This window comes from Brassica napus, chromosome C9 (genome assembly GCF_020379485.1).
Source record: "Brassica napus cultivar Da-Ae chromosome C9, Da-Ae, whole genome shotgun sequence".
NCBI classification, from domain to species: Eukaryota; Viridiplantae; Streptophyta; class Magnoliopsida; order Brassicales; family Brassicaceae; genus Brassica; species Brassica napus.
The window spans coordinates 2,445,548-2,500,495 of record NC_063452.1 but is presented as its reverse complement, the minus strand read 5'-3'; the positions used below and the strand labels follow the sequence as shown (position 1 = coordinate 2,500,495).

General features: G+C 38.6%; 9 protein-coding genes across 10 annotated transcripts; 5 read left to right on the top strand and 4 right to left on the bottom strand.

Annotated features, from left to right (window-relative positions):
- The first annotated feature begins 17,609 nt into the window (after nt 1–17,609).
- LOC111206305 (40S ribosomal protein S27-2) lies at nt 17,610–18,466 on the top strand. The gene is made up of 4 exons (XM_022702866.2): nt 17,610–17,717; nt 17,811–17,912; nt 17,995–18,023; nt 18,142–18,466. Exons 1-4 carry the CDS (start codon nt 17,715–17,717, stop codon nt 18,260–18,262), a joined length of 255 nt encoding a protein of 84 aa, XP_022558587.1. The 5' UTR covers nt 17,610–17,714; the 3' UTR covers nt 18,263–18,466.
- A 1,395-nt stretch (nt 18,467–19,861) lies between these two features.
- On the top strand, nt 19,862–20,875 carry LOC111206296. Its single transcript, XM_022702853.2, has one exon. The coding sequence runs from the start codon at nt 20,102–20,104 to the stop codon at nt 20,639–20,641; it is 540 nt and encodes a 179-aa protein (XP_022558574.2). The 5' UTR covers nt 19,862–20,101; the 3' UTR covers nt 20,642–20,875.
- A 121-nt stretch (nt 20,876–20,996) lies between these two features.
- LOC111206297 (NADH dehydrogenase [ubiquinone] 1 alpha subcomplex subunit 2) lies at nt 20,997–21,726 on the bottom strand. The gene is made up of 3 exons (XM_022702854.2): nt 21,556–21,726; nt 21,349–21,455; nt 20,997–21,255 (listed from the first exon to the last, which is right to left on the bottom strand). Exons 1-3 carry the CDS (start codon nt 21,639–21,641, stop codon nt 21,152–21,154), a joined length of 297 nt encoding a protein of 98 aa, XP_022558575.2. The 5' UTR covers nt 21,642–21,726; the 3' UTR covers nt 20,997–21,151.
- A 110-nt stretch (nt 21,727–21,836) lies between these two features.
- LOC106397511 (enoyl-CoA delta isomerase 1, peroxisomal-like) lies at nt 21,837–22,807 on the top strand. Its single transcript, XM_048769646.1, has one exon. It carries the CDS (start codon nt 21,892–21,894, stop codon nt 22,609–22,611), a length of 720 nt encoding a protein of 239 aa, XP_048625603.1. The 5' UTR covers nt 21,837–21,891; the 3' UTR covers nt 22,612–22,807.
- Nucleotides 22,808–24,060: 1,253 nt separating this feature from the next.
- Nucleotides 24,061–25,181, top strand: LOC106397823 (DNA repair RAD52-like protein 2, chloroplastic). Its single transcript, XM_048769647.1, has 3 exons — nt 24,061–24,551; nt 24,628–24,757; nt 24,848–25,181. Exons 1-3 carry the CDS (start codon nt 24,208–24,210, stop codon nt 24,983–24,985), a joined length of 612 nt encoding a protein of 203 aa, XP_048625604.1. The 5' UTR covers nt 24,061–24,207; the 3' UTR covers nt 24,986–25,181.
- Nucleotides 25,182–30,654: 5,473 nt separating this feature from the next.
- LOC106401119 (serine/threonine-protein kinase-like protein CCR4) lies at nt 30,655–33,961 on the top strand. The gene has a single exon (XM_013841563.3). The coding sequence runs from the start codon at nt 30,993–30,995 to the stop codon at nt 33,234–33,236; it is 2,244 nt and encodes a 747-aa protein (XP_013697017.2). The 5' UTR covers nt 30,655–30,992; the 3' UTR covers nt 33,237–33,961.
- On the bottom strand, nt 33,690–35,991 carry LOC106401120 (adenylate kinase 2, chloroplastic-like). Its single transcript, XM_013841565.3, has 6 exons — nt 35,767–35,991; nt 35,607–35,705; nt 34,568–34,831; nt 34,337–34,483; nt 34,192–34,266; nt 33,690–34,109 (listed from the first exon to the last, which is right to left on the bottom strand). The coding sequence occupies exons 1-6, from the start codon at nt 35,914–35,916 to the stop codon at nt 34,002–34,004; spliced, it is 843 nt and encodes a 280-aa protein (XP_013697019.2). The 5' UTR covers nt 35,917–35,991; the 3' UTR covers nt 33,690–34,001.
- A 623-nt stretch (nt 35,992–36,614) lies between these two features.
- On the bottom strand, nt 36,615–43,031 carry LOC106401243 (kinesin-like protein KIN-4A). Its single transcript, XM_022710081.2, has 23 exons — nt 42,546–43,031; nt 41,827–42,123; nt 41,508–41,758; nt 41,010–41,197; nt 40,804–40,928; nt 40,683–40,719; nt 40,524–40,615; nt 40,321–40,431; nt 40,120–40,245; nt 39,961–40,045; nt 39,770–39,879; nt 39,579–39,677; nt 39,270–39,494; nt 39,118–39,198; nt 38,963–39,034; nt 38,792–38,885; nt 38,641–38,672; nt 38,464–38,549; nt 38,057–38,380; nt 37,815–37,977; nt 37,405–37,563; nt 37,027–37,330; nt 36,615–36,925 (listed from the first exon to the last, which is right to left on the bottom strand). Exons 1-22 carry the CDS (start codon nt 42,657–42,659, stop codon nt 37,100–37,102), a joined length of 3,102 nt encoding a protein of 1,033 aa, XP_022565802.2. The 5' UTR covers nt 42,660–43,031; the 3' UTR covers nt 36,615–36,925; nt 37,027–37,099.
- Nucleotides 43,032–46,379: 3,348 nt separating this feature from the next.
- BNACNNG41690D lies at nt 46,380–48,009 on the bottom strand. 2 transcript variants are annotated; one of them, XM_013842545.3, is made up of 4 exons: nt 47,649–48,009; nt 47,488–47,574; nt 46,799–46,971; nt 46,380–46,735 (listed from the first exon to the last, which is right to left on the bottom strand). In XM_013842545.3, the coding sequence occupies exons 1-4, from the start codon at nt 47,920–47,922 to the stop codon at nt 46,541–46,543; spliced, it is 729 nt and encodes a 242-aa protein (XP_013697999.2). In that variant the 5' UTR covers nt 47,923–48,009; the 3' UTR covers nt 46,380–46,540. The 2 variants fall into 2 exon arrangements, with proteins under 2 accessions (XP_013697999.2, XP_022566066.2); XM_022710345.2 differs by having other exon boundaries at nt 46,799–46,998; nt 47,649–47,989.
- Between the last annotated feature and the right edge of the window lie 6,939 nt (nt 48,010–54,948).

Below are 54,948 nucleotides of genomic sequence, written 5' to 3'. Positions count from 1 at the left end.
ACCCCTCGCTATCCCACCCCAAACAATCTAAAGCGAGAGGTTCACCTAACAACAAAATTTAATAACAATAAGCAATATCAGAAATACGCAGCGGTAAAAGATAGCAAGATAACTAGCATTATGCTAATTACTAGCTCATCACCAAACTCAAACTCGATTTAAACCAGGGTTTAACAACCCAAAACACGATATAATATATATATCAAACTCGGGCCCTGGTGACGTTATGTTCCTCCTTCACTATCGGCAATATCCTATCTTCCTACCACGAAGGCCAAAAGAAGGAACTTTCAACCGACCGCGGCCCACAGTCCTTCGGGTCACCGCGCGACAGCCCACAGTCCTTCGGGTCACTGCCACATTACACCGTCGTGTAATCACTCAGCCATAGGCCATGACCCCGTCTATCTGAGTCTTCCCGATCCAGCGAATAAGGGGTTTCCTTGAACCCGCCGGGTACGAGGTCTGAAGGAACACTAACTCACCCCAATATGCCTAGCATTGTGGGTTACACAAATGCTGTCGGCCAATATACGATTAATACTAAACCCGGTAAAAATAACACAAGGTTTCAAGTAATAATCACAACACAATCAACCACATTCCAGAATCTAGCATAAAGACTAATTCCAGAATACCTAACTATCCACAACTTAGCGATATCATCTAAGCATTCTGCATTCGCTAACTAACCAATCAACCTAACCATTAGCATGCTACTACGGTTCTTAAACAATAACAAGCATGCCATCAACTCAATCAACATAACCTCAATTATTCAAACCGTTACTCAGTTAGACCCGGCCTCCTGCCATGATCCAACTTCCAAGTAACGGGACCCTGCATGAAAACAACTCAGCAATCAATCGATTATAACTCACAGTTTTTGGTTGACCGTGGCCTTGACCCCAAACCCGACTTCTGCGATCCGAACCCTTTCCCGACCTTCACAAGTAGACCCTCTTCTTGACTGAACTCCACTTGAACTGGTCTCCACTAGAACTGATCTCTCTTCACTTGAAAAGAGCCTTCTCCAAGTGCTGACTCAAAATCGGCAGAGTAACTGTTCTCGAAAACTGCCTAAATCGCTCGAAAACTATCGAAACTCGATCTTTCTTTCTTTGCTTTCTCTTTATGTTTTGAAGTAGGTTTGATGTGTTCTGGATGGTTTGAAATGAGAGGGGGTCGTGGCCTATTTATAGGAATCAGCAACCAATCAGGAACAAGCCGTGTGGCAGCCCGTGTGTCGCTTCGCATGGCTCCGGACGCATGCGCGGCGGCACCTCGTGCTCCACATGTCCTTCAGCATGGCCTGCTCACATGCAAGCTGACACCACGCCCTCTACCTGTCTGAATGCATGGCCTGCTCCCATGCAAGCTGACACCACGTCCTCCACATGTCTGGCCGCATGGCCCGGTCGCATGCATCGCGACACCTCGTGCTTGGCCGTTCCACCTCGTGCTCCACATGGCTGGCTGCATGCCTCAGTCTCATGCAGGATGACACACCCCACGTCCAGATGGCCTGCTGCATGACTGAAGTGCATGCAGGTCGACACCCCATCTCACACATGGCTGGCCGCATGCTTCGGTCGCATGCATCGCGACACCTCGTGCTTGGCCGTTCCACCTCGTGCTCCACATGGCTACTTGCATGTACAGGTTGCATGTACTGCTACACCTCCTGCTTCCCTTGACACACACACTGACAGGAGCTTGCCACCACGTCCTGAACACACACACATCTAGCCACCTCGAGCTTCTCGGTCAATTGTCCGATATCGGCCTTCTAGTGAATTTTTTTGTCCCGCGATCAGTCCCAATATTTTTCGACGCCCGTTCTGATGATCTGATTATTTTTAATAAGCTCCAAATGAATCCTGACTTGATGGAAAATATTTCCCGAGTTTCCGGCTTCTTCGAAAAATTCCATAATACCGAAATTAGGGTTTTTCGCCCAATTTCCGGTCTTCCTGTTGTGCTTCCAAAAGTGTCATGCTTCAAACGTCCTTTGAGTAAATATACCACATTGTCTAACCATTGTCTAGTGGGATACTTGACTCATGGTTCAGACAAAAACAATCTGATCGTCCACGACTCGATCACCCAAAGGATACTCGACCATTTTTTTTTTTTTAATGGGTTTCTACATTCTCCCCCCCTTAACAGAATTCGTCCTCGAATTCTAAGGTTCTGAGGGGCCTCCTTCTTCCATCACAGCATCCTCTCGGAAGAACTCAGGGTGATCGGTTTTAAATCGCTCTTCATCTTCCCAAGTAACATGAATCCTGTTTTGTCTTCCCCAGAAAACTTGTACTTGAGCAATCTCACGATTCTTCAGCTTCCGAATACGCCGTTCTCCTAATCTGATTGGTCCTTCCGGATACGTAAGGTTTGTCCTCAACTCCTCTAGTCTCTCGGGTTCAACAGTACTTGGATCCCGTATATGTTTCCGAAGCATGGAAACATGAAATACAGGATGTAGACGCATATCCTCTGGCAGATCCAAACGGTAAGCTACCTCACCAACTTTCTCGATGATCTTGTACGGACCAATGAACCTGACCGCAAGTTTCCCGACCTTGCCAAATCTGTCCTTCCCTTTCTGTGCAGTAACTTTCAAATAGACCCAATCTCCTATCTCAAAAGTTACCTCTCTTCTTGACTGGTCTGCGTACTTCTTCTGACGGTCCTGAGCCTTCTTCATGTTGGCCTGAATCGTCTCTAGTTTAATCATGGTCTCCTGAACGATAGGTGACCCAAACATTCTTCTTTCGCCCACTTCCGTCCAGCACATAGGCGTTTTGCATGGCCTTCCGTATAACGCTTCATAAGGTGACATCCCTATGCTCGAATGATGACTGTTGTTATATGAGAACTCGACCAACGGTAAATGCTTCTCCCAAGTTCCTGCCCAATCGAGAATACACATCCGAAGCATGTCCTCGATGGTCCGAATGGTTCTCTCCGTTTGGCCATCTGTTTCTGGATGGAACGCCGTACTTCTGAATAGTTTAGTTCCCAAGGCTTCTTGCAGTGCTTCCCAAAATGATGCCGTGAACCTTGGATCGCGATCTGAGACGATGTCTGAGGGTACTCCATGTAACTTCACGATTTGGTCGATGTACAGCTCGGCCAACACTTCCACTTTATCAGTGTCCCGCATAGGCAACAAGTGTGTAACCTTGGTTAACCTATCCACAATCACCCATATCGAGTTGTTCGATCTACCTGGAGCAGTGGGTAATCCGGTAATGAAATCCATGGAAATCGAGTCCCATTTCCATTGAGGTATCGGAAGACTTTGTAACAATCCTCCTGGTACTTGATGCTCGACCTTGACTTGTTGACAAGTTGCACACTGAGCAACCCATTGCGCTACTGACCTCTTCATGCCCGGCCAATGATAGTATCTTCTTATGTCTCGGTACATCTTTGAACTTCCAGGATGGATACTAAGTAAAGAATGGTGTGCAATCCTTAGTATCTCATCTCTCAGCCCTTGTCCTTTAGGAACCGTGATCCTCCCATTAATTAGCAAGGTTCCATCCTCCGCCAAGTAGTATCCAGCATTATTTGGCCCGGCTTGTCCTTTGAGTTCTTCAGCAATCTTCAGTAGCTTCCCATCCTTAATTTGTTCTTCTCGAATTCTCTGAATCAAGCTGGCCTGATTCACCGCTTGAAGTCCCAATGGCTCGCTCGCTTGCCCTTCCAAAACGACCAACTTCACTTGTTTCAACTCTTGGTTCAATAGCTCCACTTCTTTCTCCAAATCTGCGTCCAACTTTCTTCGACTTAAGGCGTCCGCAACAACATTCGCTTTACCAGGATGGTAGCGAATCCTTATATCGTAGTCTGCCACAAACTCCATCCACCTACGCTGGCGCAGGTTGAGATCTGGCTGAGTGAAGAGGTATTTAAGACTTTGATGGTCCGTGTATACCTCTACTTCTTCTCCATACAAGTAAGATCTCCAAATTCGCAAAGCGAACACTACAGCCGCTAACTCCAAGTCATGTGTACTGTAGTTATCCTCATGCTTCCGTAGTTGTCGTGAGGCATACGCGATGACTCGCCCATCTTGCATAAGAACACAACCTAACCCAACTCGTGAAGCATCCGTGTAAACCGTGTAAGGTTTACCTTGCTCGGGCAAAGCTAACACAGGTGCGGTCGTGAGAGCTTCCTTCAACTTCTTGAAAGCCTTCTCGGTTTCTTCCACCCATAAGAAAGGAACTCCTTTACCGGTAAGTTTAGTTAAAGGCTTTGCAATGGAGGAAAAGTCCTTAACAAACTTCCGATAATAGCCCGCAAGTCCGAGAAAACTCCTTACTTCCGTCACAGTGGTAGGTCGAGGCCATTCCCGTATGGCTTGGACCTTTTCTGGATCAGCAGCAACGCCCTCTCCTGATACTATGTGACCCAGAAATCCTATCTCTCTCTTCCAAAACGAGCACTTGCTGAACTTGGCAAATAGCTTCTGATTCCGTAACCTTTCCATAACCAGTCTCAGATGCTCTTTGTGCTCCTCCTTACTTCTCGAGTACACCAGGATGTCATCAATGAAAATGATCACGAACTTGTCGAGATAGTCGTGAAACACTTCATTCATCAAACGCATGAAAGCCGCAGGTGCGTTCGTGAGACCAAAGGGCATAACTACAAACTCGTACTGCCCATACCTCGTCCGAAACGCCGTCTTCATAATGTCTGACTTGGCAATAGGAATTTGGTGATACCCTGATGCCAAATCAATCTTCGAAAACCAACTAGCTCCCTTTAGTTGGTCTAACAACTCGTCTATCCTCGGAAGAGGATACTTATCTTTTATCGTGATGTTGTTGATACCACGATAATCGATACACAACCTCATGCTTCCGTCCTTTTTCTTCACAAATAGCACAGGAGCTCCCCAAGGTGAAGAGCTCGACCGAATGAATCCCTTTTCCAATAGATCTTCCAATTGCTTCTTTAGTTCAGCCAACTCCGCAGGTGCCATCCGATATGGTGCCTTAGCTATAGGTTTTGCTTCAGGCTCCAAATTGATCGTAAAGGGATTACTCCGAGGTGGAGGTAATTCCTTTAGTGGTGCAAAGATATCCTCGAACTCTTGGACCACTTCTATGTCTTCGACCTTAACTTCATCATTAGTGGCTCCTCCACTAACCGATAAGGTCACCAAATATACTTCCCCATCTTGAAACAAATCTTGTACTCTCATTGCTGCTACCAAAGACACGGTCATACTAGGACTGATTCCATAGTACACCATCTCTGGTCGTTTGCCTCTGCCAAACAACAACCTTCCCTTTCCACAGTCGATCTGAACTCTGTAGCCCGATAACCAATCCATTCCAAGGATTACTTCGTACCCTTTCAAAGGCACGACTAACAAATCTGCCACAAACTCTTTGCCTTGAATGACCAATGGAACATTCTTGATACACTGATCTGCTTGAAGGGTTCGGTCTGCGGGGGTCAAGACGGCCACGTTTATCCTGTCAACCACAAAACAATCCCAAAACCGGGCAGCTACTTCAGGGGTCACAAAACTATGTGTTGCCCCCGAGTCGAACAATACATGTGTGGGTTTACCAGCAACATGTATGGTTCCTGCCACAGTAACCCAATCAACAATATCTCAATCACAAAAACTAATCAAAATTCGCACAACCATCAATCATCAATCCAAAATTTCTAAACGCGCAACCTAGCGATCAAGCAATCTATACTTAACCAGCATACTAACTAGGTTTCAACAACTAAATTCCATTCAATAAACAGAGGAGGTTAAGCACCCAATACCTGTGATGGGACCGCTTGACGGTCCTGCATTGTCTGGGTTTTCTACCCCTAAGGCATAAACTCTACCTCCTAGGTTTTGTTTCTTTGGTGCTGGCTCAATAGCTGGACGGCTAGGAGGAGCTCGGATCGCGAGAGGGGTCGCAGGGATTGGCTTGTTTGGACATGACGATGCATAATGGCCCTTCCTTCCACAGAAGAAACAAGTAACATCTTCCATCCTCAGCGATGAATAACCCTGCTGGTTACTCCATGGGTTATTCCGCTGATTTTTGGGACAAAACCTCGAAATATGTCCCGGCTGATCACATGTGTAACATACCCCAGTGTTACCACGATTGTTGGCTTGGCCTCCAAGTCCTCGCCCTTTTCCTTTGTAAGATCTTGGACCCTTGTTGAAATTTGGCCTTTCTCCTTGGCTAAACTTGGTGTGTCCACCAGAATGTGGTAAGGTCTTCCTTTCAGCCTCCAATACAGTCTCAACATTAACAGCCTTTTCTACCAGATCCGATAAGCTGCTAAAGTTGCTTCCAGCTAAACGACTTCCAAGCTCCGGCTTCAATCCGTACATAAAGTTACGGATCATAGTTGCTTCATCTTCACGCCCATCAAAAACATGTCGCCTCAACCTTGTGAACTCAGATTCGTAACTCCTCACTGGCCTATCTCCTTGAACAAGGTTCATGAATTGGCGCTCCAACCGATGCTTTGCTTCTGGAGGAAAATATTTCCTCTCAAACTCTCCCTTGAACGATTCCCATGATGTGATGGTGTGTCCACGCTGCCTGTCTATACTGTCCCACCATCCTGTTGCGTCGCCTTCCAAATAGTACACCGCGATCTTCTTCTGATACTCCTCCGGACACTCCATAGCCTCAAAGTTCTTCTCCATCATAGTAATCCACTTGCCGGCTTCAATAGGATCGGATCCTCCTTTGAACTTGTAGGATCCAATGTTCTTCATGGTAGATAATAGCTTGGAAACTTCAGGGGGTTGAGTACGCCTGCCTTGGTTACCAAGTGCCTCGGTCATCACGTCATGTAAAAGCTTCAAGGTGTTTTCCGCTCCTTGATCTTGTGGTCCTTCAGTGGCACGGTTCTGATCTGGCCTTGGGTGTGATTGAACGGATTGATCATGTTGATGTCTCCGGTCCCAATTACGACTTGGGCCAATACTCGCCAAACTGTCTTCCCTCACTCTAGTCCTGTTACCGTACACAGGAAAAGATCTTGTTCTCTGCAGAGGGGTCCTATCGTGTCCAAACATCTCACTGATGCCATTTCCATCCTCCTGATCTGATCTGTAACCCAATCCTCCGCATGTCCAATCCATACCCTCTCCCCATATCCGACCTCGTCCATCATCACCTGTCCCGCGATTAGCCATCTGCACACAATCAAAAGGGTAAGTCATATTCCTACTACGGGAAGCGGCTGGTTTCCTAATCATCTTTTTGCGACTCCTTTGACTCGATAAAATCATTAAAAAGCACTTGTGTCACGCATGGACGAAACCATGCTCTGATACCACCTCTGTAACGCCCCCGAACCGTTCTAGGCATAGGTCAAACCACCGGCCAACAATCAAACAAGAACATGACCGACGGCCGACCGTCTACCAAGGATCGGGAGTGCTACATGACGGGTTAACGGCCGATCCGGCCAAGGTCACGAAAAGTGCAATTCGTAACTAGGCCAGGCCGCCCACTAACACGTCCCGTCAGACCAAAGCCTAAGGCTTCTCAACCCGTACTCCAATCTGACGTTGTGTTAGCTCGGACAAGCTAATATCAGAACAACAAGGCAGTTTCACAAAACATTCGCTTTATTTATCTTATATAATATCTGGTTTATAATACACAAAATATTATACAAGTGGTGGCATGCCAAGAAAGCGAAAGTACATACTTATAGTCTGAAAGCGTCTTAAGCAAAAAGATGCAAATCTACACCAGCCAGCCTAGCCTCCCGCGCTTTCTACAAGCTCACTACTGGTCACCTGAAAACAACAACGAGTGAGGAGTGAGTAATCTAGCATTACTCAGCGAGTTACAATCCCCCACTAACAAATACAACCCCTCGCTATCCCACCCCAAACAATCTAAAGCGAGAGGTTCACCTAACAACAAAATTTAATAACAATAAGCAATATCAGAAATACGCAGCGGTAAAAGATAGCAAGATAACTAGCATTATGCTAATTACTAGCTCATCACCAAACTCAAACTCGATTTAAACCAGGGTTTAACAACCCAAAACACGATATAATATATATATCAAACTCGGGCCCTGGTGACGTTATGTTCCTCCTTCACTATCGGCAATATCCTATCTTCCTACCACGAAGGCCAAAAGAAGGAACTTTCAACCGACCGCGGCCCACAGTCCTTCGGGTCACCGCGCGACAGCCCACAGTCCTTCGGGTCACTGCCACATTACACCGTCGTGTAATCACTCAGCCATAGGCCATGACCCCGTCTATCTGAGTCTTCCCGATCCAGCGAATAAGGGGTTTCCTTGAACCCGCCGGGTACGAGGTCTGAAGGAACACTAACTCACCCCAATATGCCTAGCATTGTGGGTTACACAAATGCTGTCGGCCAATATACGATTAATACTAAACCCGGTAAAACTAACACAAGGTTTCAAGTAATAATCACAACACAATCAACCACATTCCAGAATCTAGCATAAAGACTAATTCCAGAATACCTAACTATCCACAACTTAGCGATATCATCTAAGCATTCTGCATTCGCTAACTAACCAATCAACCTAACCATTAGCATGCTACTACGGTTCTTAAACAATAACAAGCATGCCATCAACTCAATCAACATAACCTCAATTATTCAAACCTTACTCAGTTAGACCCGGCCTCCTGCCATGATCCAACTTCCAAGTAACGGGACCCTGCATGAAAACAACTCAGCAATCAATCGATTATAACTCACAGTTTTTGGTTGACCGTGGCCTTGACCCCAAACCCGACTTATGCGATCCGAACCCTTTCCCGACCTTCACAAGTAGACCCTCTTCTTGACTGAACTCCACTTGAACTGGTCTCCACTAGAACTGATCTCTCTTCACTTGAAAAGAGCCTTCTCCAAGTGCTGTCTCAAAATCGGCATAGTAACTGTTCTCGAAAACTGCCTAAATCGCTCGAAAACTATCGAAACCCGATCTTTCTTTCTTTGCTTTCTCTTTATGTTTTGAAGTAGGTTTGATGTGTTCTGGATGGTTTGAAATGAGAGGGGGTCGTGGCCTATTTATAGGAATCAGCAACCAATCAGGAACAAGCCGTGTGGCAGCCCGTGTGTCGCTTCGCATGGCTCCGGACGCATGCGCGGCGGCACCTCGTGCTCCACATGTCCTTCAGCATGGCCTGCTCACATGCAAGCTGACACCACGACCTCTACCTGTCTGAATGCATGGCCTGCTCCCATGCAAGCTGACACCACGTCCTCCACATGTCTGGCCGCATGGCCCGGTCGCATGCATCGCAACACCTCGTGCTTGGTCGTTCCACCTCGTGCTCCACATGGCTGGCTGCATGCCTCAGTCTCATGCAGGATGACACACCCCACGTCCAGATGGCCTGCTGCATGACTGAAGTGCATGCAGGTCGACACCCCATCTCACACATGGCTGGCCGCATGCTTCGGTCGCATGCATCGCGACACCTCGTGCTTGGCCGTTCCACCTCGTGCTCCACATGGCTACTTGCATGTACAGGTTGCATGTACAGGTTGCATGTACTGCTACACCTCCTGCTTCCCTTGACACACACACTGACAGGAGCTTGCCACCACGTCCTGAACACACACACATCTTGCCACCTCGAGCTTCTCGGTCAATTGTCCGATATCGGCCTTCTAGTGAATTTTTTTTGTCCCGCGATCAGTCCCAATATTTTTCGACGCCCGTTCTGATGATCTGATTATTTTTAATAAGCTCCAAATGAATCCTGACTTGATGGAAAATATTTCCCGAGTTTCCGGCTTCTTCGAAAAATTCCATAATACCGAAATTAGGGTTTTTCGCCCAATTTCCGGTCTTCCTGTTGTGCTTCCAAAAGTGTCATGATTCAAACGTCCTTTGAGTAAATATACCACATTGTCTAACCATTGTCTAGTGGAATACTTGACTCATGGTTCAGACAAAAACAATCTGATCGTCCACGACTCGATCACCCAAAGGATACTCGACCATTTTTTTTTTTTAATGGGTTTCTAGAATGTGGTTAAAATTTTTAAAAACCACTAAAAATATAGGCTTTGGTATATAGTGCGCTTAACGTAAAATTCAATATATTCGTAGCAATTTATACATAGATTTGGAGAATTTTTTTAAAAAAATATAACAATATTTTAAGGGATAGTTGCATCATGCACTAACATATTATGATGTTAAAAGAGGCTTGGAAACTTTGTTATCTCTGTTTCTCAAGGGAATAACTATTTTATAGTGGTTATTCCACTGATATAGATAGTATTATGAAGTTTTACTAATTAACTGATAAAAAATTATAACGATTCTCATATTCCATGAAAGAGAGTTTAACATGCATTAATACAAATGTAGAATGTGGTTAAAAATTTTAAAACAACACTAAAAAGTTTAGGCTTCAGTATATAGAGCGTTTAACGTAAAACTCAATATTTCATATGAGTTTATACTTAGATTTTGAAAAAAATCAAAAATATAACAATATTTTTTTAATGCATAGTTGCATCCTAAACTAACATATAATGATGATGTTCAAAGAGGCTTGTAATCTTTGTTGTCTCCGTTTTTCAAGAAAATAGCAATTCTGAGTCTATTGATGTTACACTCCCCAAGGAATCACAAAACAAAGGATTAATGTGGAGCAAGAGACACTAAGCAAATATTCAAAACTTATTAAGCTTGCATAAGGAACAAACAATAGTCACCCATAATAAGAAAACAAACTCTTCTCACTGAAATAAACATAGGACGAAATTCATGCAACATTTATAAATCATGAATCACTCATGCAATCAAGGGCTGCAAGTGGATTTGACAGCTCAACTGCTGACGCTCCATCAGTACCTATAGCAGTCACTGCTTTTCCGTGTACTATATTTTTGGAGGTAATATCCTTTGACTCATGCTGCTGATTCACGTCGGGATATAGTTGAGATTGTTGAAGCCGGAAAACCGGACTGACATAAACGAAAAAATAAAAAGCGATGTTAAGGAAATAGACGAATGTAAAGGGCGAATACAAGAACGATAAGAAATCGTATTCGCAAAGAGACATGGAGTCGAGATATGATCTTTTTCTTTAACTCAAAATATTCGCTCCGTTAATGAGACGGGACTGTACGAACATAGAGTCCCAGGATACAACCATGGCAGACGAATCACGTCTCACTCGTGATCGCCCTATCGAACTATAAACTCTACGAAACACTCTCGTATTTAAGACTTACGCTAAGGGATTTTCGCTGTTGGTTTGATGTGTAAAAACGTTAGAGTAATGAGAAGAGAGACGAGTTGTATTTAAAGAGATGGACGAGGAGCGACTTCCCGTAACTGTTGCATAACGTGCGCTCGTTAGTGGGGATTTGGCAAAGATCTCGGGAAGTTCAAATTACGAACTTATTCCCCAAGACTCGCTATCTCTCTCTTTCTTATCTCGTTTAAATATCTCGAGAGGATAAACATCATGACGTTTTTATTTTGTAGACAAACTGCTTGTCGTTTCAAAATAAAATGCATGTTGTTTTTGAGATTTTAAATGGCAAAATGTTGAGTTTAACTTGGTCCAAAAAGAATATTCTTATTGGGCCGGAAGCCTTCTACCAAGACCCAAGACCCACGCCGAGCCGAGCCGAGCCGGCCAGACAGCGGCGGCGCGCTCGTGGGGAGCCTTCCTCTCTCTCCAAGCTGGTTAACACATGATATCAAGTATATATAAACAGCTTATTTTCTCTTGTTCCCACCGATGTGGGATGTTTCATTTTCTCTTCACACTTACCTTTTATTATTTTAGCCAATTGGGCTTTAGTAATTTAGGTCCAACAGAGATTGGTCTGGTTTCTGTTCGTAAACGACTATGACCTTGCCTTTGTCTTCAACTGTGAATGATCTTTTGTTATGAAACAGACAAGTCTCTTTCTTTGCTTTCCCAGTTGTTGTTGGCTGTTTAATAATACTCACCGGGATCCGATGCAGCCATTGTGGGAGAACAAGGTGTGCAAGTTCTTCCTAATTTGGTAGTTTTCTTCAAGTCAGGGAAATATGTAACACGGCATGGAACAGACCCCGTGCTAGCAGAGTAAAAATCCATGGATAATACACCTTCTTTGCCAATGTTCCGGCCGAGCCAGTGAAAATTACTGTTCAAGCTAATCAAATGCCCAGAATAATAATAATAATAACCGAGGAAAGTGTGACACCCATCACCTCCAATCTGGAGAACAGCGGGCCACCAACAATATCACGTATAATAAAAGCACATATACCCAATTACGCTCACCCAAAGCCCAAATAAATATCTGAATAAAAAGTCCACTAGCACAAATCCGTCCAAATATCATATACTCATCTGTCTCACCTGAAATGGGGAAGAAAGAGGGGTGAGTAACAGGGGAGTCACTCAGTGAGGTATGAGATACTAAACCCGAAGTCCATGGACCCGGACAGAGTACTCCGAATAAATATAATTTAATCCTAACACGTTGCAAACACGGTACCTAAAGTACCCAAAGATAAAACAAACTGCCCACTAACAGGCCAAAAACACCACCGAATATGTGCTCGGTAACACACGCTCGTAGACGATTTATCGACCTCCCCGCCTTGGCACAACAGGTCGACTACGCTGTGCCGCAGCAAATACCACACCCAATGTAGCCGATACACCCATGGTCGGCTTTCATCCAAATCACATCAACATACTATATATATATATATATATATAATCAATTATAAATGAACAAGTATTGTTGAACCATCTATAACCCTAGTTCCAGTTTAAGCAAAGAACCTACAAACTAAACAAGCAATGACGGACTCAATTCCACGCAGACGGAAACACATTAGAAATAAATTATACTTATTCGTGGTATTAAGCCGTGTAAGAGAAGCTCGAGAAAAGACCCTCACCTTTGCCAATAAGGAGAATCGGAAACAGATTGGAAAACAAACGAGTTGACTTGATGACTAAGGTAAATTAGGGTTTCGCCATGGATCTCGACTTCTCGCAACAACCCCCAGATCGGAAAAGAACAGAGACAACAAAAAACAAACACGATTAATAAATTAATTAATCTAGGGTTTAAGGGATGATTACTTGTTGCTCAAGCAACAACGAAGTAGACACCCATATGCATGAGTTCTCACGCATGACCAAATGAAACGATTAAGGATCATTAGCATGAATGAACGTCACGTAAGGGAAGCAAAAGGTCTTACGTTCATCCCATGAACATGCATATAGATCGCATTGGAGTTGACGAGTGGTGATGAGGGCGACCAGGATAGCGACATGAATCTCCGATGACATTCAACTCACGGCTGGACAGCTCACGCCTGCGGTGATGAGACGGTGGCTCCGGCTTCACCTTCTCTCCTCATCTCAGTCATGTTCACCATCTAAAGGATCCGGTACATAACTTCACCATCATGGACGCGGCGGCAACGAACGGTGCGTGTGGTGGTAGTGGCTTCCTCCTTTGATCGCCATTTAAGGAGACGTGTGCGGCTAGGGTAAGGAAGAGGGGAGAGTTGCATACGAATATATATATAGCTAGGTAAAAATAATTAATCAAGTAAACCAACCGGTTTGGTCAAACGAAAACAAAAGGTTGAGATTATTACTTAAACCAAAAAGAAACCAGCTCAGTTTAGAGAAATTTAATTAATAAAAAAAAAAAGAAACCAAAACTGAATTTAAGAATCCGGGTCGTTACAGAAAGGGTGAGGAAGATCTGAAGTTTCGAGACTCCACAAGCCAGTCTCAGATGAATATATATGAAAACTTAACCTCTCACGCCGCCACTTGGACCTTTCGAATAGGATAATCTTGTAACCCGAAAGGAGGCCGTTCTCAGTTCGTGTGACAAGCCCCCATAGCCAGCGACCTTCGTTCGTTTCAACACCTATAGGAAGAGCATCAAGAAAGATTTCTACGCATTCCCGTGAAACCGGGTTAGCCAAGTAGAGGGATCGCTTCTCCTCGACGTTTGAATTTGCATGGATCAAGATCAAACCAACATCGGAGTAAGCCTTGACTTTGCCTCGTAATTCGTATATGGACTTCTTCTGGTTATTGTCGGTCAGGAAAGGCTCGATGAAAGATCCCAAAGATCGCTTAAGTCCCCATGTGTCGCATTAGTAGTGAGCCACATGCTCTGAGGGAATAGTATCGCTGCACATGAGCGACCATGAAGAAGAGGGAGAGTTTTGGTGGACGGACATGAAAATGTTACGAAAAAAGGGAGACTCTACGATTGATTTCCACTGCGTGCAAACAAGTTTGAAACATGTGAAGCTCTTAATCGGTAATCTCGCAAGTACCATCGTCCATAGATCATCTGTCAAGGATTCCATCTTCCTCTTTTCTCTTCTGAGTTACACTTTTACTATTAGGGTTTTTCTCCGTTTAGATGACGCAGACCATGTTGAAAAAAGCTAAGAGATGTCTCTTATATCTCTTATTTAACAGACCGTATCTTATATTACGCTAAGAACTCCAACCTAAGAGACTTGCAATAAACATGCTCGGAATCATCTTATTGATGGAACTTTCTCGATATATAGTATACTATCATATTAATATTTTTAAATACTATAACACTAGGATAAGACCTGCGCTTTGCGCAGAGTAAATTTATATGAAAATTATTTAAGAAATCTCGTATGGAAAAAAAATTATATTATTGATCGAATTAATATATTTGGCCCTTAAACAATTTGTTAAAAACTTTTTTGTTAATTACATAATTTGTTTACTAATGAACTGATCTCATTTTAAAAAATATTTTAGGTCAAAAAATGATTTATCGCATAAAAACCTAACGTTTAGGTCGAAGAATCTCACGCCTACTATTTGGTTACAATGAAACTATGTCAGCTCGGTTTTATATCATGATTTAGCAATTTAAAAGTTAATAATGGTTATGAGAAGTTTACGTTCACGTGTCGATCCTAACTATCTTCGATATTTTTTCTCTTTTTTGTGTCATTTTGGTTATTGCTCGATATAAATATTGATTTTTAAGTTTATTCTCATTTTTTTTCTTTTATTTTGGTCTGAGATTTAAAAAATATTTAAGATTCAAAATTATTAAACAGATACATATTTAGGTTAAGATCTGCGCCTTGTGCAGAATAAATACTTATTTTATATTTTTTGCATAATATGAAATAATAAAATAATAATTATATATTAAATAACTAAGAAATCAGTTACTATTATGTAATAAATTGGCTTGCACATATAAATCAAATGACCGCTCTTGTTTATTTGCAACCATTTTTGAATAAATAAATCAAAACAATCAATCTTATCTATCGTATATGATATATAATTAAATTTAAACAATATGAAGTATATATATATATATATTAACATAAACACCTACTAAAATAAAACTATTTATTTATATGATTTTATTATCATTGTATATTATTATAGAAAAAAATTTAAACATTGATCACAAAAGTTTATGTGAGACTTTTAACAGTTTTAGTAATTTATACTCGTTTTGAAAAATTCAAAATACAACATATACAAAAAAAAATCTAAATTTTTAATATATGATTAATGCAATTGTGTAATTTATTTTAATAGTAAAGAATTAAACAAAAATGATAGAAAACATACAGATTATTAGAAAATCTTCATTATTTAAAATCATTAATTACTATATATATCATAATCACATTAGGTAATTCCGTAGGTTTTATTTAAGGAAATAATATATAATAAATAGCCACATTGCTTTAGTTAATATCATATGATATCATATAGTTGGTATTAAATGTTTATAGTGAGATATAAAAATCGAATTGGACCAACATATTTTTCAATTTCAATATGAGGCTGACACGTATGATTAATTAACTACCTAATTGATTGACACATAAGCAAAAAATTTTTTTAATTATTACAAAATTGAAGTTACATCTTTTCAAATGTTACTCAATTAATATATAGAGGATAATTGTAAAACTATGTTTCAATTGCTTCTCTATTATTGAAGAGATTTAAGGGATATTTCATTATTTTTTAATATATTAAATCACATATCAACATATTAATTTTTAATACTAAATTACATATTAACATAACATAACTTTTAATATTACAAATTTCAGACTTCTCTAACTTTTCAGTATTACCTTTTACTTAAAGTAATATTAGCATAATATTTATTAAGTTTTAATGATAACACTTAAACATATTGATGTAATTAATTTTGTGCGTATTTGACTTACTAGATTGATAATGTTATCGTATGATTTACAAAAATATAAAAACTAAATAAAAATAAAAGGTTATTTATGTGCCTGTAGATTTGTTTCGGTCCTGGGGTTTGTCTCCATCAATCCGTTAATTGGGTTTTGTGTGATTTCACTGCATGGAGTTTGATAAAGCTTGTATATTTCTTGGCAAACGGAGACAATTGGCAACATTGTAATGGTTGCTCCGTCGTCGTCGTGCAAGGGAGGCTTTGTTTAGCCTTTACATTTTGTTATATTCAATCTTCTTCAACATTCCGGTAAGTGTTTATGTGATTCAAGATCTGGAAATGAGGCGGAGAACATTCTATAATGTAGTCTCAGTTGAAGTGTTTCTACTTGTATACCGTTGAATAATGCCTTGAATCTGTTGGAACCATGTTAAATCTCGGTGTCTTTCTTTATTGTTTATCCATTTGTTAATCTATATCTTCTCACATCCGTCACAACATATACAATTTCAGTCGCTCATTTAAATCTTCAAAACATTATAAGAATATTGTTTACTACTATAAACCAAATCAGGACAGAACATGTTTTACAATACTTGTTAAATCGAAGTAGACTTATAATCTTTTTACATTGCACATTGTAGAATTCTAAGTTTCAATAATGATCATAAATTTCTTTTCATGGAAGTAAAAAGAATTGGGTTCAAGCTTTCCCTAGCCCATTCGATCTGAATTTAATTATCAACTTCTTAATTCTAAATTTTATAAAAAAAAAATTTAAATTTCGATCTAAAAAAGGAGGATTTTAAAAATTTATTTATGAATTCGCTCTGATGCTCCAATACCTAACCACAGGGCCACCACGGTTTGTATATTTTAGAATATTGTTTACTACTACTACTATAAACCAAATCTGGACGTGGTAAGACTGTCTTAATTTTGTTTTAGTTTGTCGTGAGAGTTTATTGGAATCATTAACTGATTACTTATTTTTAGTTTTGTTTGCTTGGCATGTTTATAAGGGGGTTCAACCCACCCTAAAGTCATGTTTATCGGGAAGTTGTTAGGACGAAGTTTTTACCGTAATATAAGAATCGTTTCTTAACTTTAAGTAAGAAAAACTAAAAATCGACTCTTAAACAAGAGTTTTAAGAGAAAGTTCTTAGTTTTTCTTAGTTAAAAGTTAATAAATAGAACCCCACCGTAAAGAACCTCCAATAATAATGCTAAGAATCCTGAATAAATCAAAGAGAGGAGGAAATTAATAAATTGAAAAGAAAATTATTATGATGATCCACTCAAATGTGTAAATGGGCTGGGTCAATTGGGCCCAAAATTTTGTCATCCATATATAATGTCCGTAGAAAAAATCTCCAGCCGCATTTGGAGAGTGAATTAGGCAGTTGCATCCTCCCTCTAGGGTTTCACCAATTCGTCTTCGTTGCTGCATTCTCACAAACAACAATCATGGTGAAGTTTTCATGGTTTTGTTTCTCCTTTTTCTTATTTTTTTTCTCTTGATGGCTTTGTTTGAATCTTTTTTTTTGGATGTGTGGCTCTCAGGTTCTCCAAAACGACATCGATCTGCTGAACCCTCCCGCTGAGCTCGAGAAGAGAAAGCACAAGCTCAAGCGTCTCGTGCAATCTCCCAACTCCTTCTTCATGGTACCTTTTCTTTATCCCATCCGTAAGTTAAAATTAGATTCGATGCAAATTAAAGTCTGATGTTTGTGTGTTGTGTGTACAGGACGTTAAGTGCCAGGGATGCTTCAACATGTAAGTTGTCTTGAGAATTGATTTAGATAAATTTAATATAAAATGATTATCAGTAGTGATGTGAAGAGATTTACACTTTAGTAACCTCTATGTTGTTTGGTGGTGGTGTTAATCGCAGAACCACTGTGTTCAGTCACTCTCAAACAGTTGTAGTGTGTGGTAACTGTCAGACGGTTCTGTGCCAGCCCACCGGTGGTAAAGCTAGGCTCACGGAGGGTTGCTCTTTCAGGAAAAAGTGAGAGGATGAGAGATTTCACACAAAAGTTTATCTTCTTTTTCACAAATTTTGATGTGAGATATCAGATATTTTATTCAGTTTGGTTTTCTCTTCTTAGTTGTTTTTATTGAACTTGTGTTTTGCTTATGAGAAGATTGTTAAGGTATCATCAAACTACTAGTTGAGTTCTTCATCCTCCGAGTTTAATCAATCTTGAGTTGTTAAATTTGAAGTTTATTGCTTATATAAAACACACTTATGATGGCTTGTTGAAAAGCATTTTGTAATACGTATATGTGATTAGAAGAAACTCAATGTCTTGAAAAAGTTGAGCTATCAGATTAGTGTTATCTTAATTGATGAATTGGACTCGTTTTTGTTAGCCTCTGTTCATTAAGCAGTGCTTTAATAGCATGTCTATTTAGCAATCTCAGTTGTCTGTTTACTAATTCATAAGAAGAGGTTATTGGCCTTTGGGCCATATTCCCGTTGACCCCAACATTGAGATTAGAACCGTGACTTTGACTCTTAAACCGAAAGCAAAATACGTATATTCAATATTTTTCTGTCACAAGTATGAAAGTATGTACATGGTTTTTAAATCTAAGAAAAACACAGATGCGTAAACATAGTAGTATCAGTCTAAACATTCTATTGAGTGTGAGGTTTGAATACGGATTCACACTTTAAACTAATATTGATAAACCACAAGACTAAGTATAATGTGTAAAATCTAAAATATCTAGAAAACTACATATGTAGAGTGAGGATCAAAGTCTGGCAATAAGTGAGAGAGAATCTTATAAAGCTTATTACTTTAAATCATGGAGCAAGAAAATTCGCGGCGCCTTGAAATGTGAGACCAAGTGCGTAAAACACTTTTCAATCATACAATACCCATCACATGCAGTCAGTTTCCTCCATCTCTTCCTTTTTTCCTCATCCAGTTTCTAGAAAAGTAAATAAAGAATAACTTCAGAATGAAAAAAAAAATATAAAAGCAATTTTTATAAAGAGCAGTGAAGTACAATGAATTTACGTTGCCGCTGGATCTCTAAAGCTGCATGTAACTTTTAAAAAAAAAACATCTTTCCGATTCTAATATTTTCTTTCATAAGTTGGATGAAGGTTTTTTTGGGTTACAAATTAAATGACACTTTTGTTTTGATCGTATAGTTGTCAAGTTGCTTTTGTAGTGAACATGAATTCTAATATCGAAACATAAGTTACATAACAAAAGTCGTTTCTCTATCAGATCTTTAAATTGAGAATTAGTGATAGAGAAACGACCGAACGTATATTATATGACGTAGTGAACATGAATTCTAATATCGAAACATAAGTTACATAACATACACTTTATTCGTTTAAATTTAATAGTATGATTTATACTTTATAAGAAAGAAGAACCTACCCAACTCGTCGCCAAAGCAACCCGTCAGGTCACATTTACAAACCAAACTAAACGTAATCAAGATTCATTTAACAAAATACAAAAGACATTTCATATGCATACATAATACATTCCTGAAATGTAGGCAGGATGCAATTGGATGAAAGGGAACGTGACATATGATAAAGGCCATAAAGGTTATACAGAAAAAGTATTAGAGAGCCACTATATCAAATGGTGTATCTCCACGTGTCGCATTTTGGGAAGATTGCTCCGTCATTAAGCAAACCATATAGCCGTTAATCAAACAATGCGACAAGACTCATGACTCCTATATAAACCCTTCAAGGCTCTGACCACCAATGTTCCTTTCCATGCTAATTAAGCAACATCTTCTTATACATTATTATACAAACACCATAAACAATTTATTGGTTAAAGCTTATAGCTCTTGCAAAGATTACAAATATGAAGAAAGCTACGGCATTGATGAAACAGATCGTTGCGTTTTTGAGCTCAGTTGCAAAGGCTAAATCTATAGCGGTAAAGAACAAAACAAGTGCATTCAAAACAAGACTCATGGTGTTGTCTCTCGTGAAACACAAGAATCTCGGGTTCCGTTCCATTTCCAACAAGATCCACAACCTCCTAGGTCATTCTGATAAAGACCAAGACCGAGACGAGAGCAAGGCTATAATCCTCTACAACAGTGGTGCATCCACAGTGGCTCATCATGAGAGTTACGACGTACTAGAGGAGGAAAACGACAAGTATCCTGATCTGAGGCACACGCTGTTCGAAGGAGAGGAGGATTTTGGGGAGTTGGAGGAAGGTTCCGTGATAGATATGGTGAAGAACTCGAAGGAAGAGGAAGGAGAGAGTTTCAAGCTAGAAGACGAGATCGACCATGTCGCAGATCTCTTCATTTCAAGGTTTCATAAGCAGATGAAGCTCCAAAAACTCTTGTCCTTCAAGAGGTATCAAGAAATGCTAGCCCGAGGCACATAGAACTCATATTCATATAAGAATAGATTCATATTACGATCTTTGCTAACGTTTATATTTTGTGTTGTCGATCATAAATCCTTTGATCTTCTTATTTTTCTATAGGATCAAACATTATGATCTTTTTTAATGTGTTTTCAATTATCAAGTTGGATTGAAAGAAGGATTAGCTTTCCTATATGTGTTTTCCAGTTTGTTATTTCCCAATAATAATTGAGAAATCATGACTGTCATATCGATCACAAACCTCACAATAATCATAATTGCTTTTAAATGGTCTCTACGCTTGCTTTGTTTATTCCCTCCTTTCTATGCTTTCAACAATCGTACGGAATGATCACACACACACACACACAAATAAGAAAACAACTCAAAACGAAAGGCGATATGACACCAGAGAGTTACAAAGTAAATAGAATGACAGGAAATGTAAAATTGAGTGTTTGCAGTTATTAGCTTATTCGAGATCATCTAGATAAACAAAAAAAAAAAAAAGAAAGAAAAGAAACAGCCTCAGGCTTTTGTAGCTCCTCCAGCTTTCACAAGGTCTTCAAGAGACTTGAGAATCTGTGTCTCGCTCATCCCATCCAAGTTTACACACCTCTCCACTCCCATATCTGCACCACAAGCCCAATCACATATTAACGGATGCACAAATAAACATATATTCAAACTCCATTCATCAGATAAAAAAATCAACGAGAGATTACCATATCTAGCCCACATCTGAGGCTGGATCCCGCTACATTCGCGGATCAGGAAGGGAAACTTTGGGTTTAGAGACTTCAATTCTTTGTAATTCTTCTCCACGAAAGTCCTGAGTCATAAAAAAAAAATAATAATAATTGAATGGTCTAATCGCACAGATTTGGTTTGATCAAACCGGGAAATGAAAGGAGGGAAGGGTGGAGTAGAACCTGGTGGAAGCGCTAGCGGGAGAAGATTGACAGAGAAGGATCCTGAGCTCTTTGAGAGACTTCGATATGTTTCCTCTCCATGCCATCGCCTCTTCTCTTCACTCTCCAAATGCCGCAACACAGAATCGAAACGAGACGGGAGGGGAGAGACCTGTGCTTTAGAAAATGAAATGATTTGTTAGGCCCATTAAATGATCCAACTTAGTAGAAAGAAGGTATTGGGCTCAAGCCCATTAAGCTGAGTAAAAACGTGACTGGGTCACGTCTCTTCATTTCCCTACCTACCTACATTACATTATCTAATACGCATAATTGCTAATCTCACAGAGGAGGGAGATGTGTACGTTGGAGAAGCGTGGTCAACTCTTCTTGCTGAAACTCACCGGCGACGGAGAACACCGTCTCAACCCCACCTTACTCGACAGCATCACCTCCGCCATCACACAGATCCGTTCCGATCCATCCTCCTCACAATCGGTCCTCATCACAACCTCCGACGGAAAATTCTTCTCCAACGGCTACGATCTCGCCTTGGCCGACTCCGATCCTTCTCTCCGCGTCGTCATGGACTCCAAACTCCGATCCCTAGTCGCCGACCTCATCTCCCTCCCTATGCCGACGATCGCCGCCGTGACCGGCCACGCCTCCGCCGCGGGGTTCGTTCTCGCGATGAGCCACGACTATGTACTGATGCGCCGCGACCGGGGGTTTCTGTATATGAGCGAGTTGGACATCGAGCTTGTGATTCCTCCGTGGTTTGCGGCGATGATACGGATGAAGATCGGTTCTCCGGCGGCGAGGAGAGATGTGATGCTGACGGCGGAGAAGGTTACGGCGGAGCGGGGTTTGGAGATGGGAATCGTGGATTTTAGTTATGGTAGCGCGGCGGAGACGGTTGAAGGCGCCGTTAAGTTGGGAGAGGAGTTAGTTAGACGCGGTGTTGATGGACACGTGTACGGTGGGATGAGAGAGGCTCTTTTAAAACAGGTTCTCCACACGATTGGTTCAAATGAGAGTGTTTCCAATAGAATGCGAAACAGTGGATCCAAACTGTAGGTTTTTTTTTTTGTTCAACCAATTTGTACGAGTTGATAAAATTAAAAATAAAAGATTAAATAGAGATCAAGTGAAATTTGTTAGATTTGTTTCTTTTCTTTTGGTATAAGATTTGTTTCTTTTTACACATTGTAGGTTTGTAATAGTAAAATAGGAAATAATGTAATAAACGAATGAATAATTAGATTTGTCAATATGTAACTAACCATAAATTAAAAGCAAAATTAATTGGATTCAGATGCTGCTGAGACGCTAATCGTAAGGGAAAACCTTGACATCAACAGATATGTTTTAAAGAACAGTGTTATTGGTGAAACTGTGATAAAGCATCTGAACAAGGAACAAGAAGGCAACGCTGAGAATTTTAAAGTGGATAATAATGATTAGGATGTGGAGGATAAGATGTCATTGCTGGAGTGGCTGGCTAACGAGTACATGCGTTTTAGTTGTGCGTTGGAGTTTGTGACTAACAAATTGCTCAGTTTTGCACAGGGTACGGAGGAATAGGAGGGATACTTCGTTACCAGCTTGATATGACTGCTTTTGATGAGGATATGGATGTTTATGATGATGAATCTGATTAGCAATCAATCGAATCGTCACCATTGCTGGTTCAGGAAGATGGTCCACCACGGAGCTTGAACCAGCCTGTGTGGACTATCAGGATCACGCAGAAGATAACCGAAAACTAAATGAAAAAACTTTTTTTTTCCATCCAAAACTCCATATTTTATTAAAGTGATTCAAAGAGGTTGGTCTCGAGAACCATCTAGTTTTGAACCTAAGGTTGAACATGGGAAAACACACTACTCAGAGACTTAGTTTCTTTTGCAAGAAGACCGGCTCGGACGTTTTGTAAACGAAGAATAAAAATAATGGAACAAAACATAAATATCACATTTTAAGATGTAAAAAATCTTTTAAACTAATAGTTATTCTCCCTTCGACGTCTTCAAGAACCAAACCACTTCCGAAGAATGGACTGTTTTTGCGCCAATAAAATGTAAAAAATGATTTGTAACGGATGAACGGCTGAATTCAATAAAAATAAATGTTAATAAATTGGATTAAATCAATATATTAAGAACTTCCTCAGTTTCAAGAAGAATGTAGTTTTGGAGTTTTCACATAGTTTAAGAATAAATTACAATTTCGAAAATAATCATACTTTAATAAATAATTTACAAACAAAAATTATTATATATACTAGTTGTTTTAACTAATATGGACAAAATGAATAAAAAAATTAAAAAATTACATTGAAAGCCTAAAATTATAACTTTGTGAAATAAATAAAAACCTCAAAACTATATTCTCATTGGAGGGAGTATAGTTTTGAATATGTAAACCAAAGTCAGATAATATTACAAATGTTTACATATGGAAGCAAAATCTAAAATGCATTAATGAGATATGTTACCAATTTAAAAAAAAAAAAACTTTAAAAGGGAGGTTGGTTTGGGTTTCCCCACCTATCCCACCTACCTCTACTGCTTGAGAAAGAGAGAGAGAAAAGAAGAAGAAGCAGACAAATCTCGTCTCACTCTTTTCCTGTTTTCCTCAATTCCTTTGTCTTCTTCCATCTCCTCCTCGACAATGTCTTCACAAATACAAACCTCCACGACCGTCTTCAGAAACTCCGCCCCATCTACCGCCTCCCAAAGACTCTTCCCTCTAAGAACCGTCGCCGTTCGCCAAGAAACGTCAACGGCGTGGCGAGGAGTCAGATGCAGCGGCGTTGGAGTCGGAGGAGACGCCTGGAAGCAAAGAGCGGTTCCTAACTCCAACTATGTAGTCCCTATGGACGACAAGTTCTCCTCCTCGTCCATCACTCGGCCTCTGATTGAGATTCTTCGCGATCTTAACAAGAAGATCGCTGATAACATCGTCAAGAGCCATGGTCCTGGATCCAATGCCGCTTCTTCTGGCTTCATCCCATGGTACTCTCCCCTAACCTTGTTGTTGCTGCTGCTGCTTCTTGATTTCTGAGTTCTTGGACCTTTTGTCTTCGTTTAGGTACCATGCAAACCGGATGCTCAGCTTCTACGCACCAGGTTGGTGTGGGGAAGTTCGAGATGTTATTTACTCTGAGAACGGTAGTGTCACCGTTGTTTATCGTCTCACCATTCGTGGCTCTGATGGCGAGGTAAAGCTACATGACTTCAAAGTTTGTTGTTGTCTTTCTTTCTCTCTGTGTGTCACGCTTTTCAGAACCTGAAGTTTCCATGTAATGCAGGCACATCGTGAATCTACTGGGACAGTAACGATGACTGATAATCACATAGACGATCCAGTTGCTGCAGCTGAGGAATTAGCATTCTGCAGAGCATGTGCTCGGTTTGGTCTCGGCTTGTATCTCTATCATGAGTCGTAGGACTGGTGTACTTCAAGTGTGCTTACCTTGTTTTTGGTTGCTGCGTCTATCAAGTTGTTGACAGACCCTTATGTTATAAAAAAATATAAGCATTTTGGATTTATACATTTTTCCCTTGTGTTATTAGATTTTTTTGTATGTTTTTGTGTATATGTGTGAGTAATATAGCATCATGATCTCAGAAGCTTTGGACCCATATATCTGAACTCAGTACATGTTGCAAAGGATGACCGTTATCCCCTGGAAGTGTACGGATAGACATGTCTAGCTTTTAGCTTATAGATGGTTCCTCGCCAAGCACCTGAGCTAGGTAAGCTGAGGTGCTGCCACCAACAATTATCATTCAGCTACTAATCATCTTGAATCATCAACCTCAAACAACACAAAAAACATACACACCTCGACTTCTAAATCAATGGATCCACCGAAGCTACTTTGAGATTGTGGTTACTTGGCAAGTATCTGATTTTAAATGGGCTTAACAATTTTTTCTTAAACACGATTTATTTTAAATTCTAACCAGAGTTAGATGAGGCCATAATGACAAGTTCAGCAGACAAAATCTGTTTTGCTAAGAGCAGGTTTATTAGGGTCCCTTAAGTGTTCTTTAAGTGGGTTTGTTAGAATATTTGAGCTTTTAAAAATAAGAAGAAAGAGGATTAAAGGAAGGGGCGTAGCTTAATTAGGAACGTGAAGGGGCGTCCCTTACGGGCCACGTGTCGGGTTATGATTGGGAGGTTGAGCGGTGTCGGGGTTTCGAGAAAAGAGTTTCATTTTTGTTTCTCTTTCTTTGCGTCTTCTCTCCTTCGCGAAACGAAAGGCGATGGCGATTTGAAAGGCGATTCTGTCGTTTCGGCGCCTCTCGTCGACGAAACGGCGACGGCTCTATCGGAGGGTCTCGGCGATGAAGGGAAACAGAGACCTTTCCATCGGTGGCTGTCATCGACCAAGGAAAACGCCGACCTCTCTCTCTATCAGTGGCTCTCTGAGACGGGTAACAACGGCGTCGCTTGCGGCTGAGGTGAATCGAAAAGGTAAATCTGAGGCTCCTATATGTTTATGTTTCAATCTTTCAAGCATGCATGTCTTTGATTCATCTTCGTGAATCTTTCAAAATCATCTCTGATTTGTTTTGATATGTTGGTGTTTTTGTGTCTTTAGGTGGATTGATTAAGAGGCATGAGCCAGGTAGATTCTTTCCTTCTTCATCGTCAATTTCAAAATACATATCCTCTGTTTTATTTTTGATTTGTCCCTGTCTGTTTTGTGGATTGATTAAGAGGCATGAGGTTTGATTGTTTTGCTGGAATGCGATTAGGTATTAGATCGAGGAAGTGTAGATACAGGCTTGGGAGAATCATGAGAAGAGAAAGGCCGAGATGGAGATGAAACCGTGTGGAGGTATGATTCTCAATCAAAATACATTGTGGACCGGTTTAAACAGTTTTGGTGTTTGTTTGGATTGAATATTTACTCGAAGAGTTTCTTTAAATTGTTTTGAAGTTTGAATTGAAAGTGTGATCAATGTGTGAATTAAATCGTGCGTTAGTGTTAGGTAAATGTAATAAATAGCTTTCGATACATCCTCTGTCTTTAGTCTGGTAGTTGACGAGTTTACTCTTCTTTGAAAGCGTTTCAGAGAGTCATTTGTTTTCTGTGTTTGTGTGGCTGCAGGATTGATCAACAGACCTGAAGTGGGAACAATGTAGTCTCTTTGTCAGACAAAAAACGCCACCATCGTAAAGGTACTTTCTCTTTGATCTTTCTAGATGTATAACGTTTCTTTTAGCTCTGTTGAATTAAAATCGAGTGTACTCTTGTTTGAAACGAATTGAAATGATCAATCCTTTGATAATAAATAGAGTGGTTAGTGTAAGATAATGGTTGGCTTCGGTAATAAATACGGTTTATAGTTAGACTGAAATGAATGCTCTTAGATAGATGTGTGGTGATTGTGTTGTGTGATGAATGCTATTAGATAAATGTCTAATCGGTAATGGTTGCTTCTGATCAATGCTTGATCCCTCTCTTCAATTTATAAACCGTGTGATTCTCTTCCAACTTTCTCACCTCTCTTCTTTTCTTTATCTTTTCGCTCTTTCTTACTTTTGTTCTTTTCGTCCTCCTGAGATGGATTCTTATCCATTTTCTTCCCACTCAAAGTTTGTTGAACTACTTAGTCAACAAACTCTTTCCTTTGGTAACAATGAAGATTGTGTTGAACTATCTTCATCACAAGTTCCATTTCAAAGCAGTGTTGGGACCGATGCTTCAAACTATGGGGGAGACACTGCACGGAGCCTAAAGAAAGACGCAAATGGACACCAACGGATGACGTGGTCCTGATCAGTTCGTGGTTAAACACGAGCAAGGATCCAGTGGTTGGGAACGAGCAAAAATCCTCCGGTTTTTGGAAAAGGATAGCTGTGTATTTCGCTGCTAGTCCTCTAGTTGCTGGCTGCGAAGAGAGAGAGGCAAGCCATTGCAAGCAACGATGGCACAGGATCAATGACCTTGTGTCAAAGTTTTGTGGCTCGTACGAAGCGGCCAGAACAAGACTGATGTCCTCAAGCTTGCTCATCAAATCTTCTACAACAACTACAAGAAGAGATTCACTCTTGAACACGCTTGGAAGGAACTGCGCCACTGCAAGAAGTGGTGCGAGCTTGCTACTGCTAAAACCAAAGGGAGCTCGAAGAAGAGGGAGTGTGAGGACGGTGCTGATTCCTCAAGCTCTCAAGCAACTTGCTCCAAGCGTCCCCCGGGTGTGAAGGCCGCAAAGCTGAGTGCTAAGAAGCCGGTGGTAGATGAGCAGACGATGAATGGGTTCCAGGCGATGTGGACAATCAGACAGCAGGATTTGGCCGCCAAATCAATGTTGTCTAAGATGAGTCTCCTTGAAGGTCTTATTGGAAAAAAAGAACATCTATCTGAGTGTGAAGAAACCCTCAAGAAGAAGCTGATTAGTGACTTGATGTCAAATTAGTTCCATGTTAAAGTTTAAGTTTCTGTTTCATGTTTCATGTTTCATGTTTCATGTTTAAGCTTTGTTTCGTTTTTAAGTTTCTTGTTAAGATGGTCTCTCTTTAAGTTTGGAGTATAAAACTCTTTCCTGTTAAGATAAGTTTCATGTATAAAATGGTCTCTCTTTAAGTTTCATGTTAATGTGTTTGATGGTTTCATGTGTCAATGTGTTTGATGGTTTCATGTTTCAATGTGTTTGATCTTGCACCAATTCTTTAAGTTTCAATGTGTTTGATCGTCTCTTCATTTTGTTCTTGCAGGTTCACGGGTCTTTGGAGTCAAAGTCAAAAGAAAGAGTTCACAGGTCCTTGGAGTCTTCTAACGGGTCTTTGGAGTCTGGTAGCGGGTGTAAAGCAAAAGACAGAGTTCATGGGTCTTTGGAATCTTGTAAGTGTAGTCTTTGGAGTCTTGTAATCACATAACAGTGACTTCACGGGTCTTTGGAGTTTTGTATATTGTTGTGATTTGTTAAGTGTTGTCTTTGTAGAATGTTCGAGTGTTGATGTTGTTATATATTCGTAACATTTTGATAACAAGCCATTGCCATCTCTCTATCTCTACTCTCACAAGCCATCTCTCTATCTTTAATCTCACACTCTCACATTCTCTCTATATTTAATCTCACACTATCTCTCATTCTTCTCACCATTCTCACTATCTTTTATCAAAAATTTCCATATCCTAAACAAGATTGTAAAACCAACCTCTCATGGCTTCTTCTTCTCATCATAATTTGGAGGGGTCCCTTGATGAATTTTTCGATCAAACATTTGATCAATATTTTGATCAAACTTTCGATCAAACATTTGACAATTTGTGAAATGTTTATGGTGATCAAGAAGATGAAAGGAGGACAAGAAAAAAACGAGTTTTTATCGAACGAAACCGTGAAGAATGCCATCTCCAGTTATGGAATGATTATTTCAGTGACACTCCCACATATCCTGAAAATCTATTCAGACGAAGATTTAGAATGAACAAGGCATTGTTCATACGTATTGTTGATCGCCTCTCCAATGAAGTTCAATTCTTTCGTCAAAAGCCAGACGTTACCGGAAGACTTGGTCTATCTGCATTTCAAAAGTGTACAGGGGCTATTTGTGTGTTGGCATATGGTTCTTCTCTTGATGCGGTCGACGAATACCTCCGGCTCGGTGCAACCACTGCTCGGTTATGTGTGGAAAACTTTGTGGAAGCAATAATAAATTTGTTCGGAATGAGTACCTAAGAAGACCAACACCGGCTGATCTTCAGCGTCTTCTTCATATTGGAGAGCTTCGTGGATTTCCCGGGATGATAGGAAGCATCGATTGTATGCATTGGGAGTGGAAGAATTGTCCCACCGTTTGGAAAGGCCAATATTCTCGTGATTCGGGAAAACCCACAATCGTTTTAGAGGCGGTTGCTTCATATGACCTCTGGATATGGCATGCGTTTTTTGGACCTCCAGGTACTTTAAATGATATTAATGTTCTTGATCGCTCCCCGGTTTTTGATAACATAATAAATGGTCGAGCCCCGCAAGTGAATTTCTCGGTCAACGGAAGAGAGTATCATTTGGCTTACTATCTCACCGATGGTATTTATCCAAAATGAACAACTTTTATCCAATCTATTTCAATTCCACAAGGGCCGAAAGCAGTTTTATTTGCGCAACGTCAAGAAGCTGTCCGAAAAGATGTCGAGCGGGCTTTCGGAGTTTTGCAAGCTCGATTTGCCATTGTTAAAAATCCGGCATTTTGTTGGGATAAAGTCAAGATTGGAAAGATTATGAGAGCATGCATCATACTCCATAATATGATAGTAGAAGACGAACGAGATGAATACACTCAATATGATGTCTCAGATTTCCAACAAGGAGAAGGGAGCGGAAGTTCACATGTTGATCTGACCTATTCTACAGATATCCCTACTAATATCGCCAACCAGATGGGTGTTCGAACGAGAATTCGTGATAGACAAGCGCATAAACAACTAAAAGGTGATTTGGTTGAACATATATGGCGTAAATTCGGAATTGATCAAGACAACAACTGAGCTTCGATGCCGCTTTGAAATTATTATCGTTCATTTCTGTAATATTTGTTTTAATGTTTTTATGTTTGTATTTTAAAATCTATGTTCAAAATATTATGTTTGACTTTGTTTTATTTAATAAATAAATTTAATTTTTGTTTAAAATTTTATGTTTAATTTTTTTTTTAATTTTTTTTAATTGTTAAGAACCTTAGTTAAGATACCACCAATAAACCCCAATAATTAACTGTCTCTTAGCAAAATCTCTTATCATAATTTTAATAATTAAAAAATCATTACAACCAACTTAAGAACCAACTTAAGAGACACTAATGGGTCTCACTGATAAACATGCTCTGACCCATCTGATATCTTGTTTATTTCACGAGAGATTCAGGTGAATGAGATGAGATGAACTTTAAAAAAAAGAAGGCAAAATAGCTGATATCAGCAATTATACCATTACAATTCTGCAACAGAAAAACCAGAGTTTAAAGATTTGATAAGTTGAGCAGAATCTGATTCACAACGGCTCCTTTGAGAGTTGAGATCTTCAGAATAGCTTTATAAAAAATATAAAAAAATTATCTTAGGGTAATGCTTCTTTTTACCAAACAGCATAGTTTTTCTTCTAGCTAATTGTTATGATATTAACAAACCAATAATACTTTATCTAGGTGTTTCTTGTAAAAAATCATAGTAGTTTAGCTTATACATCACCTTTTCCACCTAAACAACCTGAGTTTAGATACACTGAAACTAAAGTGAAGAACTTTTCAAAGAGTTGACCATAAAAAAAATCTAATATGTGAGAAAAGAAAAATCATTCAGATAAGTAAACAAGACTTGGTTTTCTCATTAGGTCCTCACACTAACCGCGTTAATCTCCCCCTCTTACAAAAAAAAACCATTCCACAAAACACAACCAAACACTCACCGCCATGAGAAGTCTTCTTCTCCCTCTTCAATGGCATTTAACTACTACTTTCTGTCTCTCCTTCTCGTTGTCTCCTCTTCCTCCTCCTTACTCTGCTTCTCCTTGCCCACTGTCTCCATCTCCCACACCTCTGATCAAACCCTCGTATGTGCTCTCACCAACACCTCTCATCTCCAGTGCACCAGCCTCCCACTCAATCCCATCCGGTTCTCTTTAGCCGGTACGCTCCAGAAGAACCGTAGATTCTCCGGTGTAGTCTCGGGAAACGGGTTTGTATGCGGTTTGAGATCTCCCCTAGGTTCCAACGCTTCTACTATCCTTTGCTGGAGATTCTCCTCTAACGGAGCTAACATGACGTACAAAAGAATCTACAAAGGCCCTGAGCTCAAAGAGTTAGAAGCTAGCACTTCCCGTATATGCGGAGTTGAGAAAATCAAGAACCGCACACGTTGCTGGCAGACTGTCTCTCGTCGTCCACGGTCGGATAACTACGACTCCCTCGCCCTCGGGGAGGACTTTATCTGCGGCTTATCCAAGCCACCTGGGAGAATCAGCTGTGAAGGTAAAGGAAATATAACCAAGCCCCCGAGTGGGGACCGCTTCATAGCCATCGCTGCTGGGTCAAGACAAGCGTGCGCCGTCACAGTAGACAGCGATGTGGAGTGTTGGGGACAAACATATACCTCTCCGCCAAGTGAAAAATTCTCAGCGCTTGCGGTCGGGGAAGACCGTATCTGCGGCGTTAGATGGGTTAACGGAACAGTGACGTGCTGGGGAAGCAACGGTTTCAGTTTACCTCGGAGACTTGAGAACGTTGAGTTCACATCTATTTACGCGAACGGGCTAATCTTTTGCGGTGTGGTTAAATCAAACTACACGCTGTATTGCTGGGGAGATCATGAGAGTGTTTTCGCTCCGTTCCAAGACCAAACTGTACTTCCAGGACCGTGCCGAGAGGAATGTCCTTACGGTCCATTGTCAGGATCAGAATCGTTATGCGGTAATGGATTGAAGATTTGTGAATCTATGAACATAGTTCTCGTTCCAGATACGCCACGGGGGCGACAAGACTCTAAGGACAAGACTTGGAGTAGAAAAAACATTGCGTTTCTGGTGGTCGGATGCGTTGGAACGTGTTCTTTACTCCTTGTTGTCGGATTCTTGGTTTATAATAGTCACTGTCGATGCCGTGTCCATGACTCTGGACGTCTTGATGATAATAGGATTATTGTGGACGAAGAACCTAAGCTCGAGAAGAGACTGAGCAGTTTAGCTAGTTTATGCAACCACGGGCAGCTCGTGGAGTTCACTATCGAGGAGCTGGCTCTAGCCACGGACGGGTTCTCTCCCCGGTTCCAGCTAGGGATAGGAAGCTTCGGGATTGTTTACAAAGCTGTTTTGTCTGACGGACGACTTGTCGCCATAAAACGAGCCGAACTAACGAACCCTGCTTCCTCCGGGATAACGAGAATCCGAAACAGACGAGAGGACAATGACTCCGCGTTCGTCAACGAGCTAGAGTCTATGTCGCGGCTCAACCACAAGAACCTCGTTAGGCTTCTTGGTTTCTACGACGACGCGGAGGAGAGGGTGTTGGTTTACGAGTACATGGCAAACGGGTCTCTCGCGGACCACCTTCACAACCCTAGACTCGAGCCGCTGACGTGGGAGAGACGCTTGACGATCGCTCTCGACGCAGCGCGTGGGATACAGTACCTCCACGACTTCGCCGTGCCTCCGGTGATCCACCGCGACATAAAGTCTTCCAACATACTGCTTGACGCCACGTGGACGGCTAAAGTATCGGACTTCGGTCTCTCTCAGATGGGTCCCACCGAGGAAGAGGACGCGTCGCATCTCTCGTTACGAGCAGCTGGTACGCTGGGGTATATAGACCCGGAGTACTACAGGCTCCAGCAGCTCACGACCAAGAGCGATGTTTACAGCTTCGGGGTCGTGCTGCTCGAGTTGCTGTCGGGACACAAGGCGATACACATGAACGAGGAGGAAAACCCTAGGAACGTGGTGGACTTCGTCGTGCCTTATATTTTGCAAGACGAGGTTCATAGAGCACTTGACCGGAGGATACCGCCGCCCACGCCGTACGAGATAGAGTCCGTGGCGCATGTCGGGTACTTGGCGGTGGAGTGCTTGGTTCCGTGCGGCCGGGAAAGGCCGTCCATGGCGGAGGTAGTGAGTAACCTAGAGAAGGCTTTGGCTGCTTGTTTAGCAGCTCCACAGACCGAACCACTATCAAGTCCCGCCAGTGATTAGCCACGTGTCACTTTATTTTTTTTGTTTATATTATTTTCAATTCTATTGGTCTTTCCTTAGTTGGTACAGAAATGTTAGATAATACTTTTCAAAGAAGAAACCTTAGCACAAGCAGTTTGATGTGAAAGCTTCAAAACCGAAAGCCAATAAGATACGCTGCTGCATTTTTCAAGCATTACATGAGATTCCAAGTCAGTCGTGTGGGAGACAAAAAAATATATATAAAAAGCTTATCAACTTGTTTTAAACTCCATGAGAGAAGTCAAAAGTCAAAATCCTCTAATTCTATTGCTAGAGAAAAAGTAGCTTAACAATCAATTATGTGAATATCAGTGGATGTTATATCACCATTGTCAAGTTGAATTTAGACGCTAACCTTCAAAAGTTGACTCATTGATACGAAGTTTTTCAAGAGTCTTTAAATGAATTAATAACTAATAGAATCAAGTATAAAAAAAAAAAAGAATGTCATTCTTCATGATTGCAACAAGAGAAATACAATGAGTTAATTTTTCAGTAAATCTACAAGAGCATAAAGGTCACAGAGTCACACATCAATCTTACTGGAAACAAATTGATCCTTACTGTGAGATACAAGTGGTATCAATAGAATTTGATAAATGCGAGAAAGGGGATATTTACCGCTGGTTAGGTCCGTGACAAGAATGATTCAACTTGAAAGTGAAGTTGGAGCAGTGTTCCCTCTGTTGAAGCATTTCGGAGATGGTCACACACTCCTTCCTCAGGTCAGTACCAAAGAATGATTCAACTTGAAAGTGAACTTGGAGAGGTGTTGTTCCTCTGTTGAAGCATTTTGGATAGAGCAGTATCAATTTGAGCAAACACTTCCTCCTTTGAACGGTTTCCCTTTATCTGGATTATACAATAATCAAAGGACCATTCTTCTTCATGAGACTCTAGTTAATGAAGAGAGGTGTGGAATGAGATCTCATACCTTAATAGTGATATCGTCGTACATGGAAAGCACATCGCTCACGTTTTGGTTATGTGTCTTCAGCCGCAGCTTTGCCTACAGCAAACGAAACAAAAAGATTACAGAGACATAAATGGAGTAAGAGAGAGTTTCATATGGGACTTGCCTTCTCTTCGGTATCATCAAAACGTTGGGTGAGTCTAGCAGCGATCTCTTCCGTCTCCGGAGGAGAATACTTCAAGTGGTAGATCTTTCCCGTGACAGGATCTAATCTACGCCCAACAACTCTTTCGATTAGAATATCTTCAGGAACCTGTCCCAAAAAGCAGAGCAGGCGTAAATCAAATACCATTTGATGAAAGAGAAGGGAACATTAATGATAAGCAAAACTGCTTACTTCGAGGACAATGAACAGATCAGGCTGGAATCCAAACCCTTTAAGAGCTGTTGCCTGCGATGAGCTTCTCGGATAGCCATCTAAAAGCCATCCATTTTGCTGTGAATCAGTTTGTGATAAACGGTCTTTGACCATCATTACAACGATTTCATCAGGGACCAGCTGTCCTTTCTCCATGTATTCTTTCGCCAGCTTTCCATTTCCACTACCAGAAGCGATCTCAGCTCTCAGCAGGTCTCCAGCAGAGATATGCACCAAACCATACTGCAAAGAGGTAGTAGTAGTAGTTAATTAAGAAACAAGCATGAAGTCTCCCCACTGAAACAGAAACTAACAAAGAGGAGGACTTTCTTTAGATTATTCGACAACAGCATAAAGCTTCTACCAGAACTAAAACCGAAAAATAAGATTGTGAAACTCTATTAAAAGAGTGATTTTCCTTACTTTATTTTATTCTCATTGAGGAAGAAGAAGAAGAAAGTATACAAGAAACTCAACGGTTCTGATTATACAAAACTAATCCTAAATCGAATCTAGACCATATAGTATTTAAGCATGAAGTCTTCCACAAAAACATAACCTAAAAAGAAGAGGACTTTCTTTAACCTATTCAACAACTTAGATCATGATTATTGGAAGTTCTTAAGGTGGAGTTCTTAGCGGAATATAAGAACCCGTCTTCTTAACAACCGCCTCTTAGATAAGATATTTAAGAGCCGATTCTTAGCTTTTTTTTTTTTTAGTTAAAAGTTAAAGACGGATTCTTATATTCCGCTAAGAACCCCGCTCTAAGAACCCCTAAGAACCTCTATTCTTATTGATGAAGAAAAAACAAGAAACACATCAAGAAAGTGTTTTTCCTTTACCTATTCAACAACCTAAGCTTCTAAAAGAATTAAAAAAAAAAGTGAAATTAATTTTGATTATACAAGAAACTCAAAGATTCTGATTATAAAAAAAACGATCCTAATTAGAATCGAGACCATACATTACGCAATACTCATCGTGAAATGTGATTAAAAGAGGGGAAGAAGTTTACTTTCCGAGTGATGAGCTCGCACTGTGTGCCTTTACCCGAAGCGGGAGCTCCTGATATCATAATCTTCAGAGGCGGCTCCGCTTTCTCGGCAGCCACAACCTGAAGAAGAGATCCGAAATCAACAGCTCGCATTCAAGATTGGAGCTCAAATCAAGTGTACCTGGAATCTGGGAGCGACGATCGACGGAGATCTCGAATGACGTCGGAGGAGAGAGTGCACGGCATCGCCGGAGAAAGAGAAGGAGGAGCGTGAAGGTGGTGGAGATAGAGAGGCACGTGGCGGAGAGATATAGTTCACACAGCACGCCATCTCTCTCTCTCTCTCGCTCAACGAACGAGGCTTGTGGTGGTGGTTTTCAAGAGGAATCACCACAAAAAAAAAAAAATCAAATCTAAATCGAACCGAGAAATAATCATTAAACCGGAACTAAAACCGAATCTAAATCTAAACCGAACCAAAAATACGATTACAAACCAAGATATTTAACAACGGAATTAATCTAGACCCGGATCTGAAACGTACAAAACCAATCTGCAGTTGTAAGTTCTTATAAAACCGAACCAAAATTAGATTTGATTTATGAGTTGCGGTTTAGGTGTTCCATGTGTTTTATGGTTTTGTTGTTGGAAGCTACTTTGTTTTAGAAGATGAGAAAAACGTGCAGTGGCAACATAGTTTATGTAAATGGTATAAAGTAATGGTCTTCATTGACCTTTCTTTCTTAAACCATGATCAATGCAGATTTTTAAAGTGAGACTCTTAATGTAACATAAAATACGTTTCTTAGTTTTTAAGAAATACTAAAAAAACGTCACCTAAATAAAAGATATAAAAGACGTCTATCTTGCTGCTTTTAGTATCTACCTTTTCTTGAGTCTCGGTGTCTATCTTGTTCTGAACAGGTAGTGATGGCAATGAGAACCCAAGGATCATGTCTCTCAAATATTTGTTTGGCTTGGTGGTCTCGTTTTAGGTCTCAATCTTAATATATATGATGAACAAGAACAAACACTGAACAATATATTTTATCATTTACAACAAAACCAAAAGAACAAAATAAACTGGCAAAGTCTTCTTCATACAAATAATATCTGCAAACTTGAAGATATGAGGTTTTATTTCCTCAATGAGCTTTTTTTTCAATGATGTATAAGATGTCAATTCTATGAACATGAAATATAAAAACTCCTAAAAAAGCCGTCTTCTATCTGTTACCTACACACATCCACCCTCTTGTCCTGGTGCTTCTCCTCAATACGGTACACACACATTATCACACAATGTTAAAAGAGTTTTCTTCACACACACGCCAACGTCCCTGCTCGTGCATGAACTTGAACTTCGTTAGAAAAAAGAAAGACAAAGGACAACCACCTCTTCAAGTTGCTTAGATAATCTTAGAGAAGGATTTGATTTTACCTACACCCAGTCGTATGAACCTTTCCATAAAAAGTCTCAATACTGCTCATAGGTAGATAGAGTTGTTACTTAATCACATGATCTTATTAGTGATCTTATTAGGGAGAGCCTTGTGTCGTGGTTTTGCTTTGAGAAGTGTTTCGTCACTGTGCCTAATCCACTCAGAGAGCCTCCATGGCTTTTGCCACTTCCATTTGAACTGAACGATCCACTGGTGATGACTTCTCTTCCACCTCCAAAGCTTCCCACTCTGTTGTCCTACTGCTGATAGTTTCCTCATTGATACTTGTCCCATTGGTACCATCTGCACCAACACATAAGTGTACATAGGAACTCTTAGCTACCAATGGTAAGGAACTAAAATAAAATGAATCTAACCTTCTTGTTTGCATTGATAAATGCAGCCGAGTCTCTCACTTTCCCGTTCGCAATCCCTGGTGTAAACTTGAGCTGCTTCTGTGCTGGCACAGTCAATGGAGAAGAATGTGTGTTGTTCATGTCTTCAGCTAAATGTTTCACTGCACTCGGTGGGGTTCCCTACACCAAGTTTTATGTTTCATCCGTTATTTCCCAAGCAATACCAGTGTTCTAAAAATCGGTCTAGGCGCCGCCTAGTCGGCCAATTGGTTCTGAGCGAAACAATTTTTTCAAAAGAAAAAACCGGTCTAGGCGCCCGGCTAAACATTAATCCTTTATAAGGTGCCTAACCAGTGCTTAGCGATTTCTTGAACATTGGGAAAAATTAAATTAAAAATGTGGATAAAATATGAAAGGTGGCATAATCTTACAAGTGGAGATGAAGCTAAAGAAGTTGCAAGTTCTTGCTCTCTTAACTTAAGCTCCTTTTCAGCTTCTTTCCTTCTCAGCTCACTCTGCCTCAGAAGGCCAACAATCTCTTTGAACTGATCTTTCATTTCTTTTATTTCAACATCTTTCTCCCACACTTGGCACCTGCAGGAACATAAACAAAAGTCATGAGAATACTGATTGAAGATGTTGGAGGGTGTGTCACTTTGGAAACTGGCATCACCTTGTTTCCGCAAGAGAGTTGAACATGTACTGAAGCAAGTTCTTCGCCTCTCCCATTGATCTCAGCTGGTTCCACCGCCCACGGCTTGTGAAAGCACGTTCCCTTTCTTCTGCCTCAGAAAGCTGTGAGGCCATCGCCACTAGAGAGTTAGAAGATATCCCCAGCATGTTCTCAAGTGAAGATATACGAGCCATCCTTGCATTAGGTGACAACGATGATGCCCTAGCAAAGCCACCATTCTTTCCTCTCGGAGGGCTTACGCCTTTCGCTGCAAACTCATCCACTTGTCTTAACACAGACAACTCTTCCGCCAGAGCAGCTCGTCTGAAATTATATATCATCACATGTGCAATAAGTGAAATATTCTTTGTGATGAACTTATTATTACTAAAGGTTGGGGGACATACACATGGCTTTGTTTCTCGTACTCATGACGCACTTCATGGACATTCACCATGACTTCTAGCTCATGGTCTAGCCATCTCTGCAACGCCTTCTCATTGGTGTAAAAGAGTATGAACTGAATTAGATTTCTAAATAACCACAATGTAAAGGGAAAAAAGGACTATGGTGTTACTGCGCACCTGACCATTTGTTCCAAAGCCATTTGTACCACCTGCACAAAGAGTCATGTTTTACTTAAGAATCTCAAAAGCACAAAAACTCATGTAGGTCCCAAGCTACTATGCAACAGTCTGCACCATCTATCAGAACACAAAACATAACTAACCATACCTGAATGTTCACGAGGAGAAGATTTCCTAGCTTCAAGCAACTCTTTTAACCTCTTGGTAGCCATTGCAGCCTCTTCTGTCTTCCTCTGAAGAACCTGAGAGTGAAAGAGACCATGGAACATTACTCAAGGTCCAGACTTTCAAAACTACATGGTAATGATCTTGTGCTTACCATTTTCTGGCGCTGATTCAAAGCTTGTAGCTTATGCCTTTCATACTCACTCTTTCTGCCTTCTTTCCGTAGCTGTGTTGGCCGAGTGAAAGTATTAAATATAAAGATACAGTTAGAATCAAAGATTATTTGAGAGAAAAAGGCAAAGGTGGTACCTGCAAAAGTTCCTTCTCCCTGGAAGCTTTCCACTGTCTAAACTGTTCTGCTTCTTGTTTCATTCTGTGCTGCAGCTGCACCTATAAATCCAAAACAAATGCATTTTCAAAGAGTGAAAAAATATATATTCAAAGTTGAATCATGTGTATACCTTTTGTGCCTTGATGGATTGAATCTCTTCCTGTAACCTCCTAGCTGCATCATCGCTCTTTTGTTTCTGCTTCAGTAGCTGAACTTGGCTCTCTTGCTTTTTCTTAAGGTCTTGAATCTGTGCTTCAAGAGATTTCAGATTCTGAGCATGCACATCTTGCAGCTTCTGCGCTTGACCGTCAGAAGCAAGGTTCTCAATCTCAGCCAGCAAACGGTTTCTCTCTTCCTGAAAGAAAGAAACAACCAAACCCTTCAACAACTTATAACATGTTTTTTTTTTTAATGAAACTTCCAAGAACTAAAATGCAACCTGAACAGCTCTCTTTTCATCCTCCACCTCTGCAATTTTCTTCCCAAAATGTTGCTTTAGCGCAGCCGGATCATAGCCGTCAAACAGTTTCATCTCAGACTGTTTTCATAACATGAATCATGTAGTTATAGACAAGGTCACAAGAATAAGCTTTAGTTTCATAAATAAAAAAAAAACAAGTGAAAAGAGACCTCTTTTTCCTCCAGACGACGGTTCAGCTCATGCAACTCCTTGTCCATACTGTTCTGCAAGAGTTTGTGCTCCCACTCCTTTGCCTCTTCATCTATTTCCCTTGAATCACCTACACAATGAGAACTCTCTTCTTCAATTATCATTGCTTTCTTTTAGTTTTAGAACTCTTTTTGAAAGCATTTCTTTTTACCTATTGTGGCTTCAACCATGGGATAGTTAGATGACTCTATACTGTGCAAGCTCCTTTTCAGCCCATCAGGTCTGATGATTTCATCCTGCCACCAAACAATTCAATATTTTATAAGAACAATGAGTATCCACCTAAAGAATGTATCAGTTTGATCATTACAGCTTGTATGTCTTTAAAGTCTTTTTCAGAATGCTCTACACCAGCATATCTGCTTCTGTACTGATGGAGTTCGCGGCAAAGGTCTTCATTAGTAGTTTCAAGACAAGCAATCCTTTCCTTGAGAGCCTGCATCATCATCACACTCTCACTCTTAACCTTTATACTCCTGATGTTTTCTTGAATTCTTGAGTAAGAACATACCTGGAGTTCCGCACATGAGGTCCCTCCATTCCTTAAGGAGAGCTCTGCCTGTAAGTATTCTAGCTGTTGGCGCATCTTTATCATCTCACTGGACACAGGATCTCTATTAACCTGTTTTATCAAATTAATAGAAAAAGAAAATTAATCTAGTGTCACTCAATAAGTAGTCTCTTCTATTTGCATGACATATATGTATAGCTTACAACAGGTTTGTTCCGGATGTTCCGAGCACGGTTTGCATATTTGAGTGTGTTAAGTGTTTCCTCAGCATTAATATCTGCAGGACTGATGCAAGCTGGAATCCAAACAGCAAGAATTAGAGATTTGAAACAAGAACTGTAAAGGGTTTACAAGCAGGTTACCTATCATCACAGTTCTGCTGTTGCCCCCAAGGGAATCCTAAGAAGTCAACATGCAAAACTTGTGAAGAAGAAGCAAAGACTGAGCAATGTGACATTCAAGAAAGTTAAAAACAAATAATACCTGCAAAAGCCGTGTAAGTTTACTGTCTCTGTAAGGAACATGAGCACCGTCTTTACGCTTTTTCTCATCACCAAGCGCACTGATGACATTACCTAGCGCAAGGAGCCCTTTGTTTATGTGAACTCCTGGTGAATAGGAATCAAATTCCATTTCAGCATAATGAACAAAATGGCTGGTCTGAAAAAATGCAACAGAAGGACACTTACCTTCTTTAAACCTCATACCATCAGAGCCAGTTCTTTTGGCTCGTTCTGAACCAGCAAGATCTACTAAGTGTAGCTTGGCACATAGATACTCTTCTTTCAAGCTCCCATTGCAAGTACCATTTTCAGGAGAATCTGTGTTAATCTTGCGCATTTGCTCCACAGTGATAGTGAAAATGGCATGTGAACGACTACAAGAAAAAAACAGACTTGATTGTAGTGTCCATTTTGGATTTTAATTAGTAGACATATACTCCCTCGGTTTCAAATTATACGATGTTCTAGATTTTTTCACAAAAATTAAGAAAATGGTTAAATGTTCAGTTTTGCTCTCATTTCAATATTTCTTAAGTTATGTAGAGGTAAAAGAGATAAATAAGTGACATATATTGCATTGAAACTTTAACACAACACTTATTATTAACCAAAATTTTACTCTACGACGACACTTAATATGAAACAGATGGAGTAAATAATAATGATACAAGATTATAATGTCACCTGGACTGATTGTTCATGTTGGTACTACCAGTTGCTCTGCTGACCGAGCCTTGGTCAAGACAAGCAGCCATCTCTTTGAGAGTACTGACACTTACTTCCGTGGATCCTGCTAATGTGATGACACCATTTGATGATTCTCTGATCTGTATTGGTGGCTTCCCAGGGACATGTGCTACCTTGCCATTACTAGTAGTGTCTGATTTGTTAATAGTAGAAGGATCCAACAAATCTTGCACCTCTTCTTTATGAATCTACCAAACATAAAACAATCATTACAAAACGCTCAAACAAAGAAACCGCAGATATGTTTAAAACCAACCTCGATGAAAGAAACATTGATTTGAAACTCGATCTGATCTTTGAGAGTCTCAATCTTGGTGAAGAGAGCGTTCATAACTTGAGGTACGATCCCTGTTTGGCTGGTGTCTCCACAGCCAGTACCCATTGTGTATGTTTTACCTGAACCAGTCTGTCCATAGGCAAGAACCGTAGCGTTGTAGCCTTGAAATAAACCATCAACTAGCGGTGCAGCACATTCTTGATACATTTCAGTAGATGGAGTACCAGTGCTTCCATATACATGATCAAAAGTAAAAGAATGTGATCCAATTTGTACCTGTATCAATCATAATTCACAAGAAAAAAATTATCAAATTACATTCAAGTCATGTACTTTCTGACAATATTTCAAAAGCCCAACTTAAAAGATTTAATCTTGAGAATTAGCAACAAGAAAATCGATCTTCTGACCAAACTTAACTAAGAAATTAAGTTAAGATGCAATAATTATAGTTCTGTCCTAAAAAGAAAAATAAAACAGAACTGACTAAGTCAACCATGCATAAGATAAATAAAGAAACATCACTGGTCCTAAACGTCGCAAGATCTAGATCTCAGGGAGGCGTAGATGATTCAGATAAAGAAGCTAATCAGTTTAGAAATAATTCTATAAAGGAAAGAATCTTTTTAAGTCAAGATCAAGAACACAAACAGGGAACTGTGTGACATTGTCTGAAGCCAAATAAAAAGGAACAGTACCTGTGGTTTACCAGAAACGACAGTGACACAATCTTTACAACCTTGAAGCCGTTCATCGCCGATGAGCGGTCTGATGTGGACAGCTACCTTAACGGAGCAATCATCAGACTCCATTGATGAAAGAAAGGAAGAAGGGAGTGATCTTGAAATCAAGAAAGAAGAGAGAGTGAAGAAGCAGAAAGGTTTGAGAGTTTGCAGCAGACAAGTGTTGGTTTGATGATGTGTGTTTTGGAGAGAAAGAGACGAGGGGTAGAAATGGAATATAGAAAAGATTTGGCGAGAGGAGAGAGCTTAACTGCAACGACAACAACCTTATTCTATTTATCTTCCCTTAGGCTTCACTCCTTCACTTACTGTCTCTCTCAAGACCAAAACGGACCGACGTGACTTTACTTTCACTCTTTCCCGTTTTAACCCTTCTCCAATGTCTTTCTCTTTCTTTCAGTGTAGAGGAGAGAATGAGTTTTCTGACAAAAAAAAAAGTTGTGCGGAGAACTTATTAGATCAGAATGGTTTTGCTTTATTGCATGTGCCAAACTCTTTATTAGTGGGGTTGTCCATGTATTGTCTACATACCAAAATGAATGATTCTTACTTATTTATGTCACTTGAGCTTTAGGTTTTGCCTCCCTTGGTTTTGATTAAACAAGTAAACAACCTCTTTTTTTTTTTTGAGAACTTACAAGTAAACAACCTGTTATCCCCTATATATTATTTGTGAAACATTACAACTTCTTTTTGTAGCCACATGTCATCATTAGGATGATTCTTAGAATTACTAGAGAAATAGGTTGGTCCATCTAATTATATAATAATTTTTTTATTAAACTAACCATAAATTTATTATTAATGTCATTTATTATTTCCTTAAATAAAAATTACGGAATTTCCTAATGTGGATAAAATATATATGACAATTAATGATTTTGAATAATAAAGATCTGATAAAAAAAATGTATCTTCTATCAAATTTGTTTAATTTAAAACTATTAAAATAACTTTTAAAAAACACAATAACCATATTATAAAAATTTAGATTTTTCTGTATATTTTATATTTTGAATTTTAAAAAATGACTATAAATTACTAAAACTGTTAAAAGTCTCACATTCAAATTTTGCGATCCATGGTTTAAAATTTTTGTTATGACAAAATACAAATAATTACAAAATCATATAAGTAAAAGTCTAATTTAATTAATCATTAAGATTTAAAATATATATGTATATATATATCATTCTAAATTAAACTATAAACCATATTGAATAAATAAATATTTTAGTTTCAAAATTTACTTTGAATAATTTTTTTTGATAAAAGTTTTGAACTAACATTGATAAATTTTTTTAAATTATCAATTACTAAAATTATTAATCCCACAATAAAATTTTTGTTACCAGTAATTTAAAGTTTTTGCTATTAAAGATACACATGATCAAAAAAAACATATGAGTAGAAAGCATCATTTAAAAAAAAATAGACATTAATATTAAAAATATACTATGTATGTTAATATCATTTAAATTTAATTACATATCCTATAAAAAAATTTTATAAAATTGTTTGGATTAATAAAATTGATTTATACGTTCGCACCAATTTAATTATATATGTAATAGTTACTGATTTTTAATTATTCAATATATATTTATTATTTCATAATATGTAAGAACATATAATACATAAAATAATTTTTATATATAATTTTTATCCCGCGCAAGGTGCGGATCTTAATCTAGTTAGCTGGTAAATGATAATGTAGGATTATTTCAATTTTTTTTTTCAATTATAGAATAGTAGAATTTAATTTCGATCCAATATTATTCAATTAATGATTTTAAATCATACTTTAATGTTATTGGATTTTTTTATTTATAAATCATATCTAGACAAATTTTTTTGCCAATAAAGATTTCAGAAAATACAGTGTTATTCAAGACTAAATGATTTTAAGTATTTGAAATAAATTACAAGGAAATTTCATGAATAGTATAAAAATCCAATACGGATTGTTGATATAATATAATAAATTCATGTAACTAGAACAATCAATATATATATAAAAGCTTGATCCATATCCTGAGTTATTTTGGTGATAACAGGTCATTTTGGATAATACTTCAAAAAATTAATTTAAAGTTTTTATTAAAATATTTAGATTTCGTATATTTTGACAACTTTATAAGCTTCTAATATTCTTAGATAAATTAACATTTTTGTTACCAAAATGGACAATATTACAAGAGCCATATATACTCTTATTCATTCTCATAAACAAAATTTTGATCCTAACATTTCTATTGCATCTTCAAATTCAAATGTCTGAATGTTTCTAAGTACTTCAACATGATTGCATATGGCGTGAGATCAGGTGATCTGACCCAAAATGCACATGCATTCTTATTCATAGTGGGGTTGTATGCATCTAACTATCAACACGTACAATTTCACACATACTAAATGATTGTAGTTATTTATAACATGAGTTTTATGGTTTGGAGCTAGATTTTTTTTCCAGGCATAAAAAGGGCAATTATGTGCTTACCTAAACCCCAACTACACTCATCTATCTCGCTTTAAGTATTTGACTTCATCTTCCTTAAAATTGCCGGCTTTGCTTCAAGTAACAACCTTCTATGTATAGAATTAAAAACCAACGTTTTGGTTAAAGGTTTACATCCAATCTAAAATTGTTTATGTTCACATTGCTATTTAGATATTGTGAGATAAGAAACCACACACACCGCCAAATAAAAGGGTTGGTGTCGTTGACGTAATCCTGAAGCAAACACGGCCATGATATTCTTTCTATATATAATGAGGGGAAGAGAACATCAGATTGACACTACAACGATATTAGTGATAACTACCAGAGAAAATAAATATGCCAAACAAATAGTGTCTGCAAACCTTAACATTAAATCCAAGAAAAAAAAATATTAGTTGACAAAAAGGATAATTTTTTTTTTCTTGAAAGTTTAATGCGTAGAATAATATAAGAAAAAAATTAGAAAAAAAAAGCAAAGGGCGACTTTTAGGGAAAGGGGCCACAAGGAGAGACAATGCGAGCTGGCGATGGAATCGTGGTCACGTGGCTGTAGCGATGGGGTCCCAAAAGTATAGGCTGCTTTATTGGTAAGTCACTGCCCCCAAGAGCCTTTCCTCACGTCCACTCCTTATTTTCTTCCTTCAAAAACATTGCATCAAATGTCTTTTTCTTTCGGAACGTTAGGGTTGGTTTTCTCTATGTTGTAGAACAACGACTCACACCACATCGTTTTGTATGTTAGTAATGGTCCTAGTGGACATGTGTCTTATGGAAATGCGCCATTGGTTATTTGTTACCAACAAACCAAGTATGAATCACTGTATAGTAGAAACATGAAATTAAGTGTTGTAAAAAAGAAGTAACGTGAAAAACAAAATATATCTTCTTCATATTATTAGTTTATCAAAAGATAATTAAATAGAATAGACACATTTTCGGAATTTCTATTTGTTACGTCGTGTTGATAAACTCAATCCAAATAGATAGGACATATATGCATAAGCCCAAACCAATATCGTTTCACATTAAAAGGCCCAGTCTAGAACCAACCAAATTTTTTTTTTTTTTTTTTTTGTAAATTGGTGAATCATGTGCCTGAGCCTCTTTGACCATTTTTCTGAGTATTGCCTTCTTCTAACATAAACAATGTGGATGACAAACTGAGCTTTTCCTTTTGTACATTCTCCAACGTTCTAACCAGATTTTTTTAAAATGTTGGTTATGTTAGGCACTATTATTATGACACTGTGTAATAAATACAATAGCGATTAATATAGAAACTTATATGTACCTTAAAACGATCTTTTAATCATGATAATGGTAATGATACAAAGCTTGAAGAGAAACCAAAGCTTGAAGAGCGTCAAAAGATGGTAAGAGTATGTACAGGGTTTTGGAATTAGACACATCATGGAACAACGCTCTCTCTCCAGAGTAGCAGAGGGTTTCAGATGTTGGGGCCTGACCTAAGAACCTTTTCCAGCTTCTCGGCCTTAAGGTAATCAATCTCCGTAAGCGGGCCAGCTGGGAAAGGTGTGATCTCAACCACCAAATGCGGCGTCGGCAACTCATCAAACAGAGCTCTCACGTTGTTGCAACAGACGCTTTGACCGTGTGCACTCTCTCTCCGTATTTGACAACCCTGCAACAGTGTCTCTATTAGTTTCTTTTACCGAGAGAATAAACAAGTGGAGATTATTGTTACCTTGTGAGATGTCGCATCTCTGAAATGGTCATCATCAGAGAGAAGAGAGGCAATGGCTTTGAGGAGACGGTTTCCTTCGCCTTTGGAAGGTACCCTGTAGTTCCTTCTTAGTGTTCCCTTTGTCGTTGGGTGCCATTTGCTCACTAGCTTCCTCTTATCAGCTGCATCCTTATCTGAGCATAAATAATAAAAGACAACATCTAAGCTGGATAGAATCAGTAATTCTCTTTCTTCCTCAAATAACGAAATAGAAACTATAGCTGAATCTACATACCACAGAAGAATAGCAGTTGGAAAAAATCCAAATCAAACTTATTCTTAGTTAGTCTAAATCCAGAAAAAGATTAAGCTTATTCGGCTTTCGAGTTTAGAATATAAGTTTATTTACACTTAGTGCACTGTACAACATCATACAAGTATAAACAACTGCTATGTTGCATGTTCTTACTAAACAATTGACTAAAACCATCTCTATATCTAAAAGGGTCATAGAGAATCTAAGTCACTGAGTTAAATTAGATCAAAAGGTCTAGACTTGGACACAAATTAGTACACTGTACAACTGGTATGTTCCATGTTCTTACTAAACCAACTCTATATACAAAAGGGTCATAGAAAACATATGCCATTAAGTGAGATTAGTAAAAAGTTCAAAACTTGGACACGAATAAGACAAAACAAGTAAGCACCTGGTTTGCCCTTAATGTTCTGAATCCACTTGGAGAAACCAAGATCCACACCACCATCATCATCTTCAACACCGCCACTCTCCAAACCTTAAAAGACAAATCCAACAACATCAAAACCAAAGCTAAAAAAAAAAAAACCCAATTTCAAAAACAACACTAACCAGAGACGATGGGGTTAGACTTGGATCCAGCTAAACCAGCTCTGACGAGCGCGTAAAAGACGCAGATTCGACCAGCCCACAACACAGGCGTCTCGAGCAGGGAAGCACGAGGGGACGCTTTCTTCGAGGAACGGAGGATCCGGCGGAAAGTTGTTAACTTTGAATCAGGAAAGATTGACTTTTGGAGAAGTAAAACAGAGGAGGAAGGCTTGGGAAGAGCTGATTGGGATCTCAGGTAGGAGACTGAAGCGGCTTGGACTAGTGACAGTGGCATTATTGCTTCCTTCTTGGGCGGCGCAAAGTGAATCTTACGGAGTGGATCAAGTCGAAGTGATGAACGTTCTAAAATGAAGACCGGTTTAAATTAACCCAAACCGGATAAGAATATAAAAATAGACCGGTTTGGATTGCAAAAGATTTCTAAAAGGGCTTTTTATAATATGGGCATTTAATGGGCCATTATCAAAAAATTCTCAGGCTCATTATTTTCGGCCCCTGAGATCTTACGAAAACGAAAATCAGTTTGTATAGTTTCCATCAGCTTCCTTATTGATGTGTTGATTGGCGAAAAAAGACATGCGTTTGCTAATTACGCTTTAACTCTCTTGAATCAACGTACGTAATTTACTTGACGTGAAGCTAACTCATTTCCTATCTATTCATTTAGTTTGTGATTATACTTAGGATGGAAAGATTTCCATCTGATATGATCTTTCAACCACTTTGGGTTGCTGCGTCTGTATAATTTTTAGTGTCATGCCTGCTTAATAAACAGGCCATTGCCAAAATGAAGCAACTTGATTGTCTGTTTATGTTGTACCCAATGTTGAGCTTCAGCTGTGAACAAGAAGATCTTCATCCGATACAATTTTCAGGTACATTTTCATGCTTGCTAACCATCAATGTGCAAAGCAAAAGTAAATTAGTTGACCTAACTAACAGTTCTTTTTTATACTATTATTTTTCCTTTTTCTTTTGTAACACATACTGTTCTTTTTCCTTAATGTACATAATTAACACTTCAAATTTTTTGGGACAAAAAAGGTTTTATACTATTATGACAAACATGGTAAACTTTTGTTCTCTTTTGACCATTTTTCCTTAAATTAATTTGCCAGCTCATAGGCTGTCTGTTTCATTATTCTAAAAACGTTCAGCATTTTTGGGTTTCGAAAGGACTGGACTCATCAACTTGTTGCATAAAGTACAAGAATAGTATATATATTCACACTAGGTCCCTAGTTCCCACGGAAAAAAAAATACTACACAACAAGAAAATGTAGAAGAAAATAATTATAAATTGGTTAGAAGATATAGTTTGTCGAAGAAAAATATGACACACACACACACAAACACGTAGCTGATTAATATTTTGCGTTCTCCAGTTTTTGTAGTGTTTTTCTGTTGATGTATATTCTGGACTTTTGTTTACCTATTTATATACACATATTTCAAAAAAAAAATTTCCATCTTGTGAATTATTATTTGAAGAACAAAATCCAGAAAGCAAAACTCATACAAAAATCCACATAACAAGTCTGAAGTCCAATGGGAAAAACTAACAAACATGGAAAAAATTGAAGGGACAAAGCCCAAAACCAAAAGCCCACCCAAGCTGCACGGATCACCCAACACGTCGAAAGACACGTGTTAGAATCTCAACAACAAGGTAAACATGTGTCGTCATCTCCCTTTGTCTTCTCCACCTCCGGAGAAACACGAGTTGTTTCACCGGAATCTCGCCGGGAAACACATGCAACTTGCCATCGTCTTCATCGACCGAACGTCTCCACAGGACTAAACTTCTCTTCGAAACCACCGGAATCACCTAGGACCACCACGACGAAAGAAACCTCCAACGACTTTGTGGAAGGTAGGGGAAATCCATCGTCTTCGACACATACATTTGTGCTCGTTCTTCTGAGAGCTTCAATCGATCTAAATCGAGATCTCATCTACGAACCGAACCACCAAATTAACACAAGGCATAAACTTCTACTCCTTCTGATCTGAACCGTAAACCATTCAAAACCACAACCCCAGTACCAGCCGACATCACCAAAATGAAAAGTGAATCGTCAGAGTCAACAAGCCAGCCATATCGTGTTGTGGGAACCACTATATGCCGGAACCAAAGCCCGAACCTCGGGAAACCTTCACCGGAATTAGAAACCGGTGAGATAAATGGATGAAACTCTCTCGCGCTCTCTCTGAAAGAATCTGATCGAGTTGATCAGAAAATCGAGTTTTCTCATCATCTCCTCGGTATGTACACATATTTCAATATTTGTTATATAGTACATTTTGTTTCGTTTTTTTTGTTCAACAGTACTTTTTTTCTTTTTTTTTTGAGCAATTTAGTACATTTTGTTTCTAATACCGTTTTCAACTCTCTATTGACGGACGAGGTGAGCTAATAGAAAAATCATGATGATTCGGTGAATAAGACAACGAAATCGCGAACTTTTAGTACCATAGTCCATGTCACTGACAGATGCTCTGTCTCTATCTTATTACCGTGTTTTGATCATAAAAGCAGACATATTTTCGAATTGTTTGATAACAGTGTTATAAACATGCAAATTTTTTTAATGTAAATTAATAGTTGACATGAATAGTGTGGAAAAAGGTCAAGAACATTGTGTTTAATTTTATTAAATAATTTAAACCTTTACAAATAATAAAAACAATACTGACGACTGTTTTACTGCTAGATTCATTTTTTACAATAATAAAAAAAAAAAGAGTTTCACCGTATCCCAGATGAATCCAGTTTAAAAAAGCCTAATAAACCAAAAAGTTCTACAAAATTGGTTTATACCGACAACATCGAAAGTGATACAGATTTTTAGTATTGCTATCATGATAAATAAGTTAAAAAAAAACTCCAACAGCTGATAAAACAAAAACAAGACTGCATATGGTACATGCCGATCGAGGCACCAAGAGACGATAAAAAACTAGATCGAAAAAAATCAACGTATAAATCTGTTCGAGGAAACAAACAACCGCGGAGCGACATCAATCATATCCGACATAGCCGTTCCAAACTAGCATGCAAACCTGATTGGCATAATTAGGGATAAACACAAATCAAATACTATCAATAATTGCGGATATCTTATTTATACTCCTTAAAACAAATAATTAAGAAAAAAATCAATACTAATTTATTCTTAAAATATTTTACATAATATATATAAAAATTAAAAATAAAAACTAGTGAAACTATATGCTTGATAAAATTTTAAAATTAGTTAAAAACAAAACTTAACAGAGTTATAGGTGTCAAGATATTTTCTTTTTTATCTTTATATAATATTTTTATAACTGATAATGTAAATATCCAATTTTTTTGGATCGAATCAAAACGAATAACAGATAGAATCTAAGAAATGTCTTACTCTAAGCATAATGCACAATGCACAATGCCTACTGTACTTATTATCACTAAATGTAACCCAAGAAATACATAACTATTGAGATAACTCTTAAATGTAACTGGATAACAATGTGTAATAGTATGTTCGTAGTTCTTATCAGAATAGGATCTAATGTATGTATAAATACAAACACTACAAGAAAACATGCCTATAACGAGGAATATATTCCTCGTAAATTTACGAGAAAATTACTACGATTTTACGACAAAACTGAATTTCGTCGTAAAGTTGTAGTAAAGTTACAAGGAAATTGTTTCGTGGTAATTTACATGTAAATTTACGTCGATTTTACGAGAAAAGAGAAAATTCGTTGTAAAGTCCTTGTAACTTTACAAGACTTTTACGACGAAACATGTTACCATTAATTTTTGTGAAAACGTATTTTAAGCATGCTTTACCAAACTGATACCCTCGGTTTAGAGATTTTGGAATAACTTGATTAGCTGCTATCAAAGTTACACCTCGTGAACGAATAGTTGCTAGAGAAGAATCACTTTTGCAAGAAGAAGTGTGTATCATTGAAGTGGAAGTATCTGAACAACAAACTGATGACATCCTTCTAATTGATTTGGATAACCGTCAATATGAAGATCTTTTCGACGATATGACGGATGAAGAAAGTGAAGAAGAGTTCGATGCAAGCGATGATAATCATTGTACTGATATTGTTGAAAACTCGAATGATTCAGAATGATGTAATATATGTTTTAAATATTTTTAAAAAATATATAAATCAGTTTAAGACTTAATGCAAGTGTATATTGTTTGGTTATAATTATTATTTGTTGGCTTTTAAGGATTTAATTGGAGTTTAGGGTTTAAGAGAAAATAGGATAAATGGGAGAATGGGGGAATGGGGTAAAAGGGATATGAGTTTATAAGTAAGAGACTTTGGGGGTTAGGGATTTGATTTTCGGGGATTCAGATATAGTCGTAGTAAATTCGTCGTAATGGAAAACACGGGCCTGGTATATTCCTTGTAATACACGTGTCCTTGTAAATTCGTTGTAATCATTTCCTTGTAAATTCGTTGTAAAGATTTCCTTGTAAATTCGTTGTAATGCTCCTTTGCAAATTCGTTGTAACTCTAAAAACGCGGGCCTGGTAGATTTGTCGTAAACATGTGTCCTTGTAAATTCATTGTAATTCTTTCTTTGTAAATTCGTTGTAATGCTTTCCTTGTGAATTCGTTGTAACTTTACAAGGATTTTTTTCACGAAACATGTTACCATTATTTTTGGTGAAAACGTGTTTAAGCTGTTTTACCAAACTGATTTTGTTGTAAGCATTCTCAAGCAAGTTAACTTCATTTCATACCCTCGGTTTAGAGATTACAGAATAATTTGATTATTTGCTATCAAGTGGTTGTTTGATTATAGTACTTATAACTTGCGTTTTAAGGATTCAATTGGAGTTTAGGGTTTAAGAAAAAATATGATAAAGGAGATGATGTGGTAAAAAGGTATGGTGTAAATAGATAAGTGATTTTGGGGTTTAGGGATTTGATTTTCGGGGTTTCAGATATAGTCCTAGTAAATTCGTCGTAATAGAAAACACACGGGCCTGGTAGATTCCTCGTAATACATGTGTCATTGTAAATTCGTTGTAATGCTTTCCTTGTAATTTCATTGTAAAGCTTTCCTTTTAAAGTCGTCGTAAAATTTTTCTTGTAAATTCGTCGTAAATATTCCTTGTAAATTCGTTGTAATTCAAAAAACGCGGACCTGGTAGATTCCTCGTAACACTAAAAACGCAGGCCTGGTAGATTCCTCGTAAAATTACGACGACTTTACGAGGAATGTTGTTTTCTTATATAAACTCGACACATGAATGAGGAACGCCTCCTTCATTCATCTCAAACCACTCCTCTCTTTCTCTCAAAGGTATGTTGTTTTTAATATTAATTTAGGTTTAGGTGGTTAGTTTAGGTGGTTAGTTTAGGTAATTAGTTTAGGTGATTAGTTTAGTTAATTAGATTAGGTGGTTAGTTTAGGTGGTAATTTTAGATAACAAAACTATATTCAAATATTAGGTTGAGGCATTTAAACGACTGATTAATTAGATATTTTTTTAAAAAAATTAAATATATTTTATCTTCTTATAATTTTATGTAATTAATTATATTAATATGTTTCTTTTATCAAGGTGACTCCTAAAAAGATGGAACTGACGGTATGAATAAGCTTCATCAATGAAGCCACAAGGACGACTTCATCCTACTCTTCGAGACATAACCCATAGATGAAGTACGAGACTCTCCATGAAGAAACACCTCCAACAACTACTTCGACGGCGTTCTCCCTTAGCTTTTTATTTTTCAATTTTTTTGTTTTCTATTATTAATTTGAATATTATTTTATGACATTTATATATTTTTAAAAAAAAAATATTTTAATTTTCAATATTTTATTTTATAAATTATATATTTTGATTTTGAATATTTCATAATAATATAATAATATGACAATGAGATGTAAATTTCTCGTAAAGATTACGAGGATTTTACAAGTACTTCCTTGTAAAATCCTCGCAATCTTTACGGGAAATTTACTAGGAAATACTTGTAAATTCCTCGTAAATATTACAAGTACTTTACATTAAAAGACTTGTAAATTCGTCGTAAATTGTACAAGTACTTAAAGACGACTTTACAAGGAAACTATACGAGTCTTTTACGATGAAGCGTAACTACGAAACTACGACGAAATACTCTCTTTCGCTTTTACAACGAATTTATTTCGTCGTAAATATTACATGGAAGTTACGACGAATCTTGCATTACGACGGACGTTTTACAACGAAACACTATTCCTTGTTAATTCGTTGTAACTCTTCTATTACAACGAATTAACAAGGAATATGACCCTTGTAATAAATATGTTTTCTTGTAGTGAAAGCTATTACTATGTGAATAAGATAACACAAACTATTTAATAATCTAGTTAATTTTTTTTTATAAAAGTAATCTAGTTAATTTACACATTTTTAATTTTTTAATGCAGTATCATAAAGGTCATTTACACACCAACAAATCACTTGAACAAAAAAAAAGAGAAATCAAATGAATTTGACTTCGTTTTCAATATTGTTTTCAGAAAACAAAAAGCCGAATATTGCATGGAAGGTTTGGGTTCGACCTCTGTTCGGGAACGCGCTAGGCGCTAGTCGGGCGGTCGGGTTGGGCCTAGCGCCTAAAGAGAAAATCGGGGATTAATCGGAAATTATGCGGGACGGAATTTTTAGATGGCTTACTATGTTATAAAACATGTTAATCTTTAATTGTGTATAACATTAATACATTTTCATGTTTAAGATTGTATAAAACACACAAATAGAATATATAAACTTAATATAGTGTAATTTTCATCAAAATTATGAATATAAATGATATTTATAAAATTTTAGATCAAATAAATAAATAAAAATATTATTAAAAATAAAAAAAATAAAAAAATAAAATAATAAAATAAAAAAATAGATTAGGCGGCCGCCTAGGCGACTAGGCGGTCATTTAGGCGGCTCGGCGGTCATTTAGGCGGTCTAGGCGGAAAAAATCGGATATCCGATTTTTTAAACCGATTTGGCAGAAATCGAGACGGAAAAGTGACGCGTAACGCCTAGACGTCGGCCGAGTTTTAGAACAGGGTGTTGGACCAATGAAAATGGCGGCGATAGCTGGCAACATTCGTGTCCAACGCTCACCTAACCTCTCTTTACTTCCTCACGTGACCCTCTCACCTTCTCTCAATCTAGCGGCTCAAATCACGCAGCAAATTAAAATTTGATTATACTATATTTTCATTTTTGGGGGACGAAGTGGGTTCCACTCTTTTATTTTCTTTCTTTCTAAAGATCTG

Coding starts and splice junctions, on each gene's coding strand:
- LOC111206305 (XM_022702866.2), top strand. Junction 17,913..17,994: donor CTCCCAACTCCTTCTTCATG/GTACCTTTTCTT, acceptor TTGTGTGTACAG/GACGTTAAGTGCCAGGGATG. Junction 18,024..18,141: donor TGCCAGGGATGCTTCAACAT/GTAAGTTGTCTT, acceptor TGTTAATCGCAG/AACCACTGTGTTCAGTCACT.
- LOC111206296 (XM_022702853.2), top strand. CDS start 20,102: ATGAAGAAAGCTACGGCATTGATGAAACAGATCGTTGCGTTTTTGAGC.
- LOC111206297 (XM_022702854.2), bottom strand. CDS start 21,641: ATGGCATGGAGAGGAAACATATCGAAGTCTCTCAAAGAGCTCAGGATC. Junction 21,456..21,555: donor CCCGCTAGCGCTTCCACCAG/GTTCTACTCCAC, acceptor TTTATGACTCAG/GACTTTCGTGGAGAAGAATT. Junction 21,256..21,348: donor TCAGATGTGGGCTAGATATG/GTAATCTCTCGT, acceptor CTTGTGGTGCAG/ATATGGGAGTGGAGAGGTGT.
- LOC106397511 (XM_048769646.1), top strand. CDS start 21,892: ATGTGTACGTTGGAGAAGCGTGGTCAACTCTTCTTGCTGAAACTCACC.
- LOC106397823 (XM_048769647.1), top strand. CDS start 24,208: ATGTCTTCACAAATACAAACCTCCACGACCGTCTTCAGAAACTCCGCC. Junction 24,552..24,627: donor TCTTCTGGCTTCATCCCATG/GTACTCTCCCCT, acceptor GTCTTCGTTTAG/GTACCATGCAAACCGGATGC. Junction 24,758..24,847: donor TTCGTGGCTCTGATGGCGAG/GTAAAGCTACAT, acceptor CATGTAATGCAG/GCACATCGTGAATCTACTGG.
- LOC106401119 (XM_013841563.3), top strand. CDS start 30,993: ATGGCATTTAACTACTACTTTCTGTCTCTCCTTCTCGTTGTCTCCTCT.
- LOC106401120 (XM_013841565.3), bottom strand. CDS start 35,916: ATGGCGTGCTGTGTGAACTATATCTCTCCGCCACGTGCCTCTCTATCT. Junction 35,706..35,766: donor TCGTCGCTCCCAGATTCCAG/GTACACTTGATT, acceptor TCTCTTCTTCAG/GTTGTGGCTGCCGAGAAAGC. Junction 34,110..34,191: donor ACGACGATATCACTATTAAG/GTATGAGATCTC, acceptor TGTATAATCCAG/ATAAAGGGAAACCGTTCAAA.
- LOC106401243 (XM_022710081.2), bottom strand. CDS start 42,659: ATGGAGTCTGATGATTGCTCCGTTAAGGTAGCTGTCCACATCAGACCG. Junction 40,929..41,009: donor TGGTATGAGGTTTAAAGAAG/GTAAGTGTCCTT, acceptor CCTATTCACCAG/GAGTTCACATAAACAAAGGG. Junction 40,246..40,320: donor CCTCATGTGCGGAACTCCAG/GTATGTTCTTAC, acceptor ATGATGATGCAG/GCTCTCAAGGAAAGGATTGC.
- BNACNNG41690D (XM_022710345.2), bottom strand. CDS start 47,922: ATGCCACTGTCACTAGTCCAAGCCGCTTCAGTCTCCTACCTGAGATCC. Junction 47,575..47,648: donor GTCTAACCCCATCGTCTCTG/GTTAGTGTTGTT, acceptor TTGTCTTTTAAG/GTTTGGAGAGTGGCGGTGTT. Junction 46,736..46,798: donor GAGATGCGACATCTCACAAG/GTAACAATAATC, acceptor ACACTGTTGCAG/GGTTGTCAAATACGGAGAGA.